The sequence below is a fragment of the Buteo buteo genome, chromosome 9, assembly GCF_964188355.1.
Source record: "Buteo buteo chromosome 9, bButBut1.hap1.1, whole genome shotgun sequence".
Taxonomy (NCBI): domain Eukaryota; kingdom Metazoa; phylum Chordata; class Aves; order Accipitriformes; family Accipitridae; genus Buteo; species Buteo buteo.
The window spans coordinates 38166831-38238919 of record NC_134179.1 but is presented as its reverse complement, the minus strand read 5'-3'; the positions used below and the strand labels follow the sequence as shown (position 1 = coordinate 38238919).

Sequence of the window (72089 nt, the reverse complement as noted above, 5' to 3'; positions counted from 1 at the left end):
TTCAGGATGGTATTCAAAATGCCAACATCAGCAATATGCACAGCCAATTGCTCCCTATAGAGTCAACCTATTTTATCCATCGGACAAAGAGACATAACTGTCATCTTTTAAAGACATGTCCCAAAAATTATAATCCTAAAGTCAAAGCAGTCCCATGATATCTGTGTAAGTAAAATTTGCTGATGCTCTTTTGTTATGTCCAAAGCTAGATATATAGATGACCTGGCCTATTATTTATCTTCCACTCTCCAGGGAGCTCATCTTGGTCATCTTGATAAAGCCAACACTGAACCTTGCTTGGACTGGGAGCCAGCACAATAGCAATGTCACTGTCAGCTGTGTGATTTTTCAAAGATTCTCACATGTTCTTTCATTTTTTCCTTTGCTAAGGAAAAAATGACCTTGCACCCTATTCCCTTGGCTTTATTAAAGGAGGGGCAAAATCACATTTCTCTTGGCTATTCAGAGAAAACTCTTTTAAAATCACAAACTAGACTGGTGCCCTTATGGTCTTCATATTTTGGTGTTTTCCCAGCTGGGATTCATATGCCTCTGCCACTTCAAGGTCTCAACAAGATCATGTGAAAAATTGCCTTTCTGACAAGCAAGGAAAAGAAAAAGTTCCATAATACACAAGACCAACCACTGAAAACGTTTCATCTTCACTTTGCCCTCGGGCCAATAGTTTAAGTATAATCTGCAAGCAACAGCTTCAGAGAGCTACAAGCACTGCCCATATCCATTAGCAGCATTTTTGGGAGGAAGATCACAGGTCTCGCAACTCCTTAGTCAAATTCTACAAGGCAGTTGTTCCAGGGAGGAGGATCTCTCTCGCTCTGTCTCTTCTGAATGGGTTCTCATCACAGGTGAGATTTACAAAAACCCACAGCCTCTGTATTTCCATGACTGGCTTCCTTCTAACAACTGACTCTCAGTTCCTCACAGGACAGCCAGAATATCAGGCGGGCAATTAACAATCTTCTGCCCGCCCCTTACCCTCAATGTATTTCAGTGTCTAACAGTGTAAGAGAACATAACTAATGACCCTCACAATGCAGAAGAACAGAGGGAGGTAGAAAACATAATGAGTTACTGTGGAATAATGCACTTATCCGGGCTATTGAGGAAATGAGCCATAAGGGGCATGGTTAAAGCCTGGGGTTTTGTACAACTATGTGTTACCTCACTCCATGTTCATTTTAATTTAATTGAGTCCTTTCTTTAAAATATTACTTTCAATTTCCAGTCATCAGGAAAAATTATTAAAATAGGCTACTTTTTGCCTTTGTCAATAGACTGTACACATGACCAAATTTTTCATCATTCTCTAAACCTTAATTTCTGAAGCAGTCATAACTCCTGAGCCTGCATGTGAGAAAATGTGCTTGAAATCAGTTTTATACACAGAGCTTATAACAAAATTTTCTTCATTTCCTACCACCTGCTAGTGATGATCCAATTCAATATGAGCAAAACAGTGAATAGATTCTCTCACATGGATTAAAAACCAGAACTGTTTGAAAGTAGTTTTTTGTTTGTTTGTTTGTTGTTTTTTTCCTCTACACTGGCTTCCATTTGATTCCTAGCTTAAGGGTGTATAGTCTTCAAAATTGTTTTATTGCTGCAGTTTGATGTGATAGATCACCCTCCAGCTCACACTTGGGGGAATCCCACAATTCTTTAAACAATTCCCGGTTTGCAGTAGTAGTGCCCTCAATATCTGGATATAATAGTCCTGGACAGTGGGTTTTCTGATGAATAGTGCATCTCCCTTTTCCAGTCGTCCATCACAATTGCTCAGGTCTGACTGATAGCCATTTCTTACTCCAGGGAGGAGACAAAGACTTGTCTGGCTGCTGGCCCATAGACCACTGCTGACCGACTGATTTGTGCAGAGGCTGCCCTACAGCTGAGCATGGCTCTAATAGTCTCCCGAGCTATTAGAGCCAGTCTCTTCTCTCTTCCTCCTGCTCCCTCGCCCCTCTTGGCTCTCCAGTTTCAAGCCTTCTTGATCTTACTCTGTGATGACTCTGCCAGCTCTACCTGGCAGCTTGCACTTTGCCAACACCACTTTAGAGCCTTTGCTCTTTGGTGGGTCATCAGGAATTGTCCCCTGCACGGTCTTCTCAGAGCTTCTGCCTCCTGCCCAAGCTTTCCTTCTCAGTCCTTCCCATCCTTTAGATAACCCCTCAAAAGGACAGCCAGGCATTGAGCAGTATCTGCTAAAGGGACATCAGCCATGTTGTCCATGTGAGGTTCATAACTTCATCCCGATAGAATGCAGCTCAGCAATAGGTTTTTAATATTTATTTACTATCATTGCCAGATGCTCCACAAAAAAAGTGGTGAGAATATTATTTGGGGATGGGATTTCCAAAGACGCAATTTTTTGCCATGATTTAGCTCCTGTTTAAATTCACAGTACTATTCATCCTGAGTCTCAGAGGTAGAGAGTTGATTATGGATAGATGAGGAATGATTTTTAAAATGTCATCCATCTTGTCAAAAATAAAGTTTTTGTTACATTTAAAAGAACAAATGTAAATTATCATTGTGGTTTTAAATCTTTATGAAAGGAATTCTGAAATTAGTCTTGTGATTTCACCGGCTATTTTGTGCTTTATTATCCATTGTGGGATTATTTGGATACAACCATTTATTTGGGTAATTATTTTTAGTACTTTTACATATGCAACTTTGAAAGGCTCTGTAAGAATATAATTGTTAAGACTGCATTTCTTCAGGAATGATTAAGCATTATCATGTAACTATAAGCATGCATTGCACAGAAAAGTAGAATACAGAATTGATACAGTCTCAGTTGTGGTTGCTATGTAATTTTTCTTTTCATACTAATATTGAATTTGATGTATAAAAGAGAAACTGATTTCTAAAGGTTGAGAAAAAGCCTTAATTCAGACTTTCCTGTAGATGCAGTCTCTTTATTTTGGGAAACTACATTACATATTTTAACTAACATGATATTAAATATGATTTTCCCTTGGATGTAATCGAAGTTAACTTTGACCATAACCAGATAACACATTTTTAATGGCTACTGTCCATTTTAATTTATTATATACATACATATATCTGTATATCATATCAGATATGTAATAGCCTGGTAGAAGTAAGTGATGGTGATATTTTATATATTAAATTAAAATTTTATAGGAAAGCATTGTCACACAAAGCTGTCTTGTCTGTGTGAGGACCTAGAAATTGGATATTCATGTAGGAAGTTATAGAAGAACTAAAAATAATAATTGTCCTCTTTCTCATCACTTCCTCCAACATGCACCAAACCTGCTCGTTCTAACTGGAAGAGCTTTATTGAAACCAATGGAGTTGCTCCAGTGTCCCCTAGCAGGGAACCTAGCTCTTAAAGTTTCTTTCTCTGGAGGGCTCTTAGCACCAGATATAATAGAGATATGATGTTTCCTGAAAAGGTGAGGTATCTCACCAACATCACTCAGAATAAAGGCTGACAGAAATTGATGGAAGGTTTACCTGAAAAGGAGTTAAGGAATCAGGTGCCGGATCTGCAAGAGTAAAAATATACAGTAAGTACTAAACCAGTGTGTTGCTGATATAGTGTTATCATCAAGCTCCCTGCAAGCTCTCTGTAGGAGAAGCATACTTTTTACTCCAGAGGCCAAGAAGCATCATGGCCTCAGGGCTACCAGGAGGTATAGGTGACTCTAACCGCGACAGATGGCAGCTAAGAGGCTGCAGCATGTTCTCCCACCAGCTCCATAGCATGACCATGGCTGGCCTCGCAGCAGCACCTGAATGCTGTGCACCCAAGGACTCACGCTGTCCCCATCCCTGCAAACTGCCAAATCATGGCTGTGGCTCCTTGTGGCCTCTTGCTTTCACCTTTGGACACCGGAGCCCATGAAAAACACTCCTGTGTTTTCCAAGAGTGTTCATATAGTCTTTATGGAGAAAATTTGGGAGTACAGTGGATAGCCACTGTGGCAGGTACCATCATCTGGGCGAAGTCAGCTAAGACACTATAGATCAAAAGAGCTATGGAAATCAAGCTGCCCTATCTGATGCAGTAATAATCCTTCAGGGCTGCAGAAAAGCCCATGTATGGATCTGTTGCTCTTCACTGCTTTAAAACACACATACCCAGTGGCAGCTCAAATGCTTTTTAGCTGGTGGAGATCTCAGCATAAAATTTTTGTAGTAGTACTCTATCCCAGCCAAAACCAGGACCATAAGTAACAGTTAATAACTTGTTACGCTGCTACTACACAGCACTGTTAGGGCAGAATGGTAAAACAAGACTTCAGAGAGTTTTATAAAGTACCGGAGGGGATAGATCCATTATTCCCAAGGTAAGAGTCATTCCTGCACACACCAAAGAGTTTCCCTTTCCACAAAGTATCAAATGCTCCCAGACTCCCTGTGAAAGCTAGCACAAACTAGAGCTGCCATTCCACATTTTGCACAATGTAGATAAGTGTTTGTTATCACCTTGTTTGTTGGCTTTTGTGTACAAAAATAAAAGCATTTGCTTTGTAAAATTATGCATGTAAATCTTGTCATTAACACCCAGCAAGGACCCTAAACATGTTTACAACCTAATTCCAGATCTCACAAATGCAAGAGTGAGGTTGATATTGCAACTTTCCACCTGCTCCGTATACCTACGGATAAATTAGTTGCCAGCTATGCAAAAGGAATTGATGAGTCCAATTACCCAAACCTTTACTAAAGACAACTCACCAGTTTGCAGGAGGACCCATCACAAAGGCACACAGGAGAAAGGTTCCCTCTTTCCCCCTTTAGGCTTCCCCTTACCCAGTATACAGGATATCTGTGGAACTGTCTCTTGTCACTGCATTTGGAGGACCTGTGGCTATTTACTCTTTGCAATGACCAGAAGAAGGAAAGTTTTGTCTCTCTCTATTTCTACTATCCTGGCCATAGGAGATCCCTGACAGCAGAGAAATGCCCGTGTCACCCTCTCAGGTCTTATCTTCACAGAGGAACAGAGCAGTGCCCAGGGACCATGCTGTGAGTGTGGCAGACCTTGAGTCTGACTGGGGGTTTAGACAGTCGTCTGCAGTGTCTCAGAATATCAAAAACCTCAAGCAGAAGAGACATCTTAGTATTTCTGCTTCCTTCTCAACCTTGTTGTAAGCAATAACTCAGAAGCAGGCTCACTGATGCCAGATGTCCCTGTTACATCTACAAACATTAGTGAAGACTGACACAAAGGGGGTCTTTTTAATTTAATGTTGCAGACTACAAATTGAATTCTCAAACTTGAGAATTGCCAACCTGACTTGAGGCTTGACAGTTCTTAATAGCTCAGTTACAAATTAATAATTTTTATCTAGTTGAGTGCATAACATTTTGATAAATTGTCCATTTGCCTGTCTGCTTTATCCAGCTATGCCTTGTTTCCTTTCTAAGTCTAAGGAAACTCTGTCCCTAAGTTGACTGTGATGGAAAAAGCTGTTTAAAATCCCAGATACCTCAATGCTTTTCACGTATTCTGTATTCTATTATAAAAGGTGTTGCAGAGCCACTAAATAAAAATAACATCGTATGTATAAATAGTTTCCTCATTCTTTATTTTTGTCTTTTTTCTTTGCTTCTTTTTCTCATATCATTGCAGACTTGTAATTTTTTTATATAGTTCAATATCTTTAACTTGCAAGTATATTTCACTGTCATTACTCGACTCTTGTGGAGTATTTCAGTCCATCTCAGATATCCTAGAATACCACCCTTACTGCGCCATCAATAACACAGACAAAAGAGGTTTGCAGTGACACATGACATTCTTTCCAAAGTAAAGCTTTATCTTCTGGGCAAAAGGCCTGGAATCAGTAGTAGTTTCAGGTTAGAAAGGCAAAACAAAACCTAACCAAGCATCTCCCTCTAAATCTGACGGCTCGTTTGTGCTAAGCTAGCTGGACCACTCCTCGCCTGGCCTGGAAGGTGGTTTGCATACTTTCCTTCTCTGTCTCTGCATTTTTCAGACCACCCCAGCCCACCATCTCTTTGCAGACATCTCTTGAGAACCCTCTTCCTACTAGTTTGACTTCTTTTTTTGTTCCTAGTGCCCAGGCCTGTAACGGTTTATTATTCCCTTTGATATGTCTGCTGCTAATTATAGCTATAAATCTAGCTGCTCTGCTGGTGGGCATCCACCTCATCTGGTCTTTTGTTTTCCTTGCATCTAGTCCAGGTTATGACACAAAGTGGATTAAACCAGGCACAATTAACAGAGAGCTTTAGGAAACCTCTCTGCATTAATGCTGCAGCTTATGCCCTGCCATAAAAAATAAAAAGTTGAGATTGTATTCATAAAAACAATGTGCATGTTCTGTATTTGATAACACATGGAAAAAGAGCTTTTGAAGATCTTCAAGAATATCAACAAATTCCTTTATTAGAAAACAAATGTCACTTAAGACATAGATTTTTACACTTGAAAAGCACTTTGTGATTTTGGGACACGTTCTCATCTCAAAATACACTTGAAGAAAGATAAATATTTAGAGGACCCATAGCAACTCTCACATGTGCTGGCTGCAGTCAACCCTGCCTCCAAAAGTCTTTCTGACTCCTTAAACCAAAGGGATCACACGATGGTTGGCAATAGCTCTCTGTTTCTTGTATAATCCACTTTCTGTCATAACCTGGACTAGAAGCAAGGAAGCAAGGGATGTCATGATGTCTACTATTGCATTCTTCTGACACACTGCAGGGTCAGCTAGGCTTAAATCATTCCTGATAGATACTATGCCCCTGTGCCTGCTTATTTACTTTTTCTAGTATCTCCAGGAAATCTATTCCAGTGTTAAACTATCTTTCCAGGTCAAAAGTTCTTTTGATGTCTGGCCTAAAATTTGCTTCACTTCAGGAGTAAACCCACTGCTCCTTGTGTTATTACCAGTTAACACAGAAACAATCTGTTCTACCCCTTTCAGTAAGCTTCTCGTGGAGATGACCATGATCTGTCTCTTCAAGTCTTTTCAGAATTATGCAGCCTTGTTTGTTTTTTGTTTTTTTTTCCCTAGTCTTCCCTCAAGAGCCTTCATTTCCATATCATTAATCCTCTTTGGACTTTCACTAGTCAGTGTGGTGCTGAAGATGGAAAGATTACCTATGCTAAAGCTTTACCAGAACTGACTAGAATGCCAGATCTACTTCATCTGTTTTACTTGCAGTATGACGTTTTCCTTTTTTTTTCCACAGTTACGTTGCTTCATATTCAGTTTCCAGTCTACTATAAGGCCCAGATCCTCTTCTGGGGAATGACTGCAGAGAAATTAATTTCCTACCTTGTATTTGTGTGGTTCATTATTTCTGTACAATACTTTAAATGTAGCACTCCACACTTACTTTTAGTGAATTAATTGATTTTTTTTTCCTCAGACCATTTCTCCAATTTGTCATGATAATCTTGAGCTTTCATCCTTGAGCTTTCATTTCAATGTGTTGCAGCCTCACCCAGGCTGGTATCATCTCCATGTTTAATAAATTTAATCCATTCCATTATCCATCTCATTAATGAGATTACTGAATAGGAAACACCTTGGTGGCACCAGCATAGGGAGCTTCAGTTCAATTTGACAGTGAGCCTTTAATAATTACTTCCTTTCAGCACCATCTTTGTGAAGGATGAGGCGCCTGGTGCAATGTGGAGCCTGGAGAAACATCTGCCCTCCATGAGCTGCAGAGCTTCCTGCCTTCCAGATCTGGGAAGCTGCGTACTGTATAATAGGCAGTGTATTTTGTGCTAGCAATCTAACCTCCCTGACTTTATGCTAAAACCAGCTCTGCCTGGGAACATGTACACACTTAGCTAACCATGCGTGCAAGTGTATATGCTTCCCAGTACAGAACTTCCACCTTTCAGCCCGGAAACCACAGGTGTTCCCTGAGCTGAACAAACATGACGGGTGCTCCTATAGATGCCTAAGAAGCACTGGCTTTGCATTCAAGCTAATAGGTTTGAAGGACACCTTTTCTGTTGCTGATGTGCTACTTTACAGTGTTTCTCAAGTGGAGAATCTCAATCTCACAATGGAATAAGAAGCAACCACAAGTGGGATGACTCACAGTCATGAGCTATTTTCACCTGGCTTATATTGCTCTGCTAATAATGTTTTCCCTCTGTATTCAGAAGTCTCTTTCGGAGAAAATGAGGTCTGCTGGTGCGAATCCACCAGTGCCAACCCCAGCTGGCATCATGTCTTCCTGACTGAATCGTTCACCTTTACTTTTCCTCAGTTGCTCCACTGTGAATATGAAATTCACCTGAAAATGTGAAATATTCTTCAAACATTTGTAGATGCAAATGACTCCAATTAATTCCCATTTGTATTTTTATGGTGATTTCATTCCTAACCTCTTGTAGAAGAAAATCTGCCTCTTTCCATCCTCAGACCAGTATGGCATCCAATCACTCGGTGAGATCACCCAGTACCTATGTGTGAAGTTGGAGTCAACTGATTTCCTAACAACTTTCCACGCACTCTGACACATTTTCCTTGCCTTTCATCTATTTAGCAGCAATGGAAATGAATTTAGCAAGTGCAAGACAATGGGTGGTCCACCCCTTTTTGGAGAGGTTGGGGCTGACAGCTTGGTGAAAGAATTCAGCTGCAGCAACTGTGCCAGAAGCGATAGAGGATTTTTCCTCCCCACCTCTTAAACATTTCTGAAATGACATCCTGTGTAGGTGTGTGTCCATGAAGGTCTCCACAAACCTGCCCAAGTCAGACATTTGTCTCCATTAAGTCATGTGCAAAGATAAGGGCATTCCTGTAGTTACCAAGACGGCACATTGTATTTTAAAATGAAGGATTTGCAGGGGTGGCAGCTCATTTGCATGCAAGCAATGTGAATGTAGCGGAGGAGGTGTTGTAAATCACCAAAGAGCTACTTGACAGTGCCACTCCGTGAGTCTGGTTCAGAATTATTAATTAGAGCAGGCTGAGGATGGTTTGTTTGCATATCAGTTGAGCTAAGCCATGTTGGAATCCCTGTAAATAATAAAACAGGCTGATTAGGCCTAGTCATTAATTAAGTGTCTTCACTGTGAATAAACAGTAAAATCTTTTGGTTTGCCAGGGACCTCTATGACACTGTGATAAATATGCAGTCGCAAAAGCTCCTATAACGTGGTTTGACATCTTAATCTATTAAATTGCAGCTTTCTCCCCAGTGACAATGGGTTCAAATCCCACAGTGGATGATACATCTGCCTAATTTTGTTCATTAAAATATATTGCTTTGGAGGTCTCCGATAACCAGGGTTGAGAACCTGCTAGGAAAAAAGAAGGGGGGAAAAACTTGTTAATACTGTAAACTGCAGTGTTCAGTCATCTGTATGGGTGGCTTTTTATTGGTATAACAATGCAGAAGCTGATAAAAAAAGCTAGTTTTATTATTATATGGATGTAAAAGTCAGCTATTATTTATTTGACTAAAATGGCATACATTTAAAACCTAATTAACTCATCTCAGAGGTTGGTGCTTGAACGGTTGTTTCCGGTTCTAGTGTCTGCTGCCCTTCAGTGCAGAGTAAGACAAAGTTAAGAAATCATTTTTACAAATCATACTGTTTCACACTAAAGACAATGTTAAAGGCAATTAAATCTCATGCCCCAAGGCATGAATTGATCACGGTAGGTGATCAACAAGGAGATTTTCTCCCCTTATGCACTGCTGAACAATTGGTGAGGTGCAACGTGGGGATCTTTCATCTTCTGAAGATTTGAATATTGGCAACTTTTGCAGTCAGGATATTAGACTGCTAGACAGATCAATGTGCTGAGCAGACAGGGATAAGTTCTGTTTTCTTGTGTAACATACAAGTACTGCAAGTCCCATGTGAACGTTGTCTCCTGGAAAATAAAGTAGTTTTTATCAGTTCAGCAACAGGACAGAGATCCACTCCATTCCTGTGAAAATTGATGGCCTTGTCCCCAAATATTCCCCCTCTGCAGCATTGTCCCTGTGCTCTGCCACAGCAAAGAGGCCCAGAACAGCCTTATTTAGGAAAAGGGGTATAGAAGTCATTTTGGTATTCTGATACTCCTAACAGCCAATTTAAAGGTCCTGAGATAATTACAATGCTGATCATGAACATTTGAATAGGTGGGAGACAGATGACTCAGTGAGATCAATCTATTGATCTCAAGATTTTCTAAGTATTTAAGTGCCATGCAACAATTAAAGGTATTTCTGAGCATGCACTAAATGGCTTTATTCTGACAAGCTCTCTTGTTTCTTTTATACACAATAGAGACTGAGAATGCCATTGAATTTAGAATAGCTTTTAGGAAGCCAGTGCTCAGCAAACTGACCGTTTGATGCTGACAGCCCTGTGTGGTGGTAAACGATCAGCCAGGTGGCAGGAGATGACTGAAGTTACTGTTGTGGCAAACAGCAACTTCCCAAATCTTCAGGTTTACCTGGATGTGATCAAAGGTTATAGGCTTCAAAAGGAAATTAATACAGTGATACAAGTACATTTGGAACAGCTGGATTAACTCCTGGTAAGTACAGACAAAGAAATAGAATCCACAGTGGTTTCTCAAGGAGGATAGCAATAACCATGAGGTTTGATTACTTATTTGGAGAGTCCACCATCGATGTCCAGAGTTGCTCTGTGAAGCTGTCACTTTTCTGCTCCAGAGAGACCCTAACAGGTAGCCGTTGGCAGCATTCCTCTCTCTGCAGTGATTCCAGCAAAGTAGCATGGGAAAGGCGCATGATGTGCGTGCCAGGAGACCTGGCTCGTGCAGAGATTTGTAGCGATATTCACTATGCTGATGTCAACCAGCTGGCACAAGGGAAGGATTAGCCAATGTCTAGACAAACTTGAGGCTTGCAGGGGAGCTGGCTATTTGCAAATGAGCCTGGAAGAGACTGGGACAACCTTGGTGGGCTGAGCAGGGGCAGGGAGAAGTCCTGCCAGAGTTTCCATCCCTGCTGCTCGCTGAGGGAGCGTGGCTGCTGTTGGTGAGGCAGATGGAGAATTTAGGTGTGTGTTGAGAGCCTGGGCTTCTCCTCCTGGACATTGTCCAAGAAATCTATTTTAGTTTCTGTCTGAGGAGGAGACACAGCTCTTCTCTTTTCCGCTAGACTTTCCTATTACTATCTGCACCTCTGTTGCCTGGAGATATGGCTGCCATAATTCTGCCTGATAACCTGCTGTGGAGTCTACTGTTGCTTTTATCCCTGGTTTCAACAGCCTGAGGGATCCCGTGCCCCCAGTTAGGATTAACTGATCCCTTTGGGCTGGAGTGCCTTTGCTATAAAAGCAGGGAACTGCTGAAGGAGGAGGCATCCCCGAGTTTGGCATTTATTCTCCTTCAAGGCCTTTGGGACTGCAGGAGTTTTAAGTTATTAAGCCTTTGGCCATATCACAAACCATGTCCTTTTTTCCCTGGCTTTTGCAGAACAAATAGCCTGAGAGCTGGAAAGGTTGGAGTTTATTTTATTGTCTCCTTATCTTGCCAACAGCCTTTGTCAGGTGGGATGAGCAGTCCTTTTGTTTGTGGCTAGAAATGTGCATTCCACCCAGAGCAGACAATGACCCCCAAAGAACCTTTTGCAGAGCTAAAGAAATATGTAATTTAGAAAGCTTCTCCTTCCCCATATAGCTCAGCTAAAGCACTTTTCAGCTCTCATTAAAGCTGATGAAAAGCCTCCTAGGTACCTCACTAGTAAGGAATCAGGCCTATTAATTATTATACTTTTCACATTCTGGGGTTACATACCAATGCTGCACAGTCATCACAAAGTATACTACAGACAGCTGTGAGAGCTCGTGATAACTTTATTTTGGTTGATGGAACAAAATGGCATTACAGAGAAATTTCAAGGTAAGTCTTGCACACTATCACAGCAATTAGCATTGGATCACTTCGGCTTCATCCTCCTTCATATGAAATCAAGACCTTCCATGGGTGTCTCCGAATTTAGCGCTGCCAGGTTACTCGTGCACTTGCCTTGTACGCTAAAGAAATGGTCTGGAGTTTGCTTTTCATATGCAGCCAGGACTTCCAAGAAAATAAGGAAGTGTCATACGCTACAAGTAACTGCCTCTGGGAAAGGCGAGCAGAGGCCTACGTCCTGCTTTGTGTAATAGACCACACGTTTGGCACTCTAACAAAAGGAAAACGTGCACTGCATTGCTGAAAACTCCACAAAAAGTGCAGAATTTGCTTTGTTCTCTAGACCAGCTTCTCCTCCTCTTCCAAGCTCTGTCTTTTTTAACAGAAAAGATTTCTAGCTGTGAAAATAGCCTTCCCAATGCAAATGACACACAGTTTTGTTGAATTCACAGCCAAGCAGACGGGGAAAAGAAAGCCTGGAGAGCCAGATCCAAATCTCTCAAGTAATGCTGAAGAGTCCTATTGACTTTGGTAGTCTTTGAATCAAACTCTGAAAAAAGTTTTAATGTTCCATAGTCACCTTAACATAGAATATTTTTTCTGATGCCTAACAACCATTTATACACCTCAAACCCCTGTAAGACCCTACAGAATGACATACTAATTACATCCATCAAATGTGCCCATCTAGTGTGGCTGGTGCATCCTTTTAAACAGATATTGCATGATAAATTGTTCCTGGAACACATGCTTATTCTAGCAGCAGTAGTAAGTAGGCTAGCCAGGACATCTGGGTCTGGTGGTGTTGTCTTTGTTTGACAAGAACCCCTAGAAAAAGAGAAAAAAACACTTTAATATTCTGCAGAAGAAACAACGAAGGCCAATGAAAAGCTTTCAGCTATCTATTTGCTTTACAGTACGTGTGCATTGGTTGACTTTGCTCATATCTACTAGCTTACGTTTTCCTAAAAGGAATCTCTTTTTTTTTCTTCTGATCATGTTTCTAATCTCTAGGCCCTTTTGTAGTATTTCTCCCTCCTCTCTGGTGCCTCCCAATTTATTACCATCTGCAAATTTTGTTAATGCATTTCATTTACCCTCTTGACTGTCACATAAAAGAGGGTAATAAATTAGATCCCAACTCCTTAGAGGATTAGGGTATAAGATTGGCCCTAAAACATTCCTGCTGTTGTGCTTTAGTCATCTCCCTTCAGACTGACCCTTCCAGGTAATACTGCTTACTCTTCTCTGGATACCTCAGCAGTTTTTCAACTACATGCCAGTATTTATGAACGAACCAGCTGAATTAATTTTGAGATGAGGGATGGGCTCCAGCCTGCTTAACTCCTACCTACTGTGGACAGTAGTGCCTAAAATCTCTGAGGCAGCAAACAGGAATGCTGTCTTGTGGGCTTCTAGGACTTTTTAATGCTGTGGACACTTGAGACCATTAGATGCAACTTAGGGCAAAAACTCCTGGGGATGCCTAACTCCCTTCACATGCTCTGAGGTGTCTATTCTGGGGGGATGTTTCTCTCTCAAAAGTTTGTTACAGCCCAGGTTGAGGCAGCGGAGGCACCTCCCTGTCAGTGTGATCCCAACAGCTCTGCAAGGTTTGGGGTGATTTGTGCTCTTACCACCACACCACTGGTGTAATCTAGTGCTAGAGTATGCCCAGAAAAAGAGGAGGACTTGGATTTCTCCCTGGAAAAGAACCTGGGAGAGACTGAACCTGTGTTTTGGCAGTGGGCCTTACACAGTAGGCCAGGTGATATTCTAAGTCTTCACTCTTGGGCTGAACTCCAGCACAAGAAAGAATATGAGGCATGAGGGCAAAAGGCATGGGGAGGGCTTTTTAAGAGGTTGACAGCTTGAGCTTTCATCATCTGCTCCTTACAGTGTGCGTGCACTTTCATCAAGCCATCACTGGCCATCACAGGCAGGTACCAGTCTGGAGTGAGGAACCAGCATCCCTGTTCTGGTATCCCTTCAGCTGGAAATCCTAACTCCTAACCTAGAAACCTAAAGCAGCAGGTAGCACCACATCCCCAATGCCAGGTCTCAACCTCACTAAAGGAAACATTGTGTTCTTCAGTTTGGAATTATTTCTGGGAGAGTGTTGACTTTTTATTTCATTTTCTCCAAAAAGATTGCAGCAACTCTAAATCAAAGTGTATACTTTCAAAATCAAGACATTCACATCAGTATTATTTTTCTGAACGAGAGACATTCAAAAATAGAAAAGATTTTCATTTCTAATTTTGACTTGGATAAGGAAAAATTTTCAGAAATTTCACCAATTCCTGAGGGTTTTCTATTCACTTTTATTTTGATTAATTATTCCTTATGCTTTGTTCAGGTTTTGAATATCCATGAAAGGCTCTTTAATCCAGGCTCCCAAATGCAGGTTACGTTCTTTGAAAGCTTTCTATCTGTATGATCCTCTATCTATATGACTGAATTTGCAAGTCTCTGCGTGTGTGTGTTTATGAGTAACTATGTGTGGAACCAGTGGCCTCAGAAACAATAGGAAGACACCACTACATTCAGAAAAATATAGAAAAATTTCTCTGAAGTCACAGTGAGGGGGAGATGCAATCTGTTTTATAGTACACTTGCAAAAATATTTATGCCATAGTATCAATATCATAAAAAAGTCTAGTATAAATATAACATTTTGCAAAAAGCCCAATGCATTAAACAAAGCTTATTTCTGACTAACAGTAGTAAAATAAGATGTGCATTCTGGGTGCTGGAAAAGGAAATTAAGTACATTTGGAAAATCCAACAGCAAGAAACAAGCCATTATATTTTTTCTAACAAGCTTCTTTTTGAGTCTCTGAGATCTAGTGATTTTACTGAAATGTGTATATTAGAAGATAGCCTTATGAAGGAATACAAATTAGGACTTTATGAGAAAAAGGAGCAACCCAATGAAAGCAGGAGGGTTGACTCTCTGGTGTGGTATCCCAGTGGCACTTTGTGGCGACTGATGGAATGCATCTGATGTACCAGAGAGGGGAATGAGGTCTGCTAGCGATAGAGGAGAAGCAGAGGAAGAAAAGAAAGAAAGTAATGTCGTTACTGAGACTGGAGGTGGGCTAAATTACTGGAGAAGATGACAATAGCAAGCCTATTCCCTGACTGTCTCCATTAGAAGAATTCACTCTGTCCCCTACCAGTCCTTGACCAGACACAAGGATGAGGCCTGACGAGGTGAGATGCAACCAGTAAAGCAGTCCAGTTGGTACTGGCATGCCAATACTGAACCAACAATCTACTCAGCACTACAGTGTGGCCTTCATGGTGGCAATGATAAAAAGAAAACCTGTAGGGAATAAGGAAACAGCTGCGATCTTATTAAAACACAGACAAAGAAATAAATAATTGCATGGTTTACAAACTAATCTAATTCTTCAGTACTGATTACAACATATTTGCTAAACAGACTGCCAGGCACCTGGAGGTTATTTGCATCATATAGATACCAACAGACCAGAGAGGATCTTGTTACCAGGAAGCCAAATACACTCCAGTAAGGTTTATTGTTTTGCCTGTGTTTCATCTGTTCTTCACTCAGAACATCATAATTTAAAATGATCAAAACACTAAAACACAGGCCTTCTTTCCAAGTGTGCCTCAGCACATGCTTACCTTGATGCAAAGCTACCTCTGAGGCGTTGCCAAGACTCTCAAAGGACTGGACAAATGTCACAAACTCAGTCATGTTTCTGGAGGATGTGGGGACCACTATTCCTCCCTAGAGAACATTTCACATCTTCAGAGCAGTAGATGTCAAGGAGTAGAATTTTAAAGACATTCAGATGTCAAACCCATTGATTTTCACAGAAATTAGTTGTCAAAGTGCCTGTAAATGCACACCGTGCAGGTTTTCTTCAGGGAAATCTTCTACAGGTGCTGAAATGGAGATACTTCCAAGGCCTGACAGCATTTATGCAGTGACCATAACATGCACCCCTGTATGGCCTGGTTTCTTTACTGGAGAAGTACGTGTGTTGTTGATGCTGAATATAGCTTGAGTAACAACATTTAGGGAAGCACTGTGCTATGCAGGTGCCCTATAGGATGCTGTAGCAGGTGGCTGAGAAATATAGACAGACCGTTAGACAGGAGGCTCAGTGGAGCATAATGCTGTAATGCCATCTTCCTCATGGTGAACTCTTTTAGATGAACACTTTCAGTTTACAAAGTGTGATCAACAGTGAAAAGTCTTCCTGAGTCCTGAGAAAACCAAATTCGATACTGTAATTCCGTCTTTCTCCAAAAGAGAAATGTTTGCCCTATATACTTCTGAGAAGTGCCTAGAGCTCGCTCTTATTCAGTGTTGAACAAAACATATACAGATCTGCAGGTTGGTTTTCGTTTCACCTTTGTGGTCTGGGAAGCTGAATGGAGGCAGGAATCCCACTGAGACAGCTGATTTATTACAAGGATGTGCCCAACAGAACCAAACTCCTTTGTCAGCCACATGGACAAGACTTCAGGCATGTGAAACTCTGTCAGAAGAATAGTTTCTACAGGATCTAGTTCTAATGGGGATGTCACCGTCAATATCCTTACAAGCACATTAGGGTTGGTGCATATACCTCAACTTGTGTCAAGGGAGAATCCTTGTCTGTCAGTAGATGTGGAAGAGCTGACCTCTGGAGCAGATGGGGATGTTACAGGTAAAGGCACTGATGAAGCTCTCACTGAATCAGTGGACCAATGGTGTCTAGGAACATCACAAGATGAGAAACTGCCTAACTGCAGAGGTTTAAGTTGCCCTTTCTGCAGTGTTGTCCTGGCCTACATGCAGTAAGTAGGAGACATGCTCCACAGACTCTATGCTCTTGATCTTCCGTGCTGTGAAAGACAGGCTTACTATCCGCTCCCAGGTTGAAATGCATGTCATGTAAAAAGAATGTGAGGGGAAGGATTGAAACTCAGTGGAGAATCCTCTTTTTATAGTGGCTAAAGCCAAGGACAGCAATTGTGCTCCTGCTGCTAATAATGCTACTTGGGATACACCAGGCTGATTCCAAGGCGAGGCACTATTCCATGGGTAAGGGGAAACTGGCATCTGTGACTATAACATGGGTATTGGTTTAAGATGGTTAGGGGAATATATGTATGGCTTGCTTTACCAGAATGAAAATCAGTGACTATCTCAAGAACTACTATGTTTATCAACCTTCTAGGCTGACAGTTACTGATTATTTCCATAATTTCCCTAGAGGAATCTACTAGTTAAGGTAACGAATGCTTTTTACTTTTTCTTCCCAAATGACTATCAGGTCTCCTGCAGGTGATCTCGAGAAAAATCTTTGCATGAGAAGTACAAATAACTCTGGGTCTCTCCCAGAGGCCCTGACTTGCCAAGGCTGAGTTGACATCCTAGGTATGCATCAAATGCAATAATTAGTAAACCTACAGTCCTGTTCAACAGTTTGATGTATCTTGGAAGGCAACCTTGGAATGCTCTTTCTTCCTGACTCAATAATGCAGTATAATGGTAGAGAAAGGTTTATCTTTATAATGCAGGAGCCTACCAGGCTTTCAACAAACAGCAAAACATTAAAATAAATACAAGTTACAGGCAAGTTAAAATGAAATCCTAGCACTATCATAAAGGTCACTCGGCATCAACGGTCTGTGTGTAAGCAGAAGTAAGACTGTTTCTAGGGCTTGGACATGATCCTGCAAGTTGCTGTGCACATCTTCCAAGATGCTAGACTCCTTCTGTCCATGCTGAAGAAGCTCAGCACCTTGCATAACGGCATCCGTATGTAGTAAACAATAACGTAGACAGAAACAGTAGAGCTTACAAGCACAAACGTTTTAAAAGATAACACAGAGTGGCCATGAATCAAAATCCATCTTTGTCACTGGTATCTCAAAAGCCAGTAAGGGTTTGAATGAGCTCCAGCTAGAAATGCTATTGTCAAAAAAAATATAAAAACTGCTTTCGAGTTAGGCATATTTGCTGTGCTATTTGCATAAGCAAATCCTAACCTAAGGGCGGAAGGGCAAGAAGGAGTTTTCTCAGGGCCACAAGTCAGAAACTGATTAGAGAAACTGTGATCATGTTTAGAAGACTTTCAAGAATTTCACAAGACCTTCAATTGAGCACTCACCTTTGCACTTTATTAAATGTTACAAAATGCTTATCTTTCAATGAAAGGAGAGACTTAGTGACACAATTTCTTTCCAAATTAATGGCAAATAAAGCCTTTCTACTTCAGTATAATGGTTTTGATTACACAGCTCTAGCCCTTTACTCATAAAAGTCATTACCATTGAGCAGCCAAAGAAGGTAAGGGATTTCTAAGGAAGGGTACAATTTTAAATATCATGCCACTGGAAAATTTTAAACATCTTAGACACTCATCCGAAATGCTGTTTATACACTGTGTGATGCAGATATACTTGTTTTACTGACTATTTAATGTCACTGTAATCAGCAATAAAACATAAAATTACGGCTCAGGAGCTGGAGGAAAAAAAAAATGGTTTTCTACCATTTTTATCACCCTGATATACATCTCTACATAAATATTTGAAGATTCTGCACAGAAAAGTTAGAAGTGGAACAGCTAAAGCAAAAAAGTGTAGTGTTACTGATATGTCTACAACTATCATCTCACCTGGCTGACCTGCTATTAAGATCTGACCCATTTATCCACATTAGAAATACAAACACAGATAATGAGAGGTTTCCACAGTAAGACCCAAATGAAGTAAATTTCCTTCAAGATGTAATTTGAATTTAATGGCTTGTCCATGAAATAAACAAAGCATCATAAAAAAAAAGAAAGTTTAATGATGCACAGTGAATCAAGAAAATGTATGATGTGCCAAAGAACTCTTTAATCTTAACAGGCTCCTGTCTATATTTACTGCGACACGTTGTCAGAAAAGCTGAGCTCATCATGCTACTTTTTCGGTAATATCGTGATGCAGAATTTTAACTGGAACAATCAATTTTGATTGCTGTTCCCCACTGCTTCATACTGGAGGGGAAAATGTGTTTTGGTGGTGAAAATTACTTTGCAATCTTTCCTTTTGCTTTGCAGAGTGATCTGTGTCTCTTCTCTTCTTGCATGCTGAAAAGGAGTTCATCCTGCTTTTATTGGTTCAGGTATAAATCCATATTTCCCCAGAGCAATTAAAGAAAAGGAGAATTTGGCCTGACTTGGGAAGATATATATCTTTCTTTTCTAATGCCAGTGTTAGGTATTTGTACTAGCTTGGCTTAATACTAGACCCTGATGCTATCCTTAAAGCAAGATGAAACTGGCTTCTTCTTTCACCTCTGCACTATGCCACATCAATTTTCACAGTTGGTTTGTTTTTGGGTTTTTTTGATTTTTTTTTTACTATGGAGGAGCATAATTCAAACCTACTCAGATTTCTGACTTTGCTGTAAATTAATCTTGCCAATGCATGTCTGGCACTTGAACTAAGCTCTATCTTCCACTTCTTCAGTAGCCAGCATGACATCAAAATAGTACTCAGACTGTGCACTGCTGTTTCTTATCTAGATTATGATGATATAAAGAAGACCAGAGGAAAAGTTAAAATGCCAAAAAGACACTCTGTGGTGCTTTCATAGCTTGTTCCTATCCTTCTCCAGCTCAAAAATCCATCTACAAGAGCTCTGAGCTGTCATGGGCTGTAAGGATGGGTGACAAGAAAATCTATTTGTCTTGATTGAAATGACAGTTCAAAATTCTAGCCCTTTTATAATATGAGTGCTTTTATGGATATAATGGATCTGATTTTTCCTCTCAGTTACCCCAGTATAAATCAGGATTATCTCCTTGAAATTGCACCAGCTTATAGCAGAATCAGGCCCATTTCCACATGTGTTGCTCTGGTGAAAAAGTTGTCTTCAGCAGTTACATTTCCAAGCATTAAATACTGTGGGCTAGACAGAGAACAGAAACAAGGTCCTGTACCATCTGGTTTCTCTTACTGCTAGGACTCTTGATCTGTAGGAACTTTACCAATATACACATTTCAGAGTCAAAACAGTGCTAGTGTGGTCAGGCCAGGAAACTTGATTTCAGTGTTAGCCTACTCTGAAGAAAAAGACTAGCCACCATCTCTCTGCTAGCCCAAAGCAGCATAGCAGACTACCGTAGGAAAGTCCTTTGTGGGCACACCAGTGCTGAGATAGCTGATAAACTCCCCCAGGAGAGGCCGTGGAGAGGCTGTGGTCAGACAGAGGGAAGGGCTACGCATCCCTGTGTGCAGGGAGTCCCAGGAACCACCAAATCTCCCTCAACCAGCCCAGGGTCCTGTCAGCACTCTTGCCTTGCATTGATGAAAGATACTTTTCAAGATACTTTAGTTTGTGCCAGGGGAACCAGCATAAGCAGACAAGGGCTGGGGAAATGAAAGGGTTGCTTAAAATTACCATTGCACACATGTAACATTTGAATCCTGCTGAGCGTTTCTTTGTATTGATTTGGGACCTCTTCTACAGTATTCCTAGAAGAGATTTGTTCTAGGGAGGGTATTTCCAGGAATTAAATTGTAGCCCATTTAGTTCCAAGCTATCCACCATAAGCAGGAGGAAATATATGTCATTAACAGAAAACCAAAAAATTTGTTGTAGAGTTATGGGAAAAGAACAGAGAGGTCAGTACTGACATTGGTATTTTTCTTCTTTTTAATGCTTCTCAAGAAAGTTTCCCTTATGGTGAACCTTTTTAGAGGAAAAGCTGGTTTGCTACTGCAGAGGGAATTAAAATTGCTATTTGTTTGTGTTCCCTTTTTATATAGATACAAATAACTATGAATGATGAGTCAAATGTCAGCCATGATGCTTGGAGCTATGGCTCTGCATTAATCCTCAGCTTGGCAATTTTTTTTCCCTCTTCCTTCAAATTTGTTTCATCTGAAGGGTTATCCCCCTCAGCTGCTCAAGTGGGAGATCAGTTACCCAGCTTCAACTTCTCTGCCGTAATCCCTCTATTTAAAGGTGAGATAATCAGCTTTTGTTTGGTTGACTTGGATCTAAGACAATCTCTGGACTAAAGACAAAGAAGAGCCTACATGGAGAGAATGAAGAGTCTCTGCTTGCCCACAGAGAAAGGAGGTGGCCTTTTATGCTCTTTCCAGCACTGAAAATTCTCATGCCCTGCAAACCCCAGCGGTATAACTTAGATCATTACCCAGAGACAAACATTCCTGTTAGTAAGTGAATATCATTTGGACAGCAGGCTCAGGAACGTGCCAGAATATTTGGCATGGGTGATCATCCCAAGAGAGAGAAAGAATAAACACTTTGTTCATCAAGTGATGACACACAAGGTTGCTGCTTGGGGAGCTACCTTTCAACTCCTGTTGACTGTCACTTTCCTTTTAGGACTGTGTGTGTTTTGGAGGAGAGACAGAACTAACTTTCTTTCCTTCTTTCCTTCTTCTTTCTTTCTTTTTTCCTTTTTTCTTTCTTCCTTTCTGTCTCTCTCTCTCTCTCTCTCTCTCTCTGTGTTTCTTTCTCTCCCTTTCTCTCTTTCTTCTGAATTTAATGCTATGAAAAATCACTGGACAGAAAACTGGTGAGAACAAAATGTTTTATACCCACAGAAATTTTGCAGGCATCCAGGCTTCCTCACCAGCCTGTATCAAAATGTCTCAACAGTGGGTGGGCATTTCCCCAGTGGACTGTATTCCTATATCACTTCTGCTTGGATCTTCTTTCAGAAAAGGCTTGCAGGAGTAGGCAATGGACACTGAGTTTGGACTTCTCCCCACTATGAACTGAGATCCCTTAGGAGCTATATTTCAGCCAGAGATTCAGGGCCACAGGACAGTAAAAAATACAGGGAATCAGATAAAATTCCCACAAGGCGATGAGCCTCTTCAAAGGCTGACGAAATGAACAGTTTTGTTATCTACAAGCAGATGTTTCACTCTGCAGTTCTATTTCATGCTTTTGATATTTCAGGTTTTAAGGTCTATTTGGGAGTAAACAAACACTAATGCATCAGAATTTCAGCAAGGCAGCAATTCCCATTTTAGGACTAGGTTAGGAAAAGGGCCTAAAGAAGAATGCTTCTCTGCAGTGTATTTCTTTAGCAAACTGCAGGTGTTACCGCTCAGGGAACAAATAACTTTCTTTATGCCCCTGGAGTGGGATTCCTGGTTCTGGTTGGATGCAGTAGAAGTCACTATACAACTGGCACTTCACAACATAAAATATGATCCATTGTAGCTCTGTAGCTGTGAGTGGCTAAGGGAAAATGCATCTGGAATTGCCAAAGAACTGGTAAGCGTTGCTAAACACTTGTGTTAAAGAACTCCTTGAACAAGGCAAGGCAGGCCATATGTGATCCTGCCTGCAAGGCCCTATAGGCTCAGCTGGAAGTGTGCAGGGTCAGGAGGGTCCTCAGTGGCCTCTCTGAAAAATCACCCTGGCAGAACAGTCCAGCGTTTCCCCACCCTGGTGTAGGGACCTGCTGGTGGCAGATGTGTGAGAGCATGGAGCTCGCAGGGAGGTGTGCAGGAAGGGATTCCTCCAAAGGGATGGGTCAGAGGGATGTGACACCCCCCCATTGCAATCTTATGATTGCACTATTATAGATTCAAACTTGGCAAATGCGAAAGTTAGAGTTCCCATGGCAACAGTTATCTCTACCACAATTCATGCCCTGTATACTTATCATACACATTTAGCGTCAAAGAGGAATATATTACATGACACATTTAACAAAGAAAAAAAGAAAAGAAAATACTCCAGCTGTGGAATGCAGCCAAGTTAAAGATTGCTAGAGAAACCTTGATTTTTGCACTGCTTGACCTTTTCAATTTTAACTGTAAAACTTTATGGTTACATTAACAAAGATTTGTACTTATTATCTGTTCACCTCATCCCACAGATGGTAAGGGCATTATCCAAGCAGAAGAAATGTTCTGTTCCCTAGATACAGTCTATCTTCTACTAAGTCAATGTTTATTCTCATTTTCCACTGGTGGGCTGAGCTTCATTTGTAGTCTTGCTGGGACAGGAATTAACAAATATATTAAGAGAAGATGACTGGTGAAAAATTCAGTGATGTGATGTCAGTTCAGGCAGCTGTCTGCTTTAGTCAGTTTTGTAGTTCCCTAATCTCTTAGAAATATCAGCAGAATTGGATGAAATTACATAGTTTTTGTATCCTAGTTTCGATGCAGAAATGCGTGGGGTTTGCCGTTTCATCATATGTATAGGAATGGCCTTAAGAGCTCAGCCCAAACTTGAGCTCCTCCAGCATCGTGCTATCAACAGTGACTGACAACAGGTGCCTGCAGAAGACTATAGGAACAAAGCAAAGATACAGAGAGACTTCCCAGAAGTTTCTTTCAGCCTCAAGCAAACTGTGGCTCAGGAACATCATGAAACTATTTTTTTTTTCTCTTCCTATTCTTAACCCATCGACTGATTAATTCATTTTGTGCAAAATGCATCAGAAACAATAATGGGCTGAATTTAGCCCTGAAAGAAGTGGGTATCATTCTACTAATTTCAATGGAAGTACTTCAGGGATAAAATTGTGCTACTTGACCTAATTCTTGCCTGCTAACCTTGCAAATACGAGCAATTTCACCAAATCTGTGCAAAGTGACGATAAGTAAAGAAGAATCCTGGTGGATATTCCAGGCTTTCTGTCTCCATGCTCTCATTTCCTTGTTGACAGCTGCTCACCGTCACTATAAACCACTGTCAGATCAGATTGGCATCGCCTTGCACATTAACTCCACATTTCAGATGGTGTAACCTGTCATAGCACTGTTCATGTCAATTGATGTGAACTGATTTGCTCTAACCAGAGCTTGGAGCAATTTGATGGCAGTCGATGGCCTGTTATTACACAAAGCACGAGGCAGTGCTGAACAGCACAATCAGGCAATCATTAATTTCATCATTTTCATTAACTTCACCATCATGGTAAGAGTGGGAAAGTAGATTTTTACAGCTATTATGACAGTTTTTTGCTGTGGTTTCTTGGGAGTTTCACTAATTTCACTCCTGCAAATCATTGTTTGCCCATACAGGGACTTTCCCAGGCAGATTATGCAATGCAGATATGCAGTACTTGCCATATACTCTACACTCTGCCCCCCCCCGCCCAAGATTCGCAGTGTGTATGAGGGTATGAATGTCTATATGTATGCAACCTATACCAAACCATACAAAGGTTTATTTAGCTGTTCTTTACTCATGGCTCCACTGAAAGTGAGATACAGGTATTTCTTACACAAAAGACTTGCTGTTAGGCTGTTACGTACCCACTTGGAAGTAAAAATTACATAATCACGCTAACTACCATGCCCCAAAACAGCTGCTATGCAAGCAAAAGACTTAGAAACATAACCCTAAGTATCATCAATACAGTTTGTGAACAGATTCTTAGTGCAGAGTTATGATCGTTGTATGCAACAGTTACAGTGCAGTTTATTTGAAAGATATGTTTTGAAACAACATCTCATTTAATGGGACCATAACATCTCTAAAGGAGAAATGTTACAGTGATTTAATATCAAAGAAAGAGCATAGATGCATACCTGCTGATACAAAGGTTGTCTTTGCCCTAAGGCTTTCATGGGTTGAGGTTTGGGAGTGTCTGAAAAAGCTCACTCTTTAATTAAAGCAGAGAAAACCATGTCTACTTGTGACCAGATATGATTAGCTTTTGACACTCAATTATCTCCATATACCTACAGTAAACAGTTACCTAGAATTATTGGATTTCCAAATTTAACACAAAGAGAGCTTTGACTCATACAACAGGATAATAAAACTGTTTAAGTGTGACAATGTGGGAAAACCTGAGGTTTCAATGACAAAAAGTTGCTCCTTATTGTAGTACCATAATTCAGACATCTTGGCCTACAGATTGGCAGATTGTTTCTTTTCTCTCATCCTCAGACAACAAATGTCTTTGCTGGTGGTGGGTCAATATTAGCATTTAATTTGCTTGACATACACACAAGGAATATCTGCCAGCTCTGTCAAGTCTGAGGCATACATGACATATTCCCTCATGCCTGCCATTAGTGCAGCTTCTAACCGAAGAAAGAAAGTGTTTCTTGTTTCTCTGCAAGCCCGCTTGCCAACCCACAATATCTCAACAACACAACCCTGGCAATGATCTCCTGCTCATAAAGGCCTATGCACTGAGCTGTTCAATCTGTACTCAAATTAAATTGTTTTCCTGATCAAAGAAAACAGTTGAAAGCTACGGAGTTGGAGCATAGCCTGGCTGCATCCCCATTTCTGTATCAAGTCTAATTCAGAACAGCATGGGTCCCAGCAGGGACCATGTGGGATTCAACCGGGCCCCACTCCTCCACTGTGTAAGGATGGCAGTTTAACCCTAATCTTTGTTTCTTTTCTTCTAGCCATGTATTAAACCATGTGAGGGACCTCCTTTTTATCCCACGACCATTTAATTTGTTTAAGACCCTTTGGTGATGTGAATCACTTTTTGAAAACCCAAGTCCACTATATATCAGGCAGCACGCCCTTTGCCTGATTCTCATTAACTCCTTCAAAGGATGCTAATGGATTTGTGAGGCATGTTTTCTCTCTACAAAATGATGTGTTTACCAATTCTATTTTCTATGATCTGTACCAATTTGTCTGGTACAGAAATCAATTTTACTGGTCAGTAGTTTTTCAGTTCTGCTCTTTAAACTTTTTTTTTTTTTAATAGCATCAAATTTGCCACTTTCTATTTCTCTGCTTTCAAGAGTGATTTCAGAAATTAGTAGTTTAGCAGTCTCATATTTTAGCTTCTTTAGAATGCTTGGTTGAATGCTACCTGGTCCTTGAGATTTGCTACTGTTCGTTTTATTGAATTGCTCTGAAAATCTCTTCTGTTGACAGTTCGATTTCAGACTGCTCTTCAGGCTTGTCCCTGTAAAGAATGGTTCAGGTGTGGAAACCTCTGTGACCCCTTCTGAAAAGAACATTGATGCAAATCATTCGTTTATCTTTCTCGCCATGGCCCTAGCTTCCTGGAGTATCCCATTTGCACCTTAATCATCTCTCAGCCCATTGACTTTCCAACAGGCTTCCTGTTTCTGAGAAAGTTCTTATTAGTCACTTTTATGCCTGTAGGAAGTTGCTCTTCAAAATCTTTTTTTGGCTTGCCTCATTAGAGTTCTATGTTCAACAGGATGAGTTTAACTTGTCTTTTATTTTCCTCATTTGGACAGGATTTCCACATTCAAATGGATGAGTATTTTACTTCTAATGACCTTCTCTAGTCTGTTGTTTAAACATGCTGGCTTTTTAAAAATCTTTTGGGGATTTTTTTTTTTTAAATACATGTGATATAATGACTCTCAGATTCTAATAAAGCATAGTCCTCCAAAGCATTTAATTCCTTTGCCCAGTCCTTTTAACTATCTCTCTTCAGTTTCATGTAGTTTTCCATTTTTAGAACTTAAACATGATCATCATGAACTTTTTTCATGTTTTCAGTCCTGCTCAGAAGATGTAAGTATTTACAGTTTGAGCCAGCTACCATGCACTGCTTCAGAGAAAATGCTTTTTTTTTCTCCTTTTGGGGGTTTTGGATTAGTTGCTCCAAGAACTAGCTGTTTATTGACTCCAGGATTTGTACCTCAGACTCCAGAGACCTTACTGCTACTGGAGGAGAACTAAGATTTGAAATTTACTGTGTGCTGTCCTTGGAAATAAAATCGCTTTCCTGCCTCTTTGACAATCCAGCTGCAAAGAAAAGGGTTAAAAATATCATATGTTGCTGTAAATCAGAAGTCACTTACCAATCTAAAAAAATTAAGCTAAGACACAAGGACAGTGGTGTTACCTAATATCCGGAAAACTGATAGCCCTCATATCCTTAATCATCTACAATTACCTGTGATGGGCAACAAATGAGGTACACTGAACCTTGAAGGTAGGTAAGTCACCCTTAATAAGCCAACGCATTTAACGAATTCCCTCGTTTATCTCCTGGGTCCAGAAAGGGCCGTGAGGTTCCTAACGAGCTCTGCAGCAGCAAAGCGGCGCATCAACCCAACTGGCCAAATTTCAGCGGGCCCAGCCCATCTCCCGTTGCTTGGGGATAATGTCTGCAAACCGGTGGCCTGCCAGAGGGAAGCAGGTGGCCAGCCGCTGTTTCTGTCAGGAGGTCCCTCGCTGTCAGTGCCAAGCCTGGGACAGGAGCCCCGCGGCCAATCCTCCCCCCCTGCCCGCCGTGCCAACCGCCCCCTCTCTTCATTGTGTCCTTGGTGCCAGGCCTGGGCTGGAAGGCTGAGCTTTGGATGCATCTCTGGATTTTTCCATGCAACAAATTCAGATGCAAATAAGAGTAAACACAAAGGTGCCCAAGGGCAGCTGCTCACCTTGAAGCTTCACGGCCGGAGGAGTTACCCAGCCCACAGGGCTCTTGCCAACAGTAGCGAGGGAAGGAAATTTTCACAAAATACCCAGGACTGCTCCTCCTTGTGTTGCCTTCATAGGCCACTCTGAACTCTGCAAGTGTCATGTTAGCGCTACTCCCGTTGACTGAACTACCGTGGTGTTACCACAGCTCCCTCGAGGCCCTTCAAGGTGCCCTGCTCTGACTGCCTCAGAGAAAACGGCTGCACTTTTCCAGAACTGAGAGACCCGATTTCATAGATGTTTAAGGCCAGAAGAGACCAGCATGTTCATCTGTCCCCCTCAAACACCATCCCTCTAGCACCCGGCACAGATATGACCCTGGCATTGAAGCTTATTAAGTTAAGCTTATTAAGCTTATTATTTATTTTCATAGCTGCTTCTCTGTATGTATTTGACTAAGGGGAGAAATTCTCAAGTCAAAATTGCTTTCCCATTTCATATTGCCTTATCAATATGTTTGTCTTTTGGGGTGACAGGAAAGGTAACCCCCCATTCTTGTATTCATGAATATTCATAGAGGTGAGAGGATTTAAGCAGTTAGGGTATTGTTTGAAAGAAAATTTAGATCCCCTTTGCAAACACCATCATGGTGATAGAAATTCTTTCTTTTCCCTGTAATAATTTACTTTACAAACATCCTCCTTGTATTATTTCCAGCTATCAGAATTACTCAGCAAGGTATAGCCTAAGGTCTGATACAGGGCAATTGTAGTAAATGGAGAAACAAGCATAAATTGTATCACTAGTGAGCCCAAGAAAGGATTGCAGTGATAATGGAATATGAGCTGAATCATTTATTTCACCTTATCTTCTACCGGTAATAAAAGAAAAAGAATGAATAATAAATAATTGCTTTTATAAAGAATGAGCTATTTGTATGCCTTGCCCTTCCGTCTTCATATGAAGTTCTCACCAGCCAAGCGTAGCGCTTGAGTTCACACCGTGACATTCATTGGACATTTGACTGTATGTACGTCACGCGACTCTAGATCCCATTCAATTCCTAACATTGAGCTGTCTATATCATGAAAATCTCACCCTGTATGCAAGCAGTCTCATTTAAGGCAGTTGAACTGTCTTCACGAACAGGGATCTGCACAACCATGCTGTCAGTAGGTAAGTGGCAGAGCAAGCTAGCACGGACAGCCAGCAAGTCGCTGAGCTCCCCAGAGCATAGGTGAGGCTGCGGTTCCTGCACTTGCGCTTTTGCCTCTATTTTCTGCTCTTTCTGTTGGCAGACAACTTCCTTTACCAGCGGTCTCCACCACACAAACTTCGCGAATCTTGGATGAGCATTTTAGAAAGGAAGGCTTGGTGCATCCCTGTTTCCTTGGGCATGTTCACAAAGGCAAGAGTCATGATTTCAGCAGGAACAGACATATTTGCACTAATATTGAGTAAACCAGCTTGGGCAGTGGCAGCAGCACACTGTGGCGCTGGGAGTTCAGGAGAAATTGGAGAGATCTGCCTAGAAATGATGAGTACATGCTGAGGCAGCTGTTACGCACTAAGGACCATACTGCAGAGCATCCTTCTAGTGGTACCCAGGCTAACTGCACCAGAGATGTCTCTGCCCTTGCTGCAATGACACCTCTGATTACAGCGTAGGTGGTTTTTGCCGCTAGACACATCAGTGTGTTGAGACTGTTTTGTGCTGTTCTGGGGACATGAAGCTAAAGCAAATAAACATTTACCAGTCAGCTGAAATGGGCAGTAATGGCCACTAATTGCATAAGTCAAATAAAATAACTGGTGTTTGAATGACTGACCTTTAATTTCTATAACTCAAAGAGCATCCATTTGCTGCAGCATTCAGACATCAGTTGCCGTCACATGGCTAAACTTGCTTTATTATATAGAAATTCCTCTTTCTGTCTGCCAAAGCTTGGAGTCAGGAATTTTTCAACAAAGTTTATTATTTTCTTCTCTGAATTTTAACCCTGTGATGCAGGACTGATGAGTGGGTGCTTTTGAGGAGTTTCTGTTTTCAGATTTTCCCAGATGTCTGGTGTCTGGGAGAAGATGTTTTATGAAAGAAGAACAAATGTTACCATCAGAGTAATAAAAAATAATGAAATGAAATAAAAACACCTATAAGCTGCTTCATGAAACTTGAGGAAATAATTTATTTAAGGCACTGTGACTGTCGGCAACTAAAAATGTGCAGCTATTTTGCAGACCTGAATTTCCTGCTGAGTAACAATTTACATCAACAAACTAATTATATTTCAGAGTTGTTAACAAGCTTATCTATTAATTTATGTGTTCATTTAAAAACTACTAAATAGAAATGTGTTCCTGAATAAATACTAACCTCACTTTTGGGGGTAAATTGTCACTCAATCACATTTATTTTAAAAATACCATGAAAACCTCCACATTGTTTAAGGAATTTAAACCCGGACACTAGACTGATTATAGCTAGGACACTGACAGCCAGAACTAACAGTGTTTTCGCATCTGTGTCACCTGCATCAATACAAATGCTTTAGACACTATTGATATCTATTCATGATCATATTTACTGCTCTCAGATTAACAGAATTCGGCATGGCCTGTTGCATGTCATTAATTTCGAGTCATATCGGCCAGAGAGTGAAAGGCATACAGGAATTATCAAAACTAGTCCACACCTGAGTTGCATTTAACTTTGTTTTGGTGGAGGGTTTCTTTTCAACCCAACTGCTGTTGGTTAAATCCCTTCACTGATCCTGAACAGAGTATGCAGAAGTTGCTACCCAGATAAACATTTCTTGGAAACTGAGAGGAACATTGGTTTTTAAGATGAAAGCATAGGCTGAGACTTGAAAGATCTGGCTTCACCTCTGAGATGTCTTCCAGACTCTTAGGAGGCTTTATCAAACCAGGTCATGTGTCCACACTTTACTGTCTTGCACTCTCTCTGCTTTGGTTTTGCCTTGGGGTTTTAGACCATGTTATCAGGCTCATGAACGTCCACAGGTAGCTATTTGTTAAGGGGTGGCAAACAATGGCTAAGTGAAAGCAAGCTTACTCTTGGCAGGCTGCTCTCAGTGAAAGTGAAGGTATTTTAAAAGGGACGCAAATAACAAAAGCTTAAAATTCTACACTTTTAACTTTCAGTTGTACCAGGTGAGCTGTCTTTGATTAGGTTGGGGTAGAGCTACTTGCACAGTGGAGCCTTTGAACAGGAGTGCAATGTCATTGGTATTGGCGTAATACTAAGGTCAGTCACTCCATCCCACGGGACCTCTAGAAGAACTCTCCCACGCTGACCTTCCTTGTAATGCTCTATTTCTGTCCATATATTATGAACAGTTACTCAAGGAGTAACACATCTTATTTTCCATGTTTTCTAGCTGTCTAAGTTTCAGGTATTCACAGTAAACATGACCAAGCTTCCGTCAAGGTCAGGAGCCCAATGAAGACTCTAAAATACAAAGGACAGAGGGATACCAAAAATCTGCAGTTTTGTCTGCTTTGGTGATTTCTATGGCTCACACAAACTTCCACAACTGAAAAGCATAAGCATCTTAAAGGTGGGAGAACACATCTTCAGGGGAAAAAGGCTATAAGTCTTGTTTTAGCTCTCTGTGAGAATACAAATTTCATCCTCATGCACATAAACAGTAGAAAAGACTTTATGTTGAGAGCTAGTTTAACAACTGGAAGAATGCTCCTTCAAAGACTGAGCCATTAAAAGGAGATACATGACCTTAAAACTTAGACAATTTAGAGAAAGTATTTTTCCATTTAATGAACAGCTGGTTGAATGCAGAGAAATATAGTTATTTTTCTTGGAGATGGATTTATAACTACTGATATTTTCATGCTAGTGGTATCTTTGTGCAAATAGGATATGTTTTATGATGTACCATGGTTTTATATACACATTTCATTCTTGTTATTCCTTGAAAATAAAAAAACCCCAGCAAATATAAACAAAAAACATGGAGTGCTATAACACTGGATTTACCTGAAATCCTAGCAATAATGTGTCAGAAGTTTTACCAAAAAAAACCCCCAAAACCCCAAAACAAACAACCCCCCCCAAAAAACCCAAAGCCTTAAAATGTAAACCTCTCTCAGCAAAGACACTGACTGAATGCCATAAACCGTCTGAAAGCAGAATACTGAATTTGCATCCAGTCATTCACTGGCATGGTTACATCTTTTGGACAAATGTAAAGCTCTCAAATACCATAAAAAATGAAAATGTAATGGCCTCAGCATGCAAAATAAAACCTCAGTGTAAGATAAAATATATTCCAATGACTGCAATTAATTGCAAAGTGGAATAAATCATTATACAAATAATTTATCTGCTTTAAATATCATAAAAAAAAGCCATTAGCAAGCCAACAGGAAACTGGCAGCTTGACAATTTTATGACACTAAACAGGACCGCAATGGTGTGATTCTGACTTCATTTAAGACAATGACAAACCTTCCATTAACTTTAGTTGGGGAGAACTGAAGTGTCAATAATTTTTCATTAAAAAAAAAATATCTATTTTTCTTCTGCAATGCAAAGGAAATCATAAACTCTCAGAGGTCTGGATATACCGACATTTGGGCTGGTGAAAGTATGCTTTGCATACTTACAGAAATTAGCAGAATAATTTGTTATAGTCAGGCTTGCATTGTTAAATAACTCTTGCATTGCAGAATCCCCTTATGTTAATTTGAAGTTTAACACTTATTTTTTCCTCTGATCAAGGAAGAGTGTTAAAACCCAACATGGTCTTATTGGATGGTTTGAGCCTCTAAAGCTAACAAAAAAGAGAGATGACTTAGGAGAAGCCATTTTGTCTTGTTACTTTATCAAGTCTGGTCTTTACAGAGAGGGAAAGGTAATCTCGAGATGAGGGCAGTCGATATTTCTCATGTTTATATAATTTTTGCAGTAGCGTAACAGTTTTGAAAATATTGTGCACAACAGAGGTGTGATTTATGCTGAGAGCAACACCCAAATGAAGGAAGAGAAGAAGAAGGTACCCAGTTTCTTAACTATCGGTTCTTGGCAGGCGGACAGTGGGGCAACCTTCTGCTCTGCAGGGTCAGAAAGCCCAGGGCCCTGGTGGCCCCGTGGGGGGAAGACCCATCAGCTCCATTCCTGCTGGAGGACGGAGCCACAGAGAACTTGAAAAACTAGATAGGAGGACGTTTCTGTTCTGAGCAAAAGGCAGGGAGAGGTTGTAGCTCTGCAAGACAAGGAGTCCCACCTCTTGTCTGAGACCCTCTGCCCGTTCACCATGAGCTGGTGCCTCAGGATGAAGGCAGAGACATCCGACTTTGCTGTGCTGTCTCCAGAAACAGGGGCTGGCACACTATGGGCTTCCCGGGGTTTGTCCTGCCACCCTTCCCATGGAGCTGCTCACTGAGATGAAGGTGCCCCAGCCTGCTTTTCCCTTCCCTCTTCTGCTCATCGCTAACTCCAAAATACACCATGACTGGCTCCCCGCCACATCCTGCACTGTCCCTCCTGCTCCGACACCACCTCTCGGCAGGGAGAAGGGTTAACAAGGGTCTACAGGGCGACAGCCAGCGAGCAGCAGGGGAGGAGAAGGTGGTATTCTGGGGCTAGGAGAGGGAGAAGGGAAGGGGCGCTTCATGAATTATCGTCGTCTCCTGAACTGAGTTTCATTTAGCCCCTAGGACCACAAGCTGCTTTTGAGTAACTGCTCGGTAGTGCTCTCCGCTTGCACATGTCAAACACATGGCCCCTTCCCAACAAGGGCCATGGGCAGAGGTTTATGAGACAGTTGAGCACCGAGGCCCTGTGGTATGCCAACAGATGGGCCGGGATGAACATCTTATGTTGGAGATCGCTCCCCAGAGGCTATTTCTGGCCTCCTCAGGCCTTTTGTGTTGCTGGAGGGCAATGGAGCTACAACATAAGACAGAATTAGACCTGCTAGGTCTGAATAAGGAAGGTGTTTCTAGCATTTGTGAAGCAAGTGCAAGTCAGCTGTTTCAGTATTGGAACGATAATTGTCTTGCAATTTGAGTAATTACCATGTGTGGCAATATATGTGTGCTGTGACAGCATTTTCTAATGCATCCATTAGTGTGCAACTATGCTGCGCAGTAGCAAGGCTTCACCCGTTTCACAAACTTTTTAAAGCTTGTGCATAAAGTTAACTGCATCCTTCAGTTCCTTGCTGAGTTGGGAAGAGATTAGTTACAGCCTTAACTCAGCTCCACCAAGGTGCATCTTCATTCCTCGGAGAAAAATAGCAGGGCTGCCTGCTGCTTTTATGCATTGCAGTCCCTATATGTAGAAAGACTTCAATAAACAACCTTACTTCTTCACAAAAATGATATTAAAATAAAAAGTAACTGTGTTAAGTGACAACAACAGGAAAAAATATAGCTCCAGATGCTCCAGGTGCCAAATTCCCATTGAAATTGCCTAGCTGAAAACACTACTTCACTCGAATAGTTTGTGCGTGCCCTTTGGTTATGTCAATATATCACCTTTTCAAGAAATCTTCACCCATTCTCAGCAGGTCATTATGACTATCTAAGCTGGTCAGACTTGACTGAAAAATTTGTAAATGTTTAAGTGCTCCCAGTTCTGGGTTCTTAAACCTTTTCCCCGTCTGCGATGACGGCTCGTCAGCAGAGCCAAGCCCTGCGCTTTCTCTGCCCGCCCCCAGCTGAAAATGGCTCTTCTTGTACAAGAACGGACCTTTTAGTTGGTGTTTTCACTCCGGGGTTGAGTGCAGAGCCCGGAGCTGAACCAGGCGGGTGGGATAAGATGCAGCGGAGGGCAGCGGCCTCTCTCCGGCCCAGGAGCTGCAAGAGGGCGAGAGCAGACGTGGGTCCGGAGGGACTCTGCCGCTCACGGTTCGTTAATGGCCCTCGCAGGCTGGCTGAGCATGAGCGCCGCGGCGCTCTGCGGTGGTTATGCAGCTAGTTACAGGCTGGAAGACAGTTTTTGGCATTTATTGGTGCCCTGTGACACCTAAATTATCATAAGGTCAGGGAATTCATTGAACCCGAGCAGCACTTAAGCACTGTTAGACTCATTTGTGGCTATTCAGACCAAACAAGTTTTTCAGAGGGAGGCTATTGGCTCCAGGTAAAACATTAATGCAAAGAGCACAAAAAGAAAGCCAGGCTGTTTTAATAAGCTGTCTTGCTGCTGTAGCAGGGATGGGCAGGAGATTATTCCAAACAAGCGGCTTGCTGTGCCAGCTAAAGGAGTCCCTGGGACGCCGATAGGAGATAATCAACAAGGAGACGCCCGTGCTACATTTTTTTCCTCTGGCTTTCCTCTCTTTCCACCTACTGTGGGTATCTTACTGATCTCAGAGCACTAGGATTCAACAGCCACCTTTTTAATGCTCAGTACCTTGAGGGAAACATGACGCCGAGTTGTTAATAACCTCATCTCCCCACTCTTAACACGTCCATTGCTGCTTTCACTATCCCAGTAGCAGTGGAAACTCAGCAGGGAAAGAAAAAAAACAGCCTGATGCAGACCCAAGAAACATAAAGCTGCTACTTTTGGAAGGTGATGTTGAAGCCCAGGCTGTTAGAGGATCCTCCCTAGGTGGCAGGAGGAGTGACCCGGTCCCTGGGACATGGCCAGGATTCCCCCTTCTGCCTTGCTACGGGGGCAGAGGGGTCAAGGAGGAGGAGGAGGGAGGGAGTCCAAGGGCACAGGCGGTGGAGGTCGAGATCCCTTTCCTCTGAGTCAAGGGACAGCAGCTGTCAGTGCGAAGGTGGAGATATGGAAATGGCAGGCTGCATTCACTCTCTTCCCAGAGCAACAGCAGCTGAGTCAAAACAAGCACAGCCAGAAACATGAAGCCCTTAACACCCCCCCTTCCACCTTCCCCCCCTGCACACTCACTTACATATATACACACATCATAATTCATGCTACATCAAAGCAGTGATTACCACAGCTTCCTGGCTGTCTATTTCTGTTTATTTATGGTGCATTACACATTTTAATGCTATTCTCATACAGCAGCTCAGCTGCCACTGTTCTGTATTTGGGTGGGAAAAAAAAAACCCAAACAACAAATGGCTGTAACATACAGTATGTTGTCCCCTGGGAACAAAGGACGAACGAACGCTCAGCACCTTCCAGGGAGCAGCAATTCGGAGATATTAATAGCATGATTCCCCTTTCCCATTTCAATCTAGTTCATGGCTATGCGCTTGAGCGGGGGGTGGGAGAGGTGACGTGGGGTAGGGTAGAAGGGCCAGAGCTGCTCCCAAAGCCTGGCTGGCTTCAGAGGAGTTCTTACATCATCCTCCATCTCTGTGATCATGTCTAGCTCTGGGTTGCTTCAAAGTAAGGGATGGAAAGGGGAGGGCAAAGGTTTGACATTGGCCTGAGGAGAACCACCAAACTCGTGTCTTGTTTGAAGCTGGATTTGAGTTAATGGCAAGAGATCAGCTACTAGAAATGCTGCTCGCTGTGAGGTCACAGCTCATTCCCTCTTCTCCCCCTCCTCATAACATAAGAACATGGGGACTTGACTTTATTAATTTATTTAAGGAAATGGCAGTCAGCTGAGACCAAGTTGAGCATGCGAGATTTATTTCTCCTTGCCGTCAACCTTACCATCATACCCCCTTGAAGCCTGACTTCTCATTTCCATTACTCTCCTTGCAAAATGCAAGTCATTTTGTTTATGCCATGGGAAAAATATATAATCTCTTTAAGTGCATCGACAGTATCAACATAAAACAAATAATACTGAACAGGCAGCAAAACCAGAAGCCATTGTGCCGGCAATCCCTGCTGTGAGTGACACACAGACCTCCGCTGTGCACCTCCTGCCGTACCCCGGTGTGTAGGAGTGACACTTCTAAAAGGCTCTTTTTAGATCCCTTAATAATCCAGCCACCCTTGTGAATGCACTGCGGGCACCGTGCTATCAGCAGAGCTTCTGCTGTAATAAACTGCTCTTTTACACGCCCCGCGATAGTGCCCATAAAACATTCTGCAAGTATATCCAGGGTCCCAAAGCCCTCGTTGCATAGGGCAGGGGAGGTGCAGCTATGCCCTTGGTGCCATGCCAGTCTACCTTGGCCCTGAACTAGGAGAAAGAAAGAAATATCATCTTTCACCTATTCTATTCATAGCCTTTTTTCCAATGGGAGCCTCAGCACAGACCAAAGGGTCGGGTGGTTTCTGAGAGGTCTCTGTCCACTGAACGGAAGCAGAAACAACACAAATAACAAACCGCTCTTGATGGGAGCAAGCTTCAGGCACTGTTTCATGGAGTCACACCTCAACCAGACAGCCAAGGGTGAAGGGTTCCATGCCTCGTCACAAACTTCTTTAGTCACCCAGTCCCTCCTGACACCCTGTTTGCAGAAGCTGTTGCAACACGAAAGGGTAGCCCGAAAGGGCTAAGTCTTGCGTCACTTATTTTTTCAAGCTACTACAGTGACATTTGTGTTCTTAATTTCAAAGTTGCTGAATTTCATTTAATTTCTATGTATCTACATAGATATTTTTATACATATACATATATATACACAATGGCAAGGACAGAATCTAAGCCAAATGTTGACCTCATGCACAGATAAAAAAGGAAGCTCTACTCATGCTGGTAAGATTGCACTGGATTTACAGGGTAAGGAGTGACAGCCAATGTGTCTGGATGGTATCGTCTACACAGAGTTAAGTTTCCTACACACTCCTTCCCTGCTCTGTCCAGGTACTGCTGGCAGGGGCCTCACCAAGCCCCTTCCCATGCACTCAAAGATTTGGAAGTCTTCCTGAAGGAGGAAAACCCTCATGTGAAAGGTGGGTTTGGGCAACAGAACTAAGAAGGCTCAAATGCCAGGGAGCATGATGGGGAAGTCACGATGGGGACTGGGGAGGGGGGCACTGACTGCCACCTCTTGCCAAGCCTGGACTACCCCTGAAGAGGGGCAGTAAAACAGATGCTGACCCCTCTGAGGGAACACAGCTAAGTCTCCCACCTGCCCTCACGGGGGGCTCTGGTCCGGGGGCACATTTGGGTTTGAACTGGCCCCCAGCAGGTATTGGTTTCACGGGCCGGTTAATCCCAGACAGCATGTGCTAGCCGAGGCGGGATGGTAACACAATCCTCCCGGAGGGATTTCGTAGGGAGAAAGAAATGCTCCTGCTGTGTGGTAGCATTTGTAGCTGGTGGTATTTTTAGCCTCTAAGCTCAGTGCACATGGGCAGCAGCCACAGCCCTGAGGAAGATGTGGTAAGAGCTCCAAGGAAGCTGTTTGGGGCAGCCAGGTCAGTAAAATGGTATTTTTTAGCAAAAAAATATAGGTCTTAGGGCTGGGTTTAGATGAGAGACAATAATAGTTCGCAAGAGCTGGTAGTACGTCTTGGCTCAGAAATTTAGTTGCAGCTGGCCCGTTTCAGGGCTGACCATCAGCCTCATTTTTTTCACTATACGCTTTACTATCTGCAGCTGTAGTTCTCACATCACCAAAAAGTACTGGGCTGGGTTTGCTGTTGCTGTGTTTTTGCAGCCGATCTGTTCCAATTCAACAGAGAAATTAGAAGCACCTTAGGCAGCTCTTTTGTCATTCAAGGTTTTGCTGTCACTGCAAATCAAATAAAAAAATGCCCACTTTGTCCAACCACGTGTTCAGCTTAAAGTCGAGGCGTGTAAGAGATGTTTTTATTATTTTTGTCCAGTGTTGACAAATCAGGAAAATATCATTCTGATTACAGCAAATTATTTTGGGTTTCTCAATGGGGTAATTCAGATTAAACTGTTCAACCCAAAATGAAATACACACCTCATTTTCCAGGTGTTTAGTTCTCTTGTTGAACTTTGTTTCCTTTTAGTTTAAGTCACTTTTAAAATGAAAAATGCCATTTTGAAACAGAAGGTCCAAAAGTTTCATTTGGAAAATGTTAAACCAAAACGTTTTGATGGGCTTTTTTGAAGCAGTATTCCGTTAAAGACTGCTGAAACAAGAAGTTTCAAACTTCTTAAGATTTTCCCTTGTCCCTACTTTTTTGACAGAAGCTCCATTTCAGGAGAATTACATCTCCTAAGAAAGTTTCTAGTCCTAAAAAGATTGTAAAACAAAAGGAAAGTAGAAGAACAAAATTAGAACATCAGCCCACTTTCGCTCAGCTAAGCTGTGGTCTTTCTTGCCACCTGAGTGAACCCCCTGAGAGCAAGGAATAGGGATTAGGTGTCCTTGACAGACACTGTTCTTTTTTGGAGAAAGCAGATAGCTCTCAAGAAGAAACAGGGAACATGAATTCGTGAGAATGGTCGTATTGCTTTGCAGGGCAATCCTGAAATCAGCAGAAAAGTGCTGCATCTAGAAATATTTCTGCCCTTTATCCCCATGACCGATTACACAGGCTTTGCAAACTGCCAATAGCTGTGTAGGCAGCGGCACTCCTGTCACAGGGAAGGTGTTTCCATTTTTGCAGAGATTTGTTTGCTTTGTCAAGACCCTGCCGCATGATACTAGCAACCTCTCAAATCCAGACTTGCAGCGCTTTACCGTAAGCAGTGAAGTAATCTCGGAGTCCTGACTTGGCTATCCATATTCCCCACTCTGTTCATAAAACGTTTTGCTGTTTACAGCAGAAAAAAAATAGGTGTATGAACATTATCCTGTAGCTGAGGCCTTTCAGTGACTTCCAGTGAGGAAACTTAGCATTAGAGATAATGCTTGGGTTTCTGCTGTTGGGTCCTCCCTCCTCCCCCTGCTCTGTCCCCGCCTGACACACACACCAGCAGTGATTAAATCAATGGGAATTAATCATATCCGGTGAAAGAAAAGTGGGCCTATAGTTTCCCTTTTCTGTGTGATGGACTAATACAATCAACTTCAGAAATAATTTGTGATTGCTCTTGTCACAGGCTTTTGGCCAAATTAATCACTGTTACATGCAGACAAATCCAGAACCATTCCCTGGACTTCATCTTTCAGCTCCAAGGTGCACGTGATGCATTCCCTGTATGTGGCGTGCATCACAAACAAAACCAGTGAAAAGTCACAGCGATTTCATCTTAGACGATCACAAATTTCTTGCTGACCTGAAAACCTGAGTAAGGACCTGTGTTTTCCATAACTTGGGAAATTTCACAACCTCAGGGAGGGGAAAAAAGAAAATCCAGAACAGCAAGAAACCCCTTACAAATTCTTTTGCGGTGCAAAAATTGCACTGGTCCAAACCAAATCTCTTCTTCCCAACTTCCTCCAAGAGGTGCTTTCCTTCATTTCAACCAAATCCTCTTCAGGTGGCCCCGCTGGCCCCTCTCCCTTTTCGGTCTGGGTGTTCACGCACCAGAATCAATAAATGCTGAGCAGTGGCCAGCAAGCAAATCCGTTTTGTCATGAAATTAAGCAAAAGCCGTTTTGAGTACTAAGCGTACGCTGCAAATTAACACACTCCTCGGCTAATTGCCACTTGCTTTAGGCTGGAGGTAGGGGCAAGGGAGCAGCCGGGGGCTGTGCCGTACCCTCTGCCCGGCCGTGGTCAGGGCAGGCAGCCTCACGCCAGTGAGAAGTTTTGGCTTCGGAGGGGGGTTCCCCTGCACCCTTCCTTTCCAGGTCTGCATACGGAGCCATGGGATGCCCAGCCAGATCCCCAGGTCACCCCGCTGGGATGCATAACGCAGACTGGCTTCGCTGCAGAACGGGTCCCTTTTCCTGTGGCTGTGCCTGCATGGCACCAGGACTTGGGTTTGTATTTACGCCGTAAAGCACTCTTGCAGCAGTCACCTCAGTCACGCATCTCATCACGGCGTGATTAGTTATCGAATTAATTACAGTGTGGTGCTGCTAGCTACCTCTCTGCATCGAGTGGGGTGTACGATCAGCTCAGGGGCCTTCGGAGGGGCTGAGCCCTTTAGCATCCTGCTGTGGACTGCAAGAGAAACACGTCCCTGTCTATTTGCAACTCAGACAGCATGCAGTTCTCACTCTTACAGCTACCCTGACTGTAGCTATGTCTTTGTCCTGCAGTCTGGCCCACTTCTTTAGGATTCATTGTCAAGAAGAAGAGGAGGAAAAAACAGATTTTTTAAAAAAAAGATCCCAAAAGCAAATGCAAAAGCTGGTAACAAAGAAGATGAGTTCCACTGGGATCCAAGAAGTAGGTGTAAGTCAGACATTAAACCCTTTATTTAAGAAAATTAATAAAGTTTTTATCAAATATTAATGAACAAGGCTGGAGTCCATTCTCTCCCTGGTGAGTACTAAGGAAAATTAAATATGTCATTCTTCTCTCTTTAATGTCATTGGTAGGGGTTAGTTTTAAGGTTAATTTTTTTGCCACTTGACACATGGATTTCAGGAGGTTTACACAGTATAATCACAACTGGCATTTCACCACGGTGACAGGTTCCTCACAGAGGTTGCCCACAGAAATGTTCTTTTCCTTTCCTCAGAGGGACCGGGGAAGAGAGTGTCCTCTGGCTGCAAAATATTAGTGCTCAGACTATCAGGGCGCAGTCATGCTCTGCTGCCAATGTACTGCATGATCTTCAACAAGCCATTTCATTTTGAAAAAACTGCATAAAATTTCCACCAGGATGTGAGCTTCTCCTCAAAACCAGGTGTGTATGTAGAGTGATGGATTACCTTCAAACCTTGTCTTCCTAGCAGAAAAGCAGCCAAATGCCAATCCAAAAAGTAGGGGAAGGGAAGGGAAGGGAAGGGAAGGGAAGGGAAGGGAAGGGAAGGGAAGGGAAGGGAAGGGAAGGGAAGGGAAGGGAAGGGAAGGGAAGGGAAGGGAAGGGAAGGGAAGGGAAGGGAAGGGAAGGGAAGGGAAGGGAAGGGAAGGGAAGGGAAGGGAAGGGAAGGGAAGGGAAGGGAAGGGAAGGGAAGGGAAGGGAAGGGAAGGGAAGGGAAGGGAAGGGAAGGGAAGGGAAGGGAAGGGAAGGGAAGGGAAGGGAAGGGAAGGGAAGGGAAGGGAAAGGAAGGGAGGAATAAGAAGAAGAGGGGCTCATCTCGTCCTTCCCTGTCATAGAATCATGGCACAGTTTAGGCTGGACAGGCCCTTGGAGGTTTCCAGTCCAACCCCCCACTCAAAGCATGCCTAACTTTAAACTTAGCACTGGTTGCTCAGGCCTGTCTGGTTGAGTTTTGGCTGTCTCCAAGGACGGAGAGTCCACAGCCTTGCTGGGCATCTGCTCCAGTGCTGAACCACTCTCACAGTGATCTTCTTTTTTTCCCTATACTCAGTCACAATTTCACTTACTGTGACTTGATGCAAATGCTGCAACTATCACCTTGCTCTGATGCGGCAGCAGTCCCACAGAAAGGCAATGAAGTCCCATGCTACATTACTCTCATCCCCGAACCACCTCCCTAGATGAGGAGAACACTGGGACACTGGGATATGCTGCCTGCCTATGGCCTTTATCAGCCTGAGCTCTTTTTGTAGCCCTGCCATCTAAAGTTATTGTTCACATACTGTAGCTAATTCCTTCTGATGATTTTCACAGCAAATACAGCTTCTCGAATACTTGTTATGCCAACTCTGTGGATGCTGGCTTTGCACATAAGGAAAAAAAAAAAACATGGATGGATCGTACATCCATCTGTAGGTAAATTAAAAATGAGAGCTACTCGGCGACTGCTCTTGACGTGCGTAGGCATTTCTGTGTTGCGTTTGTTTTGGCTGACAAAGCAGGAAACTGTGAACATCGTTAAGGTTAAGAAAATGCACATGGACAGGGCATGATATTTTGAAGAGTATCTTGACCCAAACCTGTGATCAAACAAAAAGGAAATAGCATTTGAAAAATAAGTAAAGGATCACTAAGATATTCAGGGCCTTGGAGGGAGAAATCTGCTTTCACTTTTCCTGGCATTTTGCCTGTCAAATTATGAGCTTATTTGTGGTGCTAAATGCTTTGCTTGTGTCTCAGAAAAATGCAGGAACTGCTGGCTTTTTTTCCAATGGAAGGGAGTTGTTAATGATCCCAAAGGTTAAGAAATTGGCACCTTCGGAAGGCAGCACTCCTTTATTTATTCATCAGCTGGGCTCTGTGTGGGCTCCCAACGTGCAGGATTGCCCACTTGACTGCCTGCCTTCCCCAGAGATCTCTCTGCATTTACCTGTGTGTGCACACGGGCATCAACCTATGTTTAAAGGAGGATTAGGTTTGCAGCCAGAGATATAGTAGAGATATACTTGGACCAAAACTATAATGTGCTATAGACAGGGGTCCCAAACCAAACATCTTTGTTGGACCTTTTCTTTGTTTGAGCTAAACCAAGCTCTGAATTGCACTATACATCCAAAGGCTTCAGAGACGTTCAACTCTGGCATGGGCTATGTGTTTATGTCTTTATCTTCTAGGTCCATATAGAGGTGATGTGTCCAGGACCACTGATGTCCCAACCCCATACTCCTTGGTATGTGAGCAACTAATCCGGGGAGGGTTGGCATAGGGGTGAGAGATGACTGCCCACGGTCCCTCCTACAGAGGACCTTGGGTCTCAGGGTCTTTAATGTCACAGTTTATAGCACAATGTCATGCAGGCATTTGGCTTCAGAAAGGGCTGTCTGAAACCCGAACTCAGGCACATCCCTGTTAAGCATTTTGCTGTCTTTGAAGCCACAGGATGCCCCAGGGCACATGGAAATGCTCTTTCCATCTCAGCTTATCAGGACCAGCCCTGATGTTCCTCAAAAAGGGAATAGGAGTCCCCTTCTGCTGTGCCTGTGTCACCTCTGTTTTGGCATGCTCAAGGTCTAGGGCAGGTGGAAAGGATCAGAAGAAACACAGCTACTTCACCCTTTCTGCCCTGTCTTTAACCTGCTGCTTCTGTTTATCACCAGAGGGACCTCTCTGAAGCTGTGATGTGTGGCAGTGACCCTATGGAGGTGCTTAACCTCAGTCCTTACACCCAAAATGGAGGAGACCCTCTGGATCAGGTCAACCTTTTACCTCCAGTTTTCAGAGACTTTGTTAGAGGACAGGTGAGTGCATCAGCTTAGAAAATCCTATCTATTGAGAGCAGAAGGTATTACCTGCTTAGGCAATTGCTTAGGCAATTAAGTGTAGTGAATTTTCCTCGATACGGGTATCTAGAGAAATCAAGAATCAACTCTGTCTGTCTTTCCATTCAAACTTCTCTCCAAGGGAGCACAGGAAGGGAAAAAATTGGAGGAAATTACAATAAACTTCATCCTAAGCATTGTAAGCCTTGCACCCGTCCTTCAGCTTGCCCCTTACCTTTTCTGTTTAATTTAAAATATTCATCCTTCAAAGGGAAAAAAGAACTTTAAAAGGAGGTATGGAGCAAACTTGTTAAAAATACAGGTGAAATTTCCCTGCTTGTTTGTGGAACTGAGTACGGAAAATCAAAAAGTGTTCTGGCAGAGGAAGAAATGCATTTATTGAGGTATCATGCTGTAGCAGTGCACAGAGGCCTCTAATGAGAGCATAGAATCATAGAATCATTTAGGTTGGAAAAGACCTTAAAGATCAGCGAGTCCAACCACTAACCTGGCACTGGCAAGTCCATCACTAAACCATGTCCCTAAGCACCACATCTACACGTCTTTTAAATACCTCCAGGGATAGTGACTCCACCACTTCCCTGGGCAGCCTGTTCCAATGCTTGACAGCCCTTTAGTGAAGAAATTTTTCCTCATATCCAATCTAAACCTCCCCTGGTGCAACTCGAAGGCCATTTCCCCTTGTCCTATCACTTGTTACTTGGGAGAAGAGACTAACACCCACCTCACCCAGCCTCCTTTCAGATAGTTGTAGAGAGCGATAAGGTCTCCCCTCAGCCTCCTTTTCTCCAGGCTAAACAACCCCAGTTCCCTTCACCAGTTTCATACGCTAAGTAGTCCTTATTTATATGGGAAGTGGTTACTTGACCAGCAGGAAAAGTAACACACTGAGAGATCAGGCTTCATACCTCAAAGACGAGAGCTGAGCAACTTGGAAAAGCGTGTTTAGTCTGGCTTAGCCGTGTGCCGCAGAGCTGGGATACCAGTGCCGATCTCCGCAGGTGCAGGCCAGCACCTAATTAGATGCTGACTCACACATCCTCTTGCATGTATCACACGTACACCATGCACTGGGATGCGGAGTTTGCTATCTGAAAAGCCCCTAGCATTCAGTTTGCGCTAGATAAATAATAATGGCATTAATGGACTAAAATTTTAACATAAAAGACTAACTGTTGTAATTTCTTCTTTGTATGATTCGAGCTAACAGCATCTTCTTTTCTCGAAGGGAGACTGCTTTGAAAGGATCAAGAACAGCTCTGCAAAAGTGGGAGGAAGGGACATTTATATAACAATAAGCCTTTTCCCCCTTAATTTTCTCAGTTGGCTGCACAGTCTTCTCCTGTCTTTTGATGAGATCTCTTAATAAAAACATTAAAAGGATGAGCATAGGCAGCTCCATTTCCAGTAATAGGATGGGTATGAGGCCAATGAGAAAACTTCATTTCATAAAACCTCCCTGCTGAAATCTACCCTACCTCAGCGTTTATCAGCTTCTCTGCTTTATTGTCTATTTATAATGGAAATAGCTCAGCTTCAGCTCTTACTCATCAAGCCATGTGGATGACAATGTCAACTGACACCAGTTTTCATAAGCTAAAAAAGCTGCCGTAGGGTAAGCAGCAGTGAGACCAATCAGATTTAGTGATTAATATTTCCTGCTTCAGAAAAGATAAAGACATACATGGAGTTGAAATTAGACTTCACTGGCAAAGATGGCTTGAGAGAATAGCTGGGCAAACATCAGGTTTCTGAATGAAGGACCAGTGGCTCGATTCTTCAGTGGCATTTCCCACTGCAGAAATGAATTTTTCTGGTTGTGTTACACAGACGGGCAAGCATTAAAAAAATAGAAAAAGGATTTGCCTCTTGTTATCCTGCGACCACATCTATTCCCTTAGCCATTAAAAAAAGAGGCAGGCCTGCCCTCAGTGCTTGCACAGTAAGCGTTTGCACCAACTCCAGCCAAAAAATGTTCCTCTCTCCTTCCACCTTGGATGTGTTCTTTAGGATTCCTGCAGCGTTCCCAGCAGGGCTCTGAGAAATATCACACTCTCTTATCCAGTTTTTTTATTCCTTTCACTCACCAGCAGCTTTCATTTTGCTTTGCTTGCTTGGCCACCTGAAGGAAATGCTTGCAGTCTTTCAAACTGGGCTCACAGAGTTTGGCTGTGAAGGTGTTACATCAGTGCTAAACCAATGCACCATCAAAATGGAGTGATCCAGCTAATGAACAGGCAAACTCCAAATGTTGGGTTCATGCCGATGACTTTGGTATGCTTATGCTGGGTATAACAGAGACTTGCATTGGGTTTACTGTCTCTTCTGTAGTTTTATTTTAGAATATTTACTCTCTAAAGATGTACAGAGAGGAAAGGCCTTCTCTCCTGCCTCAACTTTATCTTGTAATAGGGATCCTACCTGACAACTGGCATAGGGATGAAACATCCCTTTATTCACGAATACAACTCTCTTAAGGCTTTCACAACACTTGCCTTTCCTCAGCCCTTGCAAGAAGAGAGTGAGGAGGAATGCTGTGGCCCTCAGTGTCAGATACAATGGCTAAGGGTCCCCTGCCGTTTCTGGTTCAGCAGAGATCTCTTGTAAGCCAGACGCAGAAAAGCCTGGGTGGCCTGGTGGAAGAACCGGGCCAGCAAAGTTACAGTCTGCTCTTACAGATCACCTTCTGGGGTTTCACACTGTCCCCGTCGGGTCAGATCTTCTCACACAGGAGCCTCATAGCAAGTCAAACATGCACTATGAATATGGAGCATCTCTCATGTTGCTGCTGCCAGGACAGAAGCTGTCAGGAGGAGAGCAGAGCACTGTCAGAGCAAGCTATGTGCTGTTAGCTACTTGTTCTTCACAGAGTTTTGGATCCCGAGGTAACTCTGAGCAGCTCTAGGGCTGTAGGACACACTTACCAGCAGCTAACGTGGTCCTTGACAGGATGCTGAGGCTTTCTGAGCCAGAACTTCCTAATAAAAAAGAAAGCAAAGTCCAGCAGAAGAGGCTTGGAAACAAAGAAGACTTTGACAGGGGAGTGAACAAAAACAAGCAAGACACAGCCCAGGTGGCAGGGGAGGAGAAAGAATCCCACTAAATAAGAAAAACTCAGGGAGTCAGAGACAGGTCTGCCAGAACAGAAGGAAAGAGAGACCAAGCTTAGAAACAGGAAAAAAGAAGTCACTAAAAGCAGAGCAAAAAGCATTAGGAGCCAAAAGGGGCTGAGTAGGGCACTGAGATCAAAGAAATTGCTTTATGGAAGTTGAAAGCACAAGTAAAATGTAAAAGCCATGGAGACACTCCATCCCAGGTAACTCCACAGCTAAGGTTTTGAGGTTTCACAACAGAGGGTGTAAAATGCTTGACCTGGTTATCTAAAAAGGAAAAAAATCTCAATCACTGTCTTTTTCCAGAAGAAATCCTGCCTATCAGTTTGAAATACAAGACTAGTACTGTATTTTTTTAATCCTTTCTGAGTTTGTGTTGGTTTTTTCCCTGGCATCCTATCACACCCAAATTTGATGGTGATCCCTCAGTATTGCACATTTTGGTGGGTAGATAGCCCAATGGAGTGAAAGAATGAAATCACATTGCATCTAGCTGAGGCATACAGTTACTTGGAGTATTTATGGTGCTCTGAGAGGGCAGAGATGATTAGAGAGGGATTACATCATACAGACAAATGCGGCAAATGAATATATTAAGGGACAAATTTTAAGTCCGTGTCACAGGTTGTGGCTTTCAAAAGCGCTTCGTCTGCATTTGGGCATGTAAAAAAGTGGTCAGATTCTTTATATGTATCAAAACTTATTTCCAGAATGAGATGAAATGTTCATTTGGGGGTGGTAAAGGTTTATGGTGAATCCTGAAGGTCACTGTAAATTAGAAAGCTGCGGTCCTTTTCTCTCCATCGTATGCTCTTAGTCCTTCTAATTTAAACTGCCTCCCCACAAGGGATTAGCAAATAAATTCATTTTATTTAAATGGGTTGTCAAAATACAACACCGTCAGCTTCAGCTCATGTGTTTCAGCTCAAAAGCAGAAGCGGTCCACGCCGAGAGAAAGTCGCACTGCCAGTAGATCAGAGCTTTCAGTCAGGGCCATGGGGGTAGCTTTGATGACTTTACAGTTAGTTCGTGATTAATAAACACCTTTTGTAAAATGGCGTTCCTGCATCCCCGCTCTCCCCTCTGCCTGCTACCTGCGGGCTCTGCCATTCTGATATGTGACTGCTCTTGCAGTTCATCTGCGTTAGGGGAAAAGAGAGTATTTTGGGGAGTGGGGGATGTATGCACACCCGTGTGTGTGCACATACAACGCACAGCTTGTGAGCCTCCATCCTCTGAAAGCAGCTTTTCATTCTTGTCAGGACAAACCCACAGCGAAGTTCAGAAGTCGTTGCTGTTAGACAGGAAAAGGGCCAGTTCAAATCTGTCACTCCATCAGAGCATGGTATTCCCCCCTGGTAAAGGTCACTTGGAGAGAAGATATGAAAGTGATTCAATACTTGAACTTACCCAAAAAGCCAAGCAACTTATTTACTATGCAGTGACCCTGTAGTGACCTCATCCACAACATATGCAGCTCCCACAGGCATTGGTTGGTGTCATGAGTACAGATCAAGAAAACAGTATTGCAGTGCTAGGGGAACACATCAAGTACATCTCTGGTTTAGTTTTACAAAACCTCTATGCATCTTTCAATCACTTTTTATAAAAATTAGTAAAGTATTGTGTACACCTTTGAAAGATGTGTTTTTATTTTCATCCAGGTGTTTCTAATGCTATTTCTCAAGGCACAGCAAGCAAGACACATACACCAAAGACACAGAAGAGTTGTTCAAGCTGTGCCGTCTTTTACCTTGAACAGGAATGTTCACACTGATGCTCTGAAATAAATTCCACTCTGAGTGATCATTTCCTTAAAAGTGAGGAATAAGCAATATTTTTTCTTCTTTTTCAAAACACTGGAGGCCAAAGAGATAAGGCAGAACTTTTCTTACACTGAAGTTGATTTTGTTAGTTCTCAAGAAAGCAACTAGTTCAGAAAGTAAAGAAGAAAATTGATGATCCACATCTTTCAAAGGCACACCACGGTTCTCGGCATTGCAGGACCACTGTATGAATCACTGTTTTGTGTCACCACTTATACACAGCTGTGCTGTCACTGTGCAGAATTTTTCTGAGCATCAACATCCAAATCCGGATTAAAAGGGAAACCCAAACAATTTCATCTACTTCCCTCATGATTCACCTGCTTCCTTGTCACCATCATGCCTGCAGCACAGGGACAGAGAAGAAGGAGAGCAAAAAATAAAAACAACAACCCCAAAATATGAAAAGCTGAGGCTGTTTCACAGATAGAAATCATAAGGTCTTGCTTGACTCTGGGGTTTCTAATGTGATTTTTTTAAAATTACATTCCCTGGTTTCCCCCAAACCAAGTTTGTATTTCTAGTATAAAACGGTCAAACTGCCTGACTGATATAAAAAGCTATTTTCTTTCCCCCCTCCCTGGCTTCCCCACCCCCCCATCAATCGACAGCACTTGCCTCCGGTGCCTCAACAGTAGCTATGACTGTGTCTTAATGAAAAAAGATGTATAAAATATTACCATAACCTCAGAGGCATGAGTAAAGCCCTTATTAGAATTCGGGACCTACAGCTGTAAGGGGGGGGCTCGGGCCGGCAGATAAAGTTAACTATTGTTAGTTCACAAGTGGCTCAGACTTCCTGGCAACTGCAGTGAATTACTCAGCCCTTTATGCAGGGTTTCAGAAACAGTTCACTGTTTCACAACAAAAAAGGCATTCAGGCCGGCAAAGATGGTCTCCCAGGGCTCTAGAAAGCTAGCTTTAAGACAGTGAATGGACACTGGAGCCTCCTAAGTGAATGACCACTGTGGGAAAGGGTGGTGATGTCAGCTTGAATGCATTTCCAATGGTTTTGTCCCACTTTTCATTGCTTTTGCGCTCTCCCTCGCTCTCTTTCTCTGCCCCAAGCTGTCCCCTTCCTGTTCTTTTCAGGCCATTATTTTAAAAGTTTAGAGCTCGCAGCCACACGGAGGGGAGGGCCCACTGCGGCATCGCTGCCATGGCAATGCGTCTCTGCACTTTTGTTTGCATATAAAAAATATTGGGGGGGCATGGGCAGGGGGAGCTGAAAAGAAGATGAAAAAGTGAGAGGTGGAGGGACAGGAGAAGAGGGAGTGTCAGCGTCCTGCGGCTTTTTGCTGGGGCTACGAGGCTGGAAAGGAAAACTGGGGGCACAAGGAGGGGAACTGATGAAAGCAGCAGGGATTTGGGGTCCTTTGAAAAACAAATTTGTAATCCTTCACACTGCACATGTTTGAAAGGATCGGCACTTTTGAAGGCCTAGAGAAGAATCGGAATAATGTTCTTAGCTAAGCCCTCAGAAAGAACAGAGCCGTGCTTTGGAAAACATACCCAATTACATAAGTTTATCAAAAGCTTTCAAAGGCTCCTCTGTCCTCGACCAAAAGGGAAAAAAAAAATAGCGGAGGGGTGAAAGAGGGAGAAGGCTCCTAAGTGCATTTACCCATGGTAGCAGGCAAACAGCAGCTAAGCTGACATGTTCAAACCGGTGTGGCCCATCATCCCAGGCCTCCCCACGTCAGCAACCTGCAGGCTTCAAGCAACAAGCCCTGCAAAGCATCTTTGCAAAAACCAGCTGGACGTGTAAGTAACAAGGGAATATGGAGCGAGGCGCTCGATACGGACTCGCTCCTTGTAAATAAAACCGTGACTCCCCTGTCCAGCAAGCCCACTTGGTTTGCTTCCTGCTTTCTGTGAATTACTTGGTATTCATACGGATAAATGTATGCAGGCTTGGCTAAGCCTGTCCTCAGGCAAAATTATAAGATAACAGCATTGCACAGAGAGCGAGCATTACAGCTTAGCCCACACTAAGTTCCCAGTGTGCTGGGGGTTTTGACGCTAATGTGTCTAAGAATGCAGATGTACGTGCTGCATCCACAAGCGCGTCTTAGCAGCAATGCCCTCGCGGAGACTTTCCTGCCCTCTGCCTGAGCTGCAACCCCATTTTGCTAAGACCATCTTTACAGGCAAAAAAAAGTAGCTTTTGCTGATGGATAATTAACACTAATACGCAATCCTGCTGCAGAAATACCAGCAGAGACCAAGACAGCCTTATTGTGCTGTAAAATAGGTGAGGAGAGACTGCCGGCTTCACCTAAACTGTCTTTATATTGGTGCTTTCTGTTACCCCCCCAGACAGGCAATATGCTTGTGTAGCCAGAGGTAAATGTGCTTTAGTTTTGCCATAAGGTAAATTCACTAAGATCAGCCCTGTACCCCATTTGAGGCTGACTTCAGTGAGTTTTCCTCTGGTAAAACTTAAGAGCCTTGTCTTCGCTGTGTTTTTATTGTGAAATAACTCTTGGATATGATGAGAGACAGCTTTTTGTGCTTAAAAAGGAAAGGCCTGTGGCTACCTCGTACTAAACACAGGATCCCTGTCTCCAGACGGGATTTAGCAGTGAGGTACCTTGACCACGTTAGTTGTCGTCTGGATAAAACCAAACCAAACCTTTATGCCAGAGCTTAAGAGGGCAAACACAAACCCTGCCTTCTTAAAAACTATCGGCACTCACTGAACCACCTGCAGCCAGCCTCACAGTATGAAACTCACTTTTTGAGCTGGTGAGGAGACCTGTGCTCCTGAGGTGCTTCTGAAAGTTCCTGTCATAAAGATGATCCACTAAGGATATATCTAACCAGTCTTATCAGATCAAGCAAGGGGACATTTATTTCCCTGAGGCAGTTTTTTCTTCTCATTCTTTTCCTTAAAAAGACTGGCAATACCATATCTTGTTCTGCTTGGCTTTAGCAGGGGACCTCAGATCTTGTCAATGCAGTAAAATCCCAAGACCAAGGAAAGCATACAAGGCTGTGGTTTCATGACTGGTTTAGGCCAGCCTGAAATTAAGCTACCACCAAAGGGACACTCAGCCCTGGACACACATTGTGCACTTGCTTGCAAAGGGCAAGCCTATGTGTTCTGATGGCAGGACATTCTCTGATGAGCTTATGCTGACTGCGAAACCCTCTCTTAGCTGTCTTTTGCTTCCTGGGGTAGTGCAGGCTGGTGTGCATAACATTAATATGAACATTCCAGTTCATTATAAATTAATTTGCTGGCTTCAGTAAACTTGCACGGTGCCAATAGGAAAGTTCCTTTACACAGATTTCAGTCAAAATAAAAGCAGCAGGACTTATAATTGATATAGTTGTTTCAGTATCATCAATCATGTAGACATGCCCACTGAGAATGTATGTGGTCCCTCTGTCTCCACAACTGCAGGGACTGAGGTGGTAACTCCTTGATACTGGTGCCATTTACCTAAATTGTTAATGCCCTGAAGATAAATAGGTGTTAAGAAAAACACCAGAATTTTAAACTGCCTGCCTGTGGTGTTTTCTCTCTTCAGCTTCCCTCCACCTGGGTCTTCTGACTCCACCATTTCATTAGTACTTTTCTTGCCCACAATAGGCTTGAATGACCAATATAAAAAGGATTTGTCAATGTAAAGAGTTGAAAAATGAAAATACTTTTCAGGCTGTCTTTATATACTGAAAAAAAAAAAAACCCAGAAGGGCACAACTCTATTTTCCCAGTCACCTCTAATTCCCATCTGGGCTCTAAGCAAGTCTAATCAGTCTGCAGTCAAGCACTGCAGAGCCCCAAAGGCCCCAGCATGAGGTGAACCAGGGGGTACTCTTTCTTGGGTAGAAATGGCCCTGAGTTGAAGCTTCCCAGGAAAGATCCCCTACAAAAAAAACGTTGTTTCTACAAACCCTTACAGAGAAATATTTTGCTGTATTTAGAAGGCCTGCAAAAACCTGCAGGACAGAAAGTCCTGTCTTCTGTCAGCTCTGCTTGAAGGTTGTCTAAATGTTGGACTGTCCTGTCTCGCACCAGGCTCTTAGTAAGCAACCAGCATCACCATTTCCTTTTGCTTGTCACAGAAAAGCTCATACCATTACGAAGTTCCAGTTATTTAAGATATTGGTCTAAGAAAGAAGGGATGTATCAGCTAAATTTGAAGTAGCTCAGGGAAATAGCCCCCAAAGTCTGAGTTGGATAAAAATCATAGGAAATAAACAGCTATGAAGGCAGAAGGCCAAAACAAGATTTAAAAGGCTTTTGAACTGTATCCAGACAAGATCAGGGGAAATTAAAATGATTTTCTAAGAGCTGGCTCCTGGCAGGTATATTTTAAAGTAGTCTCTCCTGAAACCTTCCCTTCTGTGCTTCAATCTCTCACAGCTTTGCTGTGACTATGGTTAATTACATTCTGGAAATAAAATCTTTAGGAATATAATCTACTTTTTTTCCTTATATAACATTCCTATCACCTTGTGTCTCAGTTCTCCACAGACACTGATAAGTTTCTCCTGTCTCCCTCCCTTCCTTTGCCCTCCATAAGCTGAGGAAGTAGGCTTTCCAATTTTTCCAGTGGGAGCTGTGAAAATCTCATTCTGGCAAAGATTAGAACTCTGTCTGTTGTCTGCAGCCTCCTTCACTTACAGAGGGCTTTCCTCCTCTCCCCTTCCCTTCCTGGCTTTGGCCATGGTGGAGAAGTTGGGCTTGCCCTCTAAGCCCTTTCTCCTTCCCTTTCCCATTCTTTATCCTCCACACAGCACTGTAGCTGATACTTCTTTTCCCCTCTGTCCATGTTGCCATCTTTTATCCTTCCAGTTCCATCAGCCTCTAATTTTAGCTATAGATTCTCTTGGTTCTTTTCATCACAATCGTCTTGCAGCCCATCTACATTAATAGTTCATCTGCTTCTCCTGCTCTCCCCCTTGCTTTTGGTTCCCTTCCTTCCACTGACATGGTCCTTTGCGCAGCAAGAGCAGGGGCAGTGCAAGTGTGTTATCAAATGGAGACCAATGTGTCCAAGATCCATCAGTAGTTGTCATTTCCACATTGCCTAACATGGTCATCCTCAAATATTTAATGCTGCCACAGCAACTGCAACAGCTGGGAAGGATTTTATGAGTAGTAGGAGAAGAGGATTCAATGTGGAGACTAACTGTGATAAGTGGCATACTGGGACCAAGGGAAAAGAGGGAAGAAAGGGACTCTGGCCATTTTGCTACCTTTGCTTTCCCAGATTTCATTTCTACCAGCGTACATGACCTTGCCAATTCCTCTCTAGAGAAAATTATCAAGGTATACCTTGAATTTTTTCTTCCTATTTATTGGCCTTGTCTTCCATCCTCCTCATCTGTAACTCTTTTCTCTCATTTCATCTGCAAACTTTTCTTGTCTGCTCTCTTGTCTGAGCACACCACCTGCCCCAGATGCTTCTTTCCATGACATGAACTCTTATATGATCTCCCTATAGCTTACCCTTCAGCAATAGTGTCCTCTGGCTCTTCTATCACAGTAAGTCTTATTTTAGGAAAAAAGAAGAAAAAAAAATCTTGACTTTGCTTCTCCAACCCCCCACTCTCTCATTCTCTTCCTTTTCACCTTCAGCTTTATTGAATATGCTGCTTGCGTCAAAGCTTGAAGTCCTTTCCTCCATTTCTACTCTAGACTCTTTCCGACACCTCTCCTAGCAGTCCACATTAAAAAAAAGAAGGACTTTAGTGATCTCATCATTGTCAAAGATTTCACCCTTCTCGATCTCTCAGGTGACTTCAACATAGCTAAAATTCTCATTTTTGAGAGACTTCAAATCTCTGAGATTCTGCCTCAGATCACCTTCTTTCTTCCCTCTTCAAAGTATATTTGGGTAATCCCAGCCACATCCATTTTTATGGTATTTTATGTTGTTTCTCAAAACAGCCTGAGATGCAGATTTTTGCTGCTGTTTTTACTACCACCATTGATGCTGCTGAGTTGGTGCTTAAATGTGAGTTGAACTCTTTTGATAATCCACATTCAGATTGCTTGTCTGTGGTCATGCAAGAAGGATGTAACAGAACTAACCCAGAACTAATATTTCTGATTTCTCTTGTTCTCTTCTCATTCCTCTTTGAAGAGGATTGTCCACACAGGCCTTGTCCACACAGGTAATACTCTGGATGCACAGAATTTCTTCATTAACTCCAAGATCTAGTTTATGGTTCTTTGCTTTCAGTATGCCTATTTTTCTTCCTTGTATATGTCTTGCTCTCTGGAAATACCTCATTCCTTGTACAAATATCTCACTACCAGGTTAAGATCTTGCTCCTCTTTGATCTTGCCATGGCACTAGGAGTACTCCTGAAACGCTTTGCAGTTAATAGCTGATCATTGATTTAAGTGGGAAGTGAGAAACGTGAATATTTTATCGGATCTGGGCCATGGTCCCCCCTCAGGGAGCTTTTATCCACATAAACTCAGAGCGTCTGCCTAGCATGCAAAAGGTATGTGGCTCTGCTTGAGAGATCTACAATACAAGTACTGACAGACAATATCTAGTTTCATATTATATGAATAGACAGGGAGAAGCCAGGTCAATTCTGCTCTCTCAAGAGTTTTTCTTCATCTTTGGAGTAGAGCAAACACCAGACTTCCTCCCTTGCCCCAGGGTGTCACAGAGTGATGCAGTCCCTCTGACTCTGGAAATACCCTAACCAGTTGGCACCATCACCCCATGGAGCAGTCTCCCACGGTCCCCACTTTGGAGGTCCCACTCATGCCCAGGGCAGGCTGTGCAGACAGGAGCAGCCAGGGTCCTATTTCTCAGGTACGCTGGAGCTAGGTGATAAGATATTTGCACTGTGTCATTAGAAACCCTGGCAACACTAAATTCATCTGGAAATAACAGCATCTCCAGCAGTAAAAGCTACCATTTGCACCCTGGGTGAGAGGCTGGAAGATGAGGTTTCAGTCTGCACTTTGGTGGAGAGTGCCCTGACCACCAGGCTTTAGCCTAGCTTCAACTACGTGGGTAGGAGAGGAGCACCGCCTATCCTTTCCCAATCTCAAGTTGTGACACTGTGCAGAAAGTAACTTAAGTTACTTAAAAGTTAAAGCCTTGCTCACAAGTAAAGATCCATGAAAAGAACAGGCAAGAAGGATCTTGACTTGGTAGCCCACTGAAAGTGTGGGGATTAAGGGAAAGGAAATTCTTACTTACCAGGTAAAGACCTAAGGAAAAATAAACAAGCTGAACCATAGCAGGTCTTTCAGTCCTTCATGAGGGCATGAAGACCTCAAAGCATGGGTCCACAGCTACTTTTGGTTGGAAGAGTCAGGTTTCAAGGGCTTTTCTGCCTGGGGAAGCTTATGCACAGAAGGCAATTTACAGCACCCAGGAGACCCAGTGCTCACTTCCCTTGTGAACACTCACCCTAAGCTAAAAGAAAATTTGAGAAGGGCAGCTTACTCTAATTTGATGTTGAAGCAAGCTACCAAGCACATGGTGCAGTCTGTATGCAGGTCTCCACTACACAATGAAGTGCAGTGCAGGGACACCCAAGACAGTAGCAGGACTGGACTGGCCAATCTGAAGTCATTGCCAAAAGAAAATTTCCAGTAGACATGCTCTAAAGGTAGAAACCGCATGGACAAAAACCTCATGAAGAACCAGTTAATACAAAGCAAGCAACAGTATTTCAGCAGCTGGCTGCTTTGATTTTTTTCTCTGTTTTTGTTTTTACTTTACAACTGGGGACATCTGTCATAAAATCCCTTCTTACAATATACACAAGATTTCTGGCCTCCTATATATATGGTTAATTCTGGCAGGATGTCAGCAGGATTCTAGGGGTAATAATTTCACATAAAAACAGAACGAGTGATCCAATGTGTTAATATAATATTTGTGATACTATTTATTTTGAGATTACCATAACATTTCACCAAATCCAGTTTTATATTTGTCATTTTTTCCCCTTTTTTAATCTTTTATATCTGATTGTTATTTTGTCAGTTTTATCACTTCTTTATTGTAGAATAGAAGCATTTTATATTTCAATTTGTACCAACATTCAACATTATTTATTTGTTACATTCCTTTGTGGGTTTTTTTATGAAAGTAATAAAAAGTTTAAACATTAAAGAGTATCAGGGAAAACCTTTCTTCTTGTTTCAGTGCTGAGAGTGGATTTTCGCAGTGGTCAATGCATTAGCAGCATCGAGAGACAGCATTCAGTCTCGTTTTCTAGTATTGGAGTTGCTGTAATTCTAGGTCATGTGGAGATGCTTCACTGACCACTTGGAATCACCAGGAGCTGAGGTTTCAAATGGGTGTGCTTTCAGTTACACACTTCAGGACTTACTTAGGTGCCTATATCAGTTTGGTCCCTGGAGCTTCAGAACTGCAAATGAAGCCAGTAAGAGCTTTTGATGGGCAACACCTCTGAAATTCCTGCATCATTTAGGCTTCAAGTGCCAGGCTGGACTCTAATAGAAAGCAAATCTTAGAAACAAAACTTACTTACTCCTGTGACAGCACCATATTTATTCTCAAGACATCTTCTCAGAGAAAGATTCAGAAGTCATAAAAAGTAGTTCCACAGGGGATGGATAAGGTCTCAGACTCCCTTTACATATACAGAGGAGAAACCACTTTATTCCATTATTCTATTTTAAAAATAGAGATTCCTTCTTCATCTCAGAAAGTACAGTCATCCTTCTTTTCCTCTCAGTGTCCTTTGTACTCCTGCAAAAAATTAGTGAGAAGGAGCAGGAGAAATAGAGACTGGAAAGAATCTGTCCTGAGAGGGGTAGAGAAGAGTGGGAGAGAAGATCAGGCAGGTATGACTTGTTTACTCTCTGGCATACTAAACAGCTGAAAATTCAAGAAAACACATAAAAACAAAAATCTCTGGGAAAAGATTACCAATAGATTCCCTCAGAAAGTAAACTTGGAACTGTTTTCAATAAACAGGACCATGAAATACCAGATGTCTGGGACCTTCTTGGGTGCTGCAGAGGAAGTTAAGCATCTACATTCTACACAGCAATTCACACCACCAGCCACCTTTGACTGCCAAACCCTGTCAGTAGAGTGAAAAAATCATGGCACTGAAATGTTCACAGTAACCTTTTCAAACAGTGCAGTATAAATAATTGTGGCAAAGAATAGATGGATGGATAGATAGACAGATGGATGTCTCTTGTCTGTAGAATTAATTACAAATTTGGATAAAGAAACACTGCTTGTACAGGTGACTTCATACCCTCCAAGCCAGCCTGCCTGATGGAGAAAACATTTTCTCCTTTCTGCTTACTGAAAAAAAACCACCAAACCAATTAACGATACAAACAGAAAAATCCCACCTTTTATTTATTCCTTCAGGAACACATAAAACCAACTTCTGCTTAGAGGCAAGCCAAATGCAGTTAAGCAATGTGTATAATATGAAGGAAAAAATGCAGCTCTCTTTATGTTAATATAATTAATATTGCCTATCAACTAGGACAGTAATATTATCAGGAAAATATAAGGCAGCATCTGTTATAAAACAAACCATAATTTGTGGAAAAGAGCCACAGGTGAGAGAGGAGAAAACACAATCCAAACAGGGAATATAATGTTTAATGCCCAAATTTACATCTTACAGCATCAGAAAAACCATCACAGTTATTAGCGTGAAATGTCCAAAGAGGGCAATGACAGCAAGGTGACACACAACCCTCAAGAGTCCCATACTGGGGTTTGCATTTTAATGCCTCAGAACACACGCTTGCCTGAGACCCAAGGAATCTATGCACTTGGAATGGAATTGTATATGATGAAAGACAGGTAGACCAGTGACGGTCTATTAAGAAGTGCTAGGAGCAAAAAGGCATTTAGTGGAGACTTGGAAAAAGCCTCCACTTTAAATCCTTCAGACTCAATGGAGCAGAGAAACAGTCCCTTGGCCGGTGGCAGCAAAACACTGGCAATGTTGAGAAAGTCAAGTAGCCATTCTTCACTGTGGCATGGGAGAAGTTGCATAAAGGATCTGAAAAGCCCTCCAAAGCACCCTGAACCCAGGCAGTAATTATGTTAAGCATTTGACCCACTGAAACCACTGTTAACCTCTAACAGAGGCACAGTTGTACAGCCAAACATTCACAATGTTAGTCATGTTTAAACAGTTTCCAGTAAAGATGACACAGGCCTATTAGAGGAATTTGCACATTCCCTCTGGAATTGATGGATTCTTTCAAGTCTTTATCCTCAGCCTTGGCTGCCAACTTCATCTTTACAGTTCTTACCCCTTATTTTCCCTGGGAACCTAATAAATGAAATGTTGTCCCTGCAGAATTAATTTTTCCTATTAGAGGAAATTCAGTTGGTGAGGTTGGGCTGGCCTATGCTATGAATTTCCTAAATGGTTGATTTAAATATGTATATTTAAAAACTTGGCAAAGAGCCTTAGTTTGGGGCAGAAAGGAAACACTGTTCCCCAATATTTCCTTTGAGGCATACCAAGCAAAAGATAGTCAATGTTATACAAAATGCCTCTCCAATCCCCAAAAGATGACACATCACCTTTCCTCCAGCATCTCTTTGGGTAACTCCATGTATACACTCAAGGAATGCTGGGAGAAGAAAGCTGTCCTTCCCCATACAGGAACCAATCCTGGCAGGTGAGGCTCCTCTCTGGCTCTGAAGCTGCTTAATGCCACTGAAATCAATAGAGTTATCCTCATCTGCAGCAATGGGAGGCAGCGTCAGGTCCTTCCCTTCCTTGGCAGTCTGCAGCTCTGGCTCGAAGCCATGAATGAAATGGCTTATCCTATGTGCAGTGAGCTAACACTGCTGCTGGACAAGCGAGCAGTGGGACCAGCTGGAACCCAGGCAGGCTGGAAAGAGATAACGCAACAGGAGGGACCCCCTCTCTCACACACATGCACGCACACACACAAAAGGGTGACAAAGGCGTTGTTGTCAAACTGGTGACTCGACTGTCTTAATTCTTAAGAACCATAACCACTGAAATGCTCCGTTCATAAATCAAGAAGGGGCCATAAGGACTATTACAAGATAATTTTTTGTAGTCACTGCTTTATCATTCCAGAATAACTTCACTGTATTTAGCTGAAATCAGTGGAATTACCCTAGCGTAAAATGGGAGTAATCTGGTGGTGAATCAAGTTTTTCAGGAATAAAACACAAAAATAGGGCTGTAGGAGACACTGCATACCCAGCTTAACGGGAGTGGACCAGGGACAGAAATAAAAAAAAAAACCTTGTAATTTTCTAGGTGAAGGCACAGTGATAACCATTAGGTGGATAGCTGTTTGTACTGCTCTATTTCATTTTCTACTATTTTATAGAAAAATGAAACTAACTAAATTAGTCACTAAGTATGTTCCTAGAAATTTTGGGAGTAAGTTCTGTTTATAACTTTTACCTGACATCAGAAACCTTTTAAGGTGTTTCAAACAAGGTTTAAAGGAAGCAGACTTGTTTTCCTCCTTTTCATGCCTCAGCACTCTGGGGCTTTTTGGCAGCATCTTTTCATTTTCTTGGAGAATTCAAGCAATGCTACTCAAAAAAGCATACCAGAAATTAGGACCCCTATGTATATTTCAAAGAAACCAAGCTTACTGTATAAGATTTGTCCGATCCTAGATCTCTTGGCTAGTCTTTCTTGGTCACCTGAATTGTGCCCTGGGTACCTGCAAGTAGTCAGAGGCACGTTTCTCCTGCGATTCTGCACTGCGTTCAGAATAATCTTGTTTCCAGGTCCCCAAAGACTCCTTTATGATGTTTTAATTCAATCCTGACACTGCAGCCATGAGGTCTTGATGAGGAGTTGTGTAATGCAATAGAAAGAAGAGTTATGACCATGGCACTGCGGGATCAGCAGCACCAGCACATCAGCTGTACTTTGGCAGCCAAATGCAGGCTGCAGGGAAAAGAAGTGTGGAAAGGCTATCACATAAGATCTTCACTTTAAAAATGACCAGCCCTGTAGTGCAGCCATGGTGAGTGGGCTTCTCCTAAGCATTTTCCTGAGAGTCAAGTTTTGACCTAACCATTACCAATCCAACCCTTGCCTCTAGCAGGGTCAGGTTTTTTGCTCTTTGCTAAGAGATTTCCTTCAGACAAGCTGAGCAGTACCACCAAATATCTCAAGAGTCAGGGGAAAACTGAAGCTTTTTGCCTACATCAGTTCCTTAGCTTAGTCCTTAACCAAATCCTGAAGGCTCTCTTCCCCTTCAGTGACTGCTACTATCCCTGTTCCCACTCTTTCTTTGCAACCATTGGGTATGTTAACAAAACAGAATAGTAGCACTGAAGGGAGAAGTGATGCAGGCAGAGCTAAATTAGCTTTAAACCGGACAGCTCATATACCCCTAATGGGTGAAACTGATGTAGCACAGATCTGAGTGTGAGCTACTTCAGCACCTCCAGCCTAAGGTGCAACCCATGCTTTGCTGCATCTTGCTGCAGCTGCGCTGAGCAGCACCTGAGCTTGGTAGTGTAAAGCTAGTTTATCTATGCTACCTACAGTAGTAAGGTAAATGACTACTGATGAATCCTGTATGTCCTCTTAGGAACATGGTTTAGTGGCAGACTTGGCAGTGTCAGGTTTATGGTTGGAGTCAATGTTCTTAAGGGTCTTTTCCAATCTAAATGATTCTATTCTATGATGCTATACTGCACAGAAATCACTGAGGTATAAACCAGTCTTCACATTTCTCCAGAGGCCCTTTATCACCACCTTCAACAAAGCTATTGCTCACTGTATCTTGTGATACTGAAGTATCCTCAGCACCCCAGCTGCCCTGGAAGGTGCGACATTTGGTTGCAATGGCAGGCAGACTGCAGCTAGACACTGACGAAAGATCTGGGCTCAGCAACAAGATCTTTAGAATGAGGAAAGCAGGTCCTGAAATCATGGCTTGGGATTTTGGAGGAGGCCCCAAGCAATGTATGCAGGCTCAATTTCATTGCATCCTGTGAGAAAAGTACCAGGAGGGAAAGAACTTGGCAAAATGTCAAACATGAGTAGAGACCTGATAAGACTCCTTCTATAAAATTAATGTGAAATAACTTTGGGTTTCATTTCAGTGCCGAGAGAAGGTTAGGGTCAGTTTTTTCTCTCCTTCTGAAGTGATGCCCTGATTCCTTCTTACATTTCTATAATAAGCTTCTATGAATTCCAATAAAATAATCACCTGCAGGATTCAGCTTTATTGCCCTAGACAAATGCATCATCTTTACTCCAATTTAGAAAAAGCGTTACAGTCATGGGTAATAGTCCAGATCCTCTAAAAAAAAAAATGGAACAGTCATTTAATTTAACAGCAAGGCTTTTCTCCATCAAAGGGCTAGAGATATCACCATTATCCAGGTTTTTCTTAATTACAGCATATGGCAGGAAAAATTCTATAAATAATCATGCTTGCGCTGTAGTTTGAAAGTTGTCATCTCCCACTGACTATATGTACCTCCACAAAAGAATCTAGTACAACCTCTGGAAAAGGAATTGAAACACTGTCCCACCTCAGGCATGCTCCCTTCCCATCACGTTAGGACACTTACCCAGGAAACGGGATGCAGGTTGAGATCCTTTTCACCTAAAAGGGTTCAACATCATAGCTCCCACTTCTGAGGAAGGACACGTAGCCATGTTATCTAATATTATGCTTATGAGCAGGCCTGTGTTATGGATGTCACCAGATTTGTCACTTGGGCATAAAGTGCCTTTTGAACTGAAGCTGTACTCATGGACTCCACCGCTAACACTGACACAGCCATCATATGTATCCTTCTCATGAACTAAGGAGAGAAAACACCAGAGAGAAAAACGAATGAAGTTTCATTTTTATCCCTGCTGAACAATTTTTCCCTTGATTTTGAGTCACACACATCAAGACACTTTTCAAGGAAGAAACACAAGGTAATGCTTTGCACCACCATGTAAGACAGAAGCCTGTAAGAGGCAGTGTGAGGAGTCTGAGTCAGCGTGCAGTTCCCTTGCTTCTGCATCTTGGGCTCAAATCAAATCCACAATGGTCAATATTTGTCCACTTGTGAGGTGCTCTGTGTGAAGGTCCCAACTAACTCTAGGTCTAACTGACTAGGTCTAACCTTTTGCATGCCAGAAGAGCACACTCTAACATCTATGCATTGATCAAGTGGCTTCTCCACTGTGGCACACAGAAATAATAATTCCCTGAGAGCGTCGACAAAGACCCCACGTGTTTGGTAGCACCCCATCGGACAGACCAAATCCCCAACTCCCTGTTCTGTTTGAAGTTGGATGGGACAGCCTCTTTGTTTTCCTTAAGCCCTCAAATACAGTGAAGTGTGTTTAAACTATAGTCATCCACTCAACGCACACACCTCATATGACAACACCCTAATGCACTGGGAATGGAAGAAGTCTCATCCAGCAACATCCTTTTCCCTCTGTAGAAGATGAATCTTAATACCTCTGTATACTGAAAACTGAAATGTTCCCAGAGCCCTGAGGACAAAGCATCAGATGTCATCAGGAGGAACAGGGGCTGCCATGCTTTATACAGTTCCCTGACTTTACTAAATCTGCCAGTAATGCCGCCAGCAGCACTGTAGAAATTTCCTGTGCAGACAGAAAGCCCATGTTACATCGGCCACAAATAGCTATCCTGCACTGGTAACTTTCAAGATCTATCCATGTTTCCAGGACTGGATAGATGGGCATAACTAGTGTATATATCATTCAGCTCAAACCTTCATGAGGCTGTTCTTATTATACTGAATGAATTTGGTGCTTTCAAAGTTGGACATTAATTGTTCCTTAATAAGATATCATCATAAAACATGCAATTTAGTGCTTCGTTTCTTCCAATTTCCATATAGGAATCTGACTGTGCTAAATTCAAGCTTTAATCCCCCTGGCCCTTCTTGTAACTGGTGCTATAGACTATGAAGGGTTTCCGACCCATAACAAATAAATTAATAAGCTTGTGTAATTATATTTGGGTCATTTTATTTCAAACCATGAAATCAAAAGCTCTGTTCACATTAGTGCAGGAATTGCTGTAACTGGCCATTGGGGCTCCCTTGATACACCATCTGTGAATGCAGCAAACTGGCACGTTGGACAGAAAGAATCCATGCTCATAGCTAGAGTGCATGACTTTTTTCCATTACCTTTGCTGGACAGGCCTCAAATCCTATTTCTATCCATTACCTGTCTCAGAAGAGTACTTCTGCCTTACACCATGATCTTTGTCTTTTGCAGTCAACAGTTGCTGAAAAGTTCTCACATCAGAACTGACTGGTAGATCAGATTATCTGGCGTTCAGCTGTCTTGTGGTGAAGTGCAGAACGTATGGGCACAGCCACAAAGTTGACTCCTAGAATGTCTAGAAAGCAGGGCTGTGCTTCGCATGGGAAAGTGTATCGTAGCACTGCTGCTTATCCCATTCCTCTTGGCCTCCTATACATCTTCTGGTAGAAGGACATGCTCTTTCTGACAGCTTGAGTCACTGGAGGTTCTTATTTGGCTCTTCTCCCTATGTAGCACAACTCCCCTTCTTACCTCCCTGCACCTCCCACCCTCAATGTTGCTTTGACTTTGGACTTTTTGCTCTTGGCTTCATTTTACCTCACGATCACCTTAAATTGGAGGCCTGGGAAAGTTCTGCAACTTGCATTGCTGCTGTCCCCAGGAATCTAACAGCCTGAAAAGCAGTTCTGACTTCCAGACCTTGTAATGCAGCCACACAAGATAAGACTGGTAGTGTTGAGTTCTAAGTTACTATGGTCATAGCTATAGCCACCTCGACATCTGTAATTCTGCAGCATGGAGCTATGAAGAGGGTTCTTCCTTCTCCTGCTGCATGCTTGAAGGGCCAAAACAGGACAGTCATTCCATCTATTTCCCCACTTCATAGACTTGTGGAATACTATTTCTGCCCATAGCTAACATTCTGGACAGCCCATCAATTGACTGACCACCTGGCATCTCAGAAAAGACAGTTGCACACAGCTGCCCTGTGAGGTAGGCCAGCTGGCATTTTCTGGGTGTGAATTGCCCACACATCATGGCGAGGAAGAGGGGGAGCACGTGAGGATCGTAGCTGTGAAAATAGAACTCAAAATGGCTCCAGAATGGAAGATCAGTTCACTGCATTGCTTATGATATATTAGTCCAAAAATGGTAGAGACAAGCCTCTACAGCTGCATGGACTTCACAAAGTTAGCAGGGCTATATGTGAATACGCATGAGTAACACAGCAACTTTTAGACAATGAGTTAGTCCAACAGTAGCTATAGATGTGACAGCCCTTATGCAACTTCTGCATAATAAGTCTCAAAAATGGTGGTTCCTGAGTGATAAGAGGATGCACCAAAGGAAAGATGATGCTGTACGTGCCCTGTGTTTATACACTTTTCCTAAGCATCTGCTGGTAGCCCTGTCAGCCTAGTATATTGAGCTAGATGGCCCCCTAGTCTAGGAGAAGAGTTCTTATGTCCTTCTAAAGAAGGATCTATGGGGAGATAAGTTACTGTGGCAGGAAAATGACATATCTTTCCCAACTGCTTTACAGCAGAAATGCCTCAATTCTGCCCCTCAGTAAGCTAGCTGGAGTTCCCACCATCTGCAGTGCAACTTGTACCTGAATAGCTGAGAGCAGACCTTCTGCCATTCACATTTTTATATGCTTAACCTAAACTGATAATAGTTTACCTATCTGGAATTTTGGATGCAGTTCTTCATACAAGGGTGATTTTTTAGCAGATGTAGCCGTTTTATGCTTATAAAGCTAGCAATGATTTTGGCACAGGAGGTTTTGTGTGCAAAAAGGCCACTGAAAGAAAATATGAATCAGAAATGGAAGTAAATATAGCCAGAAACGAAAGTAGCTGCCAGCTTCCAGCACAGCATCCAAAAACCTCAACTGTGTGGTCATCACCCTTTTAAACTTAAACCATACAGTGTTTGGCAAGAGAAAAAAAAAGCCCAACACTTTGTTTCACGTTAAGGCAGAAACAAAAAAGGCGCTTTTGTCATTTAGTAGTGACTTTCCTTGAGCATCTTTTTTTCCTTTGGGTCCAGCCATTACAAGTACTGTCGGAAGACACGGGGGACAGCAGGTCCACCGCAGACTTGGTGGACAAGCCAACAGGGGGCAGCCAGAGGACAGGAATTGGCCTCGGAGCCTGACACCCCTTCACATCAGAGCCCAGAAAAGCAACAGTCAATCAGCCTAGCAGGAGCCTACTAGCTGGTCTCCAGACCGATTCATTAGACAGACACCTCCCTCCCTGGCTCATCATTTCGTTATGACACAGGAAGATGTCAGCCTTTCATGGGACAAAAGGACATTCTTAGGAATGCAAAGGACTGAAATATCATCTCATATCCTGGCACGCTTCCAGGACACCAAGGATGTGCAGTCTCCTTAATCACAAGTCCTTTTTTGGCCCTGCTACATTTTAAGAGACTAGTCTGACTCAAAGACGATATCAAGTTCGCCTAAAGTAACCTGGAGTATTTGCATTTGAAAGCCATCCAGCCCAAGCTTAACCAAACCCTCCTTCTTTAAATTAAAAACAAAAAGAAGGATCTTGCTTGACAGTATTCTCTTTTGCTTCTCAGCTTTGCCCTTGGGAAAGAACACTCCTGTCTGCCTCCAAGATAAGATTTTTGGAAGGTATGTTCCTTTTATTTGGGCCAGGACATTAAGCAGACCACCAAAAGGATATAGACAAGCTATTTTGGAAGGCTGGTTTTTTTTCCTCTGCGGATATAGTCACACAAGTGCACCTCTGCTTCATAGCACTGTTCCTATGCTGAAAGTCGGTGTTCAGAGAAGACCAAATTAAACTGGGCAGCTTGGCATCGCAACCAGGCCAGTCGCTGGGTCTCAGGGAAGATTAGAATGCCATGGCACAATGTTGTCAGAGTATATTAGAGGCCTGACAAGTAGAAAATTTCTCATAGGACCCTATACCTGAGGTGGACTCTCAAACCAAACATGACCAGCTCTGAGTTTCATCTCACATGTGGGATAGTTACATTTTAAATATAAATAAATGATAGATTATGCTCCTCCCTGTGACACAAGAGGAGTGAGGAAAGGAATATTGCCCAACGAAATCACTAGAGCCTGATCTTTTCAAAACACTGTTACTGAACTCACTCTATTGTCATTTCTTCTTGGCTGCCACAACTTTCTAGAGCCCTTTTTCAATTATTTCCTATCCTTGAATTTTAAACTCAAGTCTCCTACCTCTGTTTATGAGGTGCAGCAAATTTTTTCCCCAATCCACAGGGCCTCTTTTCCTCAACTGTTGAGTCTACCCCCATTGCCCCTTCTGAGGCACATTATCTATTCACCTATTCTCATCTACTTCTCTTTTATCACTCACAATTTTCATATTCTTTTATATTCTTAAGTAAAAAGACCTTTCTACTTCTCTCCTACCTTTACTTTTCTCAGACTCAATGTCAAAAACTCATTCCTACCCCATAACACTCTCCACTGCTGAAGTCCACATTTCTTGGCTCTGTGATTTGCCAACAGACATGACAAAGGGTGGGAGCCATGGGCACGCTTAGAAACACAGTAAGTGGAAAAGAAAATTTTAAGATAGTGGCATTTCAGCATGGATGTCACTTCAGTTCTGTCCCCATCATTAATTCTAAAGGAGTCTTTCATCTCTGCATTATTGTGTTTTCAAACTCTATAAAGGAAGTTTCTCAAAATGCTTAAGCAATTCAGAGCACATACCCTAGTCAAAAAGCAATCATGCCTCTCAAAAAAATTGCTGATGGCCACAGCATATTTGGAGGGTGGTTTCCTCTATTCACTGCTTAAACTGCTACATGCTAGCTGAGCCATGAAAAGGTGTCAGCTTCTTGGAAAACCACTTTATAAGCAAGTCCCATTGCCTGCCTGAAAACTGTTCAGTCAGTCAGCCAAAACATTTGTTCCTCTTCCTTTCTATTCTCTAAGGGACACAGCTGGCCCTCTCCTATACTCCCTTAAATGCCTCAGATTTGTTTATAGCTAGAAAGAGACATGTTCACTAGATTCTAGAGGCATTTGTTAACAAAGTTAAAAAAATAAGACTGAGATACTCAAGGTCCATCAACTTGTATGAACGACTGAGATGCCTCTAGCCCTGGAAGTGAAATACGTGTTTCTTTACACCTTGTTGCTTCAAGCAAGTGCCAGCTTATTGTCCGTCAAAGTCAATGGCTGTCCATCCACCTCAGTGGGCACTGCACTGTGCCCCAAATCAATAACATATTTCAGAAATTCGCCTGAGAAAGAGCATTAGCGGAGCAGCAATGAATTAAAGCAGGCTTGATCCGCTTTAATGTGCTCTCTGAGCCTGGGGCCCACTAAGAACCTTCTGATCACATAATCTGCCTATCTGGAGGATCTGTATATATACAATGAGATAATCCTGGTAATCAAGAGTGTAGATAATAGCATTATTATTTTATTCCCATAAATATTTGAAAAGATATGTTTTCTTCTCCAGTGCAATCTGATAGGTAAAATTCCCACACTCATTGAAAAAGAAAAAAAAACCTGCCAGCAAACTGAGGAAATGTAGTAGGAATAAGAGCATGGGTAAACTGTCTCAAAAAGCAAAACACACAAAGTAAAAACATTCTGACTGCATACATGTTTTAAAAAGTTCAGGTGTAATCAAAAATCACTGAGAAACAACGTACAGCTGATACTGTTCTATGAGAAGTGTCAGAAAAGCATAATCCTATTTACACACTGTAGTTGTGTACCAGGAACCCTTGTTAGCATGGCAGGTAGGGGCAGAAGGCAAAAGGAGACAGAGGCGTAGCTGAGACAGAGACAGACAACTCCTTTTGTCCAAGGGAAGGGGAGCTGGGAATACTGGGGCAGCGGGGGACAGGCGAGAAAGCATGTAGCCAGAGAAGGGCAGTCCAGGTCTGTCATGCTGGTGAGTGATCACAGCAGTTGCAGTCTTATTCTGGTGCCCCCATAGAAATGCAGTATCTGCTTGAGCCCTACTTAGCCTATTATGTCACTACTAAAGCCAAAGAAAAATGTTGACAACTCAAAGACAGGGCTGAAGGATGGAGTGTTACTGATACAGTTCGACTGGTAAGAGTGGAAAGCCTAGTCCTCTCACGGGGCAGTAACAACACCAGAGCAGGGGTGACTTCTGCTAACTGGGTGAACTGTTTCTCCTAGCTGTTGCTTCTCTGAAAAAATGGCCGCTTCATCTTTCCTAGTAGGAAGTAGGGAATTTCCTTCTGATCCTAAGGAAACTGCAGCAAGGACAAGAGGCCACTGCTATGAGAAAGCCACTGAGGTCTGGGAATAGCAGTTATTGACAAACATCTATCCAGAGAGTCCTGGAATAATCCCCTAAACCATCGAAGGAAACTCAGGTCACCTGCCATTCCACACGTCTCTAGCTGTGGTTTATTAATGGTTTGAACATATTTGCTATTTCTACATAAGAGTAATCTTTTCAAAAGTGAATTTGATTTGGTGTGGGGTTTTTTTAGTAAGATGAAATGATACTTATTTTGTCAAAAAAGAAAAATCTCTGCAGTATAACCAGTTTCACAGACTTCTGCAACCTTGGCCCACACAGTGTAGAAGGGGCTTTGGAGGGAAGAACTTCCTTTACAGCCAGGCTTTCCTGTTTCTTGTTGTTTTTAAATTGTAGATTAATAGTGAGGGATATACCTATGAAGCAACTGGATTTATTTCAAAATTAACACTGGAAACTGGCTTCTCAGAGTTCCTGCCATCAGACTACAGCAAAACAGTTTGTGATAAACCACAGCACTACAGCTTAAAATTGGACTTAAAGAATCATCTACATCATATACCATCTGCAGAGCAGGAATTACTCACCAGGAGCTCTTGAGCTACAACAACAAAATAAATGTATATGTTTCTGCCAGAAGTATTATGCCAAAAAGAGCAGACTAACCAAGGAATATTTTTTGCTACATGATATTTACACAACTCTTATTATGGCTGTAGTCCCCCAAGTGACTCAGTTTTACATATCTTCTGGAAAAGTATTCAGAACACATGATATGAATCCTTATCCTTATTTCATTTACAGGATTTTTTTTTTTTAGGTTATGGTTTTGGTCTGATCCACAAGAAAGACAAGGGACCGTTTGCAAAATCTGGATTGATTTTGCTTTTCAAATTCTCATGACATTCAGTGAAAGCTTAATCCAGCACTATTGAAGTCAGTGGAAGTTTTGCCAAAGACTTGAATGGGGAGTAAGAATTTAATTATGCACTACTGAGTACTGTCAGCATTTGATTCTGGTACTTGTAAACACAGGATATGGGCCTAAACAGATTACAGTCGGTCCCTGAATGGCAGTACCATGGATTAAGCCCAGCTCGAGAGTCTTTTTCTCCAATTTGTTTCTAGAATCCAAGCCCCAGGAGACTTGCCTTCTGTTTCCAAAGTATTCCCTTGATCTGCAGGAGATTAATACCCATGCTCCTTCTTCTGTAGCAGCATTTTTCAGGAATAAATTCTTTCCTCTGAGTCCAGGTCACTAACATCATAGGACGAAATAAAAGGTTAGTATTGTCCTTCTATCTGATTCTTACAGTTTGGCTTCCCAAGCCTGCAGTCCCCTCCCTCCCAGCAACACAGGGAGGATCGCTTTTACGAGTCCTCTTCCTTCCCTGGGGAGTCCCACAAGCACTGTTCAAATATGTTAGGTTTTCTTTAGTATTTAATTTCATTAGGAGATCAAGTCTTTCATAAATGTCAAGAGATTGTCTGGGTTTTTGTTTTTTTCAAGACAGGATGTTTACATTCCCAGCTTTCACCCAGTTTTCCAGGTTATCAAGATTTCTGTCAGGTAGGATATTACTTTTTTCTGCTCCCTGCTCTCCACACAATTATCTAAAGTGCTTTGTGTTTTCCCACATGGGGCCCACTTCTGATCTCCTTCACACAGGTTTTAATCTGCCTGCTTTAATGGAGTTACTTCTGATTTAGTTCACTTTGGCAAGGAATCACACCTCGAGCCTCTGCAGAGCTGTAGTGGGCTTCAAGTCCCTAATTGTGCTGCATATGCTTTTATCTTTCTTAAGGACTCTCCTGGCCCCCAAATTTCCCCCCCTCAGTGAAAGTCCCACCATCATTTAGTCCTCATGTCAGGGCCTGAAGGGGGACAACGAGAGGAAGCACCAGGATCATGGGAAGAGGATGCAGCATGGGCTGTTGTCTTCCACTCCATTTTCTTGTTGGCTGTGGCTTTCCCGTGCTGTAGGAGTAAGAAGACACAGGACTTTTGCTGCAAACCCATTTCTGCTGGTGCTTACACTGAGTTGAGAGATTTTAACCTGTCCTGTCCACATTCACTCTGTTCATCCCATCTGGATCCTACACTGAAAGAATAATGTCACCTGCTCAATAGGTATATGTTGGTTTGTTAAGGAAAAATAAAATCTGGTAAAGAGATTAAATAGGTAGTACCAGAGACAGATGAGATACGTGGAACAGTTTCTTCTGGGTGCATCAATCTTGTATCTAATTACAGTCAATCAGCACCACAATGAGCTCAATCCATTTCATGAACACGTGGACTAAGAGTTCATTTTTAGAGCCAAGAGCAGTTTATTCCCAAAAGTTAACACCCTGCAAAAGAAGATAAAGCAGGAAGTTAATTGTGTGTATTCTGTGTTAAAGAAGTTTTCAATATTTGCATTTTGTAGGCCTTAAGTTAGAAAAGATGTTGTGGTTAAATAAATTAAAAATTAAACAGGAACACACTATTATTAAAATCTGTATCCTTAATATCTGAGACAACCACTGAGGCTTCTTCTCTCTGTTGATTTACAAGATATATGGTTAGTTTTACAACCCAGGAACAGTCTCTAAAACAATGCACACATTTTACTGGTAGCATAAAATGTTCCTGATATTAGTATAATAAAATATTCTACTTGCAAATAAGCTTATAAATGTTTTCCTTAAGCAAGCAGTAAAATGTGGCTGCAAGTGTAGTTCAACTTCAACTAGAATTTCTCCACATAACCATTCCTGGTTCAATCTACCACCCAAATAATGATTATGTCTTATAGACATATTTGGCAAAATAACAGTGAATGTTTTCAAAGGAGGAATAACAGCATAATCTGTCTGAATATCCATTCAGATAACATATCAGAAGAAATATTCCAGAGTTATCTTTAAAAACATCCTGGGTAAGAAGCGATGCTGAAACTTCTTAATGGGAAATTACTAATGGAGGCCTCTACAAGGCAGCTGAGATAGAGTCCATGAATAGATGTGTTCAGAACCCTCCTCAGGAGGCAGGGTAATTGGCTTTGAAGCCAACTTCTGCTTTCTAAAAGACAGAGGTGGAGCAGTGTGCCTGTTTTATTTCATAGGCCCTCAATAACTGACCCCCACATTCATCTGTGTTACCGCTGTGGAACTTCTTCACTCACAATAGCCAGATGAAAATTCAGGTTAACTTTCCCACTCTGCCAAAAAAAGTATGAAATCTTTTAGTGCAGTGAAGGTTTGGAATCACTATCATCCATTATTGACTTTGTAGCTAACTAATGGCTTTGCACATTATTAGCATTACTAGTATGAATATAGCTAATGGATGTTAATATGATATGAAAAAGTGCTCATTAGAACACTGTAAAATGCATTTGGTTAGTAATTAGCACTTTTGAAAGCCTAACTTCTTAACTAATGCATTTATTTCACATATTTATAATTGCAAAATTATATGTACTCATTTTTATAGATGAGAGTTTCAAAAGAAATGTGCTCAGTATAATTCCAATATACTTCTTCATCCTTCCTTTCTTTCTCTTTTGCACATTTACGGAAAGTGCAAAAGAAGAACATTTCAGCAGTAGCTCAGTGATGGAAAGTTAGCAGATGAAGCTCCTACAAAAAGCATTCCCCTGTCAGG

At 42.3% G+C, this 72089-nt stretch overlaps 1 protein-coding gene across 1 annotated transcript; it reads left to right on the top strand.

Moving 5' to 3' along the window:
• The first annotated feature begins 33874 nt into the window (after positions 1 to 33874).
• On the top strand, positions 33875 to 69765 carry LOC142034873 (uncharacterized). The gene is made up of 6 exons (XM_075036696.1): positions 33875 to 34116; positions 36957 to 37045; positions 42569 to 42624; positions 43052 to 43192; positions 65763 to 65817; positions 69569 to 69765. The coding sequence occupies exons 1-6, from the start codon at positions 33875 to 33877 to the stop codon at positions 69700 to 69702; spliced, it is 717 nt and encodes a 238-aa protein (XP_074892797.1). The 3' UTR covers positions 69703 to 69765.
• Positions 69766 to 72089: the final 2324 nt, after the last annotated feature.

Excerpts from the sequence above, each read along its gene's own strand:
- LOC142034873 (XM_075036696.1), top strand. The coding sequence starts at position 33,875 with ATGACGGCTCGTCAGCAGAGCCAAGCCCTGCGCTTTCTCTGCCCGCCC. Across the intron at positions 43,193-65,762 it reads GAGACTTTGTTAGAGGACAG|CTTTGCCCTTGGGAAAGAAC; the intron begins GTGAGTGCATCA and ends TTTGCTTCTCAG. Across the intron at positions 65,818-69,568 it reads CAAGATAAGATTTTTGGAAG|AATCCAAGCCCCAGGAGACT; the intron begins GTATGTTCCTTT and ends ATTTGTTTCTAG.